Source organism: Hevea brasiliensis, chromosome 3 (assembly GCF_030052815.1).
Source record: "Hevea brasiliensis isolate MT/VB/25A 57/8 chromosome 3, ASM3005281v1, whole genome shotgun sequence".
NCBI lineage: Eukaryota > Viridiplantae > Streptophyta > Magnoliopsida > Malpighiales > Euphorbiaceae > Hevea > Hevea brasiliensis.
Genome location: NC_079495.1, coordinates 173970 through 234917, shown reverse-complemented (window position 1 = coordinate 234917; position 60948 = coordinate 173970). Strand labels below are relative to the sequence as shown.

The 60948-nt window shown below is 36.0% G+C and overlaps 1 protein-coding gene and 1 pseudogene across 3 annotated transcripts; one reads left to right on the top strand and one right to left on the bottom strand.

Annotated features, from left to right (window-relative positions):
- The first annotated feature begins 5067 nt into the window (after nt 1-5067).
- Nucleotides 5068-14162, top strand: LOC110654981 (myb family transcription factor PHL7). 3 transcript variants are annotated; one of them, XM_021811131.2, is made up of 7 exons: nt 5068-5291; nt 10516-10726; nt 11567-11643; nt 11786-11828; nt 11952-12009; nt 12270-12339; nt 13345-14162. In XM_021811131.2, the coding sequence occupies exons 2-7, from the start codon at nt 10597-10599 to the stop codon at nt 13885-13887; spliced, it is 921 nt and encodes a 306-aa protein (XP_021666823.2). In that variant the 5' UTR covers nt 5068-5291; nt 10516-10596; the 3' UTR covers nt 13888-14162. The 3 variants fall into 3 exon arrangements, with proteins under 3 accessions (XP_021666823.2, XP_021666824.2, XP_021666822.2); XM_021811132.2 differs by lacking the exon at nt 5068-5291 and having other exon boundaries at nt 10507-10726; nt 11961-12009; XM_021811130.2 differs by lacking the exon at nt 5068-5291 and having other exon boundaries at nt 10507-10726.
- Nucleotides 14163-14540: 378 nt separating this feature from the next.
- LOC110654980 (uncharacterized) lies at nt 14541-26648 on the bottom strand (annotated as a pseudogene).
- Nucleotides 26649-60948: the final 34300 nt, after the last annotated feature.

The following is a 60948-nucleotide window of genomic DNA, read 5'->3' as shown; positions in this document are numbered from 1 at the left end:
GACTTTTATTGCCTTGTTAGCACTTAAAATGAACAAAATAATTAAATAATTAATGGAATAAAAAATAAAAATTATTTAATATGTTTTTCAAAATATAAAGATGAAATTATTAATTTTATTATAATATAAAAATTAAATAGTAATTTTTCTTAATTAAATTTATTGGTATTGTAAAATCTAAATTTCTTGTTCAATAACACAATCTTTACTAATTACTAAAAGTAAAGCCGCCAATTCGTTGGTTCCCCTAATAATTAATTATTTAAATTTAATTTAACTCAAAAATTAAAATATATGGGCTAAAATTATTAATTTCAATAAAAATTAAAAAATTTAATTTCTTAATTTTTGAATTAAATTTATTAATTTTCTTAATTTAAACCAAGAACTAATAAGTTCAATCTATTAATTTTTAAAATTTTTAAATTAAATGGAATTTAAATTAAAATTTTTAAATAATTTGAAAAAAATTAAAAATAATTAAATTAAATACTTCTAACAAGTGAGCCATTATTCTCTGGTATGCATACGACGTAGAATTCCGCCTAAATAGTTTGCGCTTAGCCAGTCCCAAACCCGAATAAATGAGGAGGGTTGCGGTAGGTGACAATCAGCGAAAAAATTTCGTCACACTTTATGATATGGATTCAAATGATATAAACGTTGGGGCGTCCTCTACTAACGACGCGCTACATCGGAGACCTGATGTAGTGAGAAATATGTAAGAGTGTAGGGCGTTCATCGAAAGCGACGCGCCATGCCAGCACCCGGGTGTGGTGTTAAGTGAGCAAGGGTTCCCTCATCATGGACGGGTGTGGGTAAAGAAGTTAGTTCATAGGACAGATAGTAGAATAGATAGTAGAACAAAACACAAGATAGACATAGAAAACAATAGAAAATATCATAAAATGAGACCAATTAGGAAGGAGCAAGATATGATGAGGATCAGGGTTGGTACTTGGAATGTTAGATCACTTATAGGAAAATTAATGGAGCTTGTGGATACTTGGAAAGGAGAAGGGTGAATATTGCTTGCATTCAGGAGACTAAATAGGTAGGAGAGAAAAGTAAGGAAGTGGGTAATTTAGAGTACAAACTGCGGTTTACCGGAAAGGAGAGAAATAAGAATGGAGTGGGTATAATCATAGACAAGACATTGAAAGATGTAGTAATAGCTGTGAAAAGAGTAGGAGATAGAATTATATTAGTAAAGTTAGTACTAGAAGGAGAAACAATAAATATAGTTAGTGCTTATGCCTCACAAATAGGACTAGACAGTGAGAGTAAATAAAAGTTTTGGGAAGATATGGATGATTTAATGCAAAGCATACCGAATGAAGAGAATGTTTTCATTGGTGGAGATTTGAATGGACATGTAGGAAGTGATAGATAAGGTTATGAGAATGTTCATAGAGATTTTGGTTTTGGCAGTCGAAACGAGGAGAGAAAAAGCATCATGGATTTTGCTATGACATACGATCTAATACTAGCAAATACATGCTTTATAAAAAGAAAGTCACATTTAGTGACTTTCAAAAGTGGACAACATAGAAGCCAAATTGACTTCCTCTTAACCAGGAAGACAAATAGAGCTCTATGCAAGAATTGTAAGGTCATTCCAGGAGAGGCTTTAATAAGTCAACATCGGTTGGTGGTATTGGATATCAAGTTTAGGAACAATTCAAGTAAGGTCAGAAGAAATAGTGTAGCTCGAATAAAGTGGTGGGAGTTCAAAGGAGTAAAGCAAGTGAAGTTCAAAAATGAGCTTCTCGAGTCCGAAGTATGGAAGCTGGGTATGGAGGCCAATGATATGTGGATACAAATGGCATCAAAGATTAGAAAAGTAGCTAGAAAAGTACTTGGAGAGTCCAAAGGATATGAACCACCTTCAAAAGAGAGATGGTGGTGGAATGAGGAAGTACAAAAGGCAGTGAAGAGAAAAAGGAAATGATATAAGAAATTACCTAAATGTGATAATAATGAGGTATATGAACAGTACAAGATAGTAAAGAAAGAGGTAAAAAAAGGTAGTTAGTCAAGCAAGAGCACAGGCCTTTGAAAAGTTATATAAGAAACTTGAAACTAAAAAAGGGGAGAAAGATATTTATAAATTAGCAAGGAGGAGAGAAACGAAATGTCAAGATCTTAATCAAGTTAGGTGCATTAAGGATAAAGAAGGAAAAGTGTTAGTGAAATATGAGGGCATTAAAGAAAGATGAAGAAATTATTTTAATGATCTCTTTAATAATAGTCAAAATGGTAATAGCATGAATATAGACTATAGAATAATAGAAAATAATTTGAATTATACTAGAAGGATTAGATCTTTAGAAGTAAAGGAAGCACTTAAGAGAATGAAAGTGGGTAAAGCCTGTGGACCCGATAAAATACCAATTGAAGTATGAAAGTGTTTGGGAGATATGGGAGTGACATGGTTAACTAAATTATTTAATAAGATTCTAAACTCAAAGAAAATACATGATGAATGGAAGAAGAGTATTTTATTACCTATTTTTAAAAATAAGGGAGACATACAAAGTTGCTCAAATTAAAGGGGAATTAAACTCATAAGTCATACTATGAAGTTGTGGGAGAGAGTTGTGGAGCATTTACTACGTCATGATACTTTTATCTCTCCCAATCAATTTGCTTTCATACCTGGTAGTTCAACTATGAAAGCGATCTTTCTTATTTGAAGTTTGATAGAGAAATATAGAGATGTGAAGAAAGATCTGCATATAGTTTTTATTGATTTGGAGAAGGTTTATAATAGTGTTTCAAGAGATGTCTTATGAAATGTGTTAGAATAAAAGAGGGTATCTATTAGATACATACAAGTATTGAAAAATATGTATAAAGGAGCAACTACTATTGTGCGCACAGTGGGAGGGGACACAAGAGATTTTCCGATCTCAATTGGATTATACCAAGGATCAGCCATAAGCCCTTACCTTTTTACATTAGTTTTAGATGAATTGACGAAACATATACAAGAGAGTATTCCTTGGTGCATGATGTTTGCGGATAATATTGTTCTGATAGATGAGACACGAGAAATCAATAGAAAGCTAGAGCTTTGGAGAAGTACTCTAGAGTTAAAGGGTTTTAAGTTAAGTAGAACAAAGACAGAATACATACATTGCAAGTTTAGTAAAGGCCAAACTAGTGATAGGAAATGAGTTAGTTTGAATGGAGTGGTACTGTCCCAAAGTAATCACTTTAAATATCTAGGCTCAGTCCTTCAGGTGGATGGGGGATGTAAGGAGGATGTAGTCATAGGATTAAAGCTGGATGGTTGAAGTGGAGACGTGCCACGTGAGTTTTATGTGATCGTAAGATTCCTAATAAGTTGAAAAGAAAATTTTACCGTACAACCATATGACCGGCTATGTTATATGGTAGTGAGTGTTGGACACTGAAAGAGTCGTATGGGTCTAAGATAAGAGTTACAGAGATGAGAATGTCAAGGTGAATGAGTGGCCATACTAGACTAGATAAAGTCCGTAATGAGAGTATTAGAGAAAAGGTAGTAGTGGTGCCAATTGAAGATAAGTTGAGGGAAGGGAGATTGAGGTGGTTTGGTCATGTGAAGTGTAGACATATGGAGGCTCCAGTTAGACAAGTAGAGCACGTTAGGTTAGAGGATAAAAAGAAAAAAAGGGGTAGACTTAAATTGACTTGGAGGAGAGTAGTACAAAATAATATAGAAGCATTACACATTTCTGAGGATTTAATCTAAAATCGTTTAGAGTGGAGAAAGCGAATTCATATAGTCGACCCCAAATTTTTAGGATAAAGGCTTAATTGAGTTGAGTTGAGTATGCATACGACATAGACGGAGAAGGGGAGAACAATCTCAATGCTTTAGCAAACTATGATAGATACATACTACGAGTTTTAGTAGTAATAATAGGAAAAGGCTTGGAGAACCAAGTCAAAATGTTGAAGGGATGCAGACAGTTGGAAGAAAAATAAGAGCGTAGCCGAATATAATGAATGGAGCCATGGAGGTTGCGGGTACTTCAAAGGTGTCTTGGACCATCAAACTATAAAACAATGGAAATGGAAGCATCATTTTTATTTTTATATTTTCGGTCTGTAGTGCAAAGATATTAAAAAAAAATTCAGATACAAAGGAATGAAATAGAACAAACAAGCAAAGAAGCTTTGTTGTGTTTGGCCTGCATAATCCAAATACGTAGCAATCAGAAAAAAAAAAAAAAATTCCTGAATAATCATGATAAAGCCAGACGGAATATAACTAAGTAGATTCCGTCGAAAGGCCGGTTGTCTTCATATTATTTTTTTTACTTTTAATTTTTATTCTCATAAATAGGTAATTACCCTTTATTTTTTATTTTCGTTCAATGATATATTACCCTTTTTACATTCAGTATGTGATAATATATACAATATTACAATTAGATTCAATTTTTCATCTATGTTCCCAACATATTTTATTATATATTTTTATCTACTTTTTTTTTAATTATACTTTTGTTTATTTATTTGCTTCTTTTCAGTTTATAAAAAAGAATTTAACAATCAGCCAAAATCATATAAAAAATAAAAAATTTCAAGTTAACAAATAATAATAATTTCTAACTCTATATATATTAATAATTTTTATGATTTATTAAGTTATAGTCATACCGTTAGTAATAGGTGAATATGATTATAGTATTACACAAAAATATATTTTTATTACTACCCAAATTCAACAAAAATGATAACTGTAGATTTTATAAAAAAAAATGAGCATCGCATAATTAAATTGAAAAATATATTTTTTTTAAGTTAAATATATTTAACTTTTTTTATGAATACATAAAGATAAATGTAATAACTCTTAAATTTAATATTTATATTGAAATTAATAAAAAAATTAATTAAAAAATATATAATACGTACAAAAATTTAAATGTAAAATTTTAATTTTAAAATTAGAAACGAGAATAGAATAGCAGTTGAAGAAGGAACAAAAGCATCAGTTGTTTCTGTTCCTTTTCAGTCCTCATTTCATTTGAGGTCAAGGCTCTCTTTCTATCTATTTTCTTTTCTTTTCTTTTTTTTTTTTTTAAAAAAAAAAACACATACACAAACACAGTTTCAGCTCTCTCTCTCTCTCTCTTTCTCTCTCTCTCTCATTTCAACACCTGAGATTAACAGCTCTATACATGGATTGGTAGTCAATCTGTATCTTAAGCAATCGCTATCAAAAATAATACGAGCCCAGCAGCAGCAGCTCTAAAATTTCTTCTTTCTACGAGATTAATCCTATACAGATCTGTGTACGTTTTTTATTTTCCCTCTCTTTTTATGGTTTCTGCTTTTTCCCCTTCTTTGATTAATTTTTTACTCTCAGATTTTCCATTTTCCATTTTTCTTTCGGTTGGGCTCCTCAGCTTCTACTGCTAAACGGCCGCAAATTTCTATACTTTTTATTCTCTAATTTTCTTTCTATGTGTTCTGATTTTCTGTAACCCTAAGTTTCTTGTGTCTTTTTATTTTAAACGTGTTTATGATAATTTGTTATGATGTTGCTTCCTTTCTTTCTTTCTTTGATTATATTCAGATTGTTAGTAATAGGGTAATTACGAGGGTCATATAGTTTATGTTGCTATTGAAAGTTTGAAACTCATCCTCCTACAACTTTGGCAGGTTCATACTTTATTTTCCTATATAAACATGCTCTTATCCTGTAATATTCAAAACTTGAGCGAAATGCTCTCTAACCTTCATTACTTCAACTTGGTTCTGCTAGACATACTTCCCAAGTGTATATTAGTATATAAAGTTGCTGAATTTTAGATTATCAACTTAATATCAACTGTTTTTAACTCAAATTAAACCTTTTACCTAATCTGGAAATTTTCTGTACAGGAGAACTTGGGGAATTTTGTTTCCAGTGGCTATGTTTTTTCATGTTTTGATGGTGGATTCATGACTTATGTCTATTCTTAGATTTGCTGTCACTAATGTAATTTCACATTTGGATATTTAGCTGTAGCTATTTTCCCATTAGCAACTGCGATGTGCATTTGCAATCTAACATGTCCATAGATATGTGCATATGCAACAGTTTCAGACAAGCTTTTGTATGGATATGACAAAAGATCTGGTAATTTAACATGATGCCATCACAATCTTGTTGCAGATAACAATAGTTTCTTTTTTGTTATATTTATTTTGACGTAGAGTATATAAATGCTAATTGCATTTTCAGTGTATAACCCTCCACCCCCAACCCCCACACACAAAAATAAATAATTAAAAATAAAAAATAAAAATAAAAAGAAAGAAAATTTTGGTCAATTTCGCTAATATCTTTTCCCCTTTTCATTAAGCATGCGTATTAGATTTTTATGGAAAAGAAAATGTAAATCTAGAGAAGCTTTGACTGCTTTTACAATTTTGACCTCTAAGCATCCAACTTTTAAATAACAAATAAAGGTAGGAAAATAATAGTAATAGATCCCAATTTGAAAATCTGAGCTACAATAGGAAATATAGAACATGGTGAAATAGTAGGTGTAATTGAGAAGATGTTTTTATTTAAAATTTATATGATTAAAGCAATATTAATGGTGCTGTTTGAGGATTCTTTATGGGTATGGATCTGCAAAACAAGAATACTAGTGGTTGGATTGAGTAATCTCTCAAATGCTTAAGTCAGTAACGGAAACTGGAAACTGGAAGATGAAAATATAGAATAAAGAAGAGAGAATGATTAGGTTCGGCGTGTACTTGGTTATCCCCATGTATATAGGCATCGGTTGGACTTCCACTTAGACTAGGAGTTTGAGTTGGAATAGAACTTGGTCTTTGAATATCTCGGATATTTTTTGTCAGAGTTTTTGTTGGACTGCAAATCCCTCCTGGACTAGGATTCTAACCTTGTCGAACGAGCATATCTTAGGATCTGTCTGGGCGAAGGAGATAGTCATCCATATTTGTATTCGCGCCCGGGAGGGCAAATGACTTGTTCTGTCGGTTAACGGGATGAATTAGGTTTTCCTAACATTGTGCTATTCTTTGACCTAGAACATGGGGCTACCGATTTGTTTCTTTTGTAATTAACCTTGTATCTGCGAACCTAATGTATGAAAAAAAGAGTTATTCAACATTTTCATGCGTATGGTATATGGATATGGCTAATGGAATAAGCACAATTTACTAAAGCACTTGGTTGTAACAAAGTAATTGATGCGGTCAAGGAAAAGGAATTGTTTTTATTTTATATTTCATTGTAAAATTAAGAAGTTTAAATTTCTTTTAATTAAAAATGTAGAGAAAGGAGAGATTGAGGAATGAATGGTTTGATTATTCTCTCAGGCTTTGGGGATTAAATAGCTGATAGAAAAAACTAATTAGGAAATCTATTTTACAGGCATAAACAATCCTTCCTAATTAACTTCTAACTTCCTAATCTAATGCAAGATTACAGGAATAATTATGAGAATAAATATTTACCAAAAAGTTTAGATTATTTAGATATTTTATGACAATGTCAGAAGTAGTAGTTTATTTTATTAAGAAATTTAGTTTATTTGGGATTACTAATTAGGATTCGTTTAAATATTTTCTTATTTTGTGATTCCTAATCCTAATAGTAGTAGGACTGGTTGATATACTACAAGTATTTTATTAAAGATATTATTCGATTGAGGAATTAATAAATTGAGAATGTTTTTCTCTACCCTTTGAGAAAGTGTTTTTCATCCCTTTGAGAATTTGTTTCTCATTACCCTTCTCGTTCTACATTAATTTGGTGCAAAGCCTCAAAATCCAACCAGTGTTTTTTTTGGCCTCAAAATTTTCATTATGTTTACTGTTTGCTTTTTCTTTGCTGAGTCACTTCCTTACCTCTCAATTATTGCTTCCAAGCCTACTTTGCTATAGCTTTGATACTAAATTTTTGAAACCCAAGTCCACCACCCTTTGCACAACATACCCACAGTGTCGCAAATCTTTGCAAGTCTGTCCATCGCAAGTTCAACCACTGCCTATTAAACAAAACACCACGATTTGTACACAATTCAACAGAGTCAAGATCTCTCATGAAACAGATACTTTCCTTGCCTTTCTCCTAACAACCCAAATTATGTTAACTAGAGTCACCATTGCCGGCCACCAAATAGCCGTGTCTGCATTGCCAGGCGATTGGAGACGTCTAGGCTACCTTTCCCAAGCAAATTTGACTGCTTGACATTGATTGGAAGCTTAGATTCGTCCAGGTCAGATTTCAACCTAATTTGAGACCTGCTTGAATCTTGACAATTTCTTACTCCTGACCCTCTCTTGCCCTTCACCATCAACTGGTGGCTCTGTTCCCATTTTCAGAACTCCTTTGTGAAGCCCCTGCAGTGAGATTCAACTGGGTCAGTAGGCAACCCGACTCGCAACTCAGCCTAAGGAGTTCACAAAGGACACTTATCATTGCCACATCAATGATTGCCACATCATCACTCACCATTGAACTCCTTTGTCAATTGCCACATCATCACTCGCCACACGTCAACTAAAATTTTGGAGGACCCTTGCATACTGATTTCGACATGCTGATTCCAATTTTGGCATCCTGTTTGGCTAGAAACATTTCCTAAAAGCTGAAATTTGTGTTTCTCCAATGAGATATGCTTTTTTAATTAGAATTTCATGTTATAGACTCACATTGAGAGAGTACAACATGAAATCGATTACTACAAAGTTGACATTGGAAAATTACAAAATGAAATCAATTACTATGGGGTCAAATTAGCTAATCTTGGTTATTGGTTGAATAAATATGTCAGTAAACTTGATTTATGTTATAAATATTAAGATATCCAACAAATTCTGTGGAATAAGGAAAGAGAATATCGGGATATAAAACGACTCTTATGAGTTAGGGATAGAGAATTGAATTATGTAAAGGGGAATACACTATCTCATGTTTTGTTAAAATAAAAGCAGAGCTTGATGATGTTTAAAGAGTTGTTAAAGGTATTATGCGAGGACAACTTCATCATGAAGAACAAAAAGAGCAACTTAAAAGAGTTGAAATTGAAGAACAAAGAGCAGCTTGAAAGGGGAATACACTATATCATGTTTTGTTAAAATGAAAGCAGAGCTTGATGATGTTTCAAAAGTTGTTAAAGATATTAGGCAAGGACAACTTCATGATGAAGAACAAAAAGAGCAACTTAAAAGAGTTGAAATTGAAGAACAAAGAGCAGCTTGAAGAACCTAAGTCTGAAGAATCTGAAGCTTTGGTTGTTGAGACTTCACATGTTGAAAAACTTGTAGAAGCTAGTGAAAAAAAAATGAGGAATGTATCGTAGAAAACAGAGAAAGTCAAGTCATAGATATGAAAATGGAAATTGAAGATTTAGCTGCAATGGAGACAACAATGGAAATTAAAGATTTAGTTAATTCTTTTGTTCCTAGTGAAGAGCCTTTCTACTTTGACTGTTTTTCTATGTTTAAACGTTTCTAGGGTAAGAAGGAATGCATGAAGTTCTTTGTTTCAAGCTTATTGCCACCATTCAAGAAGATAGAATTGCTTTTTTCTCTGAATTCGGTTCTTGATTCTTTTGCACTTCAAACTTAAGCTCTCCAACTAGGGAAGAATGATATTTTTCATTGTAAAATTAGGAAGTTTAGATTTCTTTTAGTTAAGAAGTTTATATTATTTAGGTATTTTATTACTATCTAAGAAGTAGTATTTTATTATATTCAGGAAGTTAAATTGGTTTGGGATTATGTGGTGGTATTGGTTTAAGAATTTTCTTATTTTGGGATTCCTAATCCTAGTAGTAATAGGACTAGTTGATATACTATAAATACTTATTTCTTCTTAGTATTTTATTAGAGTTTATGATTATATTATTCTATTGAGAATAAATAAATTGAGAATGTGTTTCCTTACCCTTTGAGAATGTGTTTCTCATCCCCTTGAGAATTGTTTTCTCATGACCCTTCTTGTTCTATATCAGTAATGGATATTGAAAAGAGTTAAACCAGTGTTTTTCTCGTCATTTGATTCATAGATGTCTTGTTCTAGAAGGGAACTTAAAGATCTAAGCTGCTTTCTTTGTCATTACAGTCAGTTCTGTCCTGATAGGGCCTATGTAGCTTTTAGTAGTTTGCCAATTTCAGGTTTGTTCTTTACCATTGTGAATTTGTGGTTAACTGCAGAAAAGAAAAGATTTTGTCAGCTAGTCCCACCTAGATTCTTCATATTGGGGCCTAGTTGAGTTGTTAGATCTTACATGCATATTGATCTGGCAATTGTAGTTAAATGAGATATGCTTTTTATATTTGCTACATGGAACTCATGTTAGTTACACACTACTCTTCACCTACTTCTCTTTTTGGTTGATGTTTTAGCTTGTTAAATGCCTCTATGACTATTCACTAAATGGAACCTATGTAGAAATGTGAAGCTTGATTTTTTCTTTAATTCTTTTTATTCTAGTGCTTTCTGTCTGACCTTTCATTTTCTTGGTTACATATGAATGACATATGTATCAGCTGAAGAGTATTCCTAGTTCAAGTTTGGTCCATAAAAGCTCATTAATTCATGATCAGCATTTAGATTGTGGTGCTAGTACAATGGACCCTGTTGGTGGAGGGAATAGTCTCAACAACAACCCTAGTCTTGCTTCAAAGCAACGATTGCGTTGGACTCATGAGCTTCATGAACGCTTTGTTGATGCTGTGGCACAACTTGGTGGACCAGATCGTGAGTCTTCTTTAAAACTGGCTTTCTTTTTCTTTTTCAAATTAAATTTTCGTTTGTTATTCTTTGTTGCTATTATTAATATTATCCATATCATCAATAAACTCCAAAAAGAATTCATGAATTACACAATCAGCCAAGGCAATGAAATTATTCAATTCTTGATTTGTTTGCACTCAATACTGACAACGTTGGTTGTTTCTTGACATCTTGTAGCTGTTATGAGATGGATGGTAATTGTTTTTCATACGTGGAATCAAACTGCTTGGGGGCATTTTCAATAATGAAGAGATCAGGAAAAAAAAAAGCATTTTCTTTTAACAAAATAAAATTTTCTTCCTTTACTCAGGAAAAAGCTATTTCAGTGTTTTAGTAGTCCTTATATGACATGCACTTTGGGCATTTTTCATTTGTAGTTAAATATGATATGCTCTTTATATTTTGTTGCACATTCACACGTGTTCTAAACTTAAATAGGCATATGATGACTCATCAAAGATCTTAAATTTGATCCATACTTCATTTTTTTGACAAGTGTTTTGGATATTAAGGTGGACCTGGTGTTTAACAGAGCTGAATGACGAAAAATGATTTATATAGCCTACCTCAACTAGTTTGGTATTAAGGCTTAGTTGTTGTTGTTTTTGTCAAGTGAAGGTTGTGTAATTGCAATTACTGGAATACTCGATTTGGAATTAGAACCAGATCAATTGCCTGAGAAGTTTAATCCATTCAAAATTTATTTCTTGGCATGGGACTGTAAAGGAATTCAACAAGTGCTATGAATATAATTTAAGTGTTAATGAATATAATGAACAATTTTCCAATCTTTTTTCTCTCTAGGGGCTACCCCCAAAGGTGTTCTCAGAGTCATGGGTGTGCAAGGTTTAACAATATACCATGTCAAAAGCCATTTACAGGTGTGTAAGAGTTGATTGTTATCCTAATCAGAACTAACTTATTTCTGAATTCCTTTTTGGGTGACTGCTTGGGTAGTTCATATTTTGATATTCCTTGTCCTCATTTCTTATTTTTGATGATTTGCTTTTCTGACACATCCAGAAATATCGACTTGCAAAATACCTTCCTGACTCTTCATCTGATGGTAAGTTTATCTGATGTCCATTGTTGTTCAAATGTGACCATGCACATGCTCTCGCATGTTGTCTTTTAGTATCCTTACTGTACAAACTTCTGTTTTCTGATACTGATTCAATGATAATGCAAGGGAAAAAAGCTGACAAGAAAGAAACTGGAGATATGCTTTCCAATTTGGATGGTTCATCGTAAGTGGAGCTGCACTTCTGCTTTCTGTTTTTGCCATTGTGATATGTTTAATAGGTCATGTTAATGTTAAATGTTTGTGGAAGTTTCAAAATTAGAAATTCATGTTTTACCACAACATAGAATCACATGGTAGAGCTTCAGCCATTGAAAAATTCAAGACAACCCAAGGCTCAAAATCAAAATTCAGATATGCTATTTTAGATTATCGAGTGATCAATTCAAAACTTGATTTGAGAAATTGTGTTCTTAATGTTTGCAGTGGAATGCAAATTACAGAAGCACTGAAGCTGCAGATGGAAGTGCAAAAGCGACTGCATGAGCAATTGGAGGCACGATTTTTTTTACAATTTATGCTTTCAATATATTAGTTTTTTTGGTTAGACTTTTCTGTTAATGGTATGGTATTTTTATCAGTTGAATTTATAAACTCTGCATGAATGAGGAGAAAAGATTATTGATGGTCAGTTGAAATTTCAGGGACATAAAATAACATAAAAAGAGCAATTTTTGGTTCTTCCTTTTCTCTAAATTAGATTTCAATATTTGGGAAATTCTTACCTACACTTGGTGTATGGCCCCATATAAACACTAAACCAATAAGCTTTTCCCATCCTAACCTTGTGTCAGATTTTTGTCTGTTTTCACAAGGAAAACCAAAATCTGACCCAAGGTTGAGGTAGCAAAAGATTTATCAGTTTGGTGTATGTGTGGGGCTATACACTTAGCACAGGTAAGTTTTGTTGGTTTCTTGTTCGTAGAGCTTTTATGCATTAAAAGGCACCTGCATAATTTTCCAAATGGTAACTTTATTTTGTTTAATAGTTGATGTAGGATTTTCTCTTATGAAAATAAAATAGATATTAATTTATTCTTTAAAGAACTGATGCAATATTTTATTTTTAGCTTGGGAAATTGTTGAAACTGACTAATTGTATACAAATGCAAATTGGTCTTTTCGGTTCTAGCTTTTGGGCTGTAACTCTGCAGTTAGATCCGGCCACAGGCTTGGTTCCAGTTCACCTAAAAGGGTGAACCGGAACTGGAACCGTGAGCCCCCACGGTTCAGGTTTTGGTTCGATCTGGGTCGAAATCGAATGGTTCAATTTTTTTTTTTCAGATTTTCTTTTAAATTTTTTAAATAAAAAGGCGGTTCGGCCAGAACCGTCTGATTTGGTTTTGGTTCAATTCCAATCTGGTACATTTTACGGTTTGAGTCAAAGATAGGTTTGGCCGGTTCCCGTCCAGTTCCAATTGTGAACTGGCCCTTAGCCGGATCTATCTGCTGTATTATGTCAGCGTAAGTCTTACAAAGCATGCTACTTTGAATGCAACAGGTGCAGAGACAGCTACAGTTACGTATTGAAGCGCAAGGGAAGTACTTGAAGAAGATAATTGAAGAGCAACAACGACTCAGTGGAGTCCTTGGAGAGGTGCCTGCTGCAGGGGCCTCTGCCCCGGTATCAGGTGATAGTTGTCCAGAATCTGACCCCAAGACTGACCCAGCGACCCCTGCTCCAACTTCTGAGTCCCCTGTTCAAGACAAGGCTGCCAAGGAGCGTGCCCCAGCCAAAAGCCTTTCTATTGATGAATCATTCTCATCTCACCATGAGCCATTGACTCCAGATTCACGTTGTAATGTTGGTTCCCCAGCCGAGAGCCCTAAAGGTGAGAGGTCTATGAAGAAGCAACGGCTATCCATGAGCACAGCATATTCAAAACCAGATATGGTCCTGACTCACCAGATACTGGAGTCGAGCTTAAACTGCTTCCCACAGCCACATTCTGTATTTGTGGCAAGAGAGCAGTTTAATCCTTCATCTGGATTATCTGTTGGAAATGAAGATGAAATAGAGAAGGCTTCAGGCAATGATCTGTAGTTTTGGTTGCTACATGATTTCATGATGTCTGCCCTTGATGACTCTTTTCATTTTGCTTTTCTATGTAATTTCTAAGAATATGTTCTCGAGCAGGTTAAAGAACCCATTAATGTTAGATGTTGCAGATAATTAGGTTCAAGGAAAGCTGTTCATTTATAGTGATTACCTTTAGATTTGCCATAGATGCTTGAGATCACTGATCTAAAAGTGGACATGCATTGTGAATGGGCACGGGATTGGTTAAGATATGTACAATAGACCTCTCATTGCTTGCATCTGTTGGACTTTTGGTTATTCAAAGGTACCTTGCCATGGTTAGCATGGGTAAGGAATGCTTCCATTGATGATGCATTGTAATTTGTCGCGCTGGCTATAAGATATTTAAAGTTTCTGACACAGTATTGAAAATGCTTAGTAGTGCTACAAATCATGGGTTACCAGGCTTGCAAGGTTATAGTTGAGCGATTCTGCATCATTGTGCTGGTCACAATCGTATGCATCACTTGTTGGTTTTGAACAGCAGAACCCTAGAACGGTAACCATCAATTTATGATACTGCACTGCTGGGTTATCTTGCAGGGTTCTGCGCCCAGCTGAGAGAGAGAGAAAGCCGGTACCGTCAAGAAGAAGCTTGGGCACAATGCACCCAGAAATCGGAAAGAGAATCAATACCTATTAACTTCGTGCAGAGGGTATAAGGTATGACATTTAAAGTTAACCTGACACAGTTACAACTATAAACATGTTGGTACAACAGCAGTCATGAAGAACAATGTCTTTGATGGTTTACTCGCTTTAGAAAGCAACGGCGCAGCTGCTTACTAAAGGCCTCTAGCCTTTCAAATTTCTCACTCTTGAGCTTCTTCGGAACTGTTAGAGCTTTATTCTTCTTGTTCTTTTCTTCCTCTGATGAGTTTGGGGCTTGTTGCATGCTCCTTAGTGGTGTTGCCAAAGCCTTTTGAGTCATCTAGATTCGAAAAGAAAAACAAATGATCACTGACTTATCGAGATTAAATATGACACAGATTAGTAAGAGGCATGAATTGTAGCGAATTTCTTCTGGCCTTGGTTTCTTTAGCAAGATCACCCAAACACCCTGCATGTAACACTTTATCAACAAAAGGCTATCTTAACCTCCACAAAAGGCTAAAATGGCAGAGCCATTATATGCCATTCATTAATATAGCTAATGCTTCCTCATCCAGTCATGCCTCTGCTAAGAACTATCTAAGTATTATAATTATTCTTTCTTCCAAAATAAATTTAGACAATATAAAAAACATGAAAAAGGCGTATGACAAAAAAAAAAAAGGTACTCATATACAAGTTTCAGTATGCTCTTGAACCAATCTACAGCGCAACACAAATGAGCACATAAAAAGATGTGAATGAGATAGACAGACCTCATGGCTGCTGTCAGTGGCTTCGCATTTAACAGATGATTCTTCATCGCTACCTCCGAGGGAAGAGCATCTTCCCCAACTTTCTCTATTTGAGCTGGTATATGAACAACATTCCTCAATCTGGCCACTTGGCTTACCCTGTAGAGCCATAAATCCAATACTCCATTAAACGTAGTAGCAAAAAGTATAACTTGCTGTTCAACTTGGTGTAGATAATCTTGCAAATCCAAGAACTGCTAAGAGTATAGGGTGGGAAGTGCATTGAAAAAAGATTTCTGATCATGCAAGTTGCTTAGCTTTATATAGATTTAACAAAGCATCAACAAAATCTCCATGCATAGAGGGCAGTCCACATTGCTGTTGGATTTTCTGAAGCCCAATTCCAAAAACATGGCTAATAACATATTAATCATCTATTTGGAATTGTGTTTACAACTAATTTTAGCAAAACCACCCCTTGGGTGCTTTAACTAAAACCACCTTACTTGTACCGTTTGATGTGTTGCATAAATAGTTTCTAACTTAATGTCAAACAGGCGATGTATTTTTGAAAAATTGAGATGGAAAATTGCCCTTGATTTCAATTTCAGTATGCTGGGTATTAGGTTAAAAATTGCTAGAGTATACAACTTAAAAAGGGTTCTAGACCTCGTTTATCCATATCATGCCCCTTTTCTTTCATTTATCTTTCTTTGCATGATAAAAGTTAGGGATTCTTTGTTATGGATGCATATTTGTGGGTATGACTTGATCCACAAGAGAATCCAATCAATGGTGATAAGAATGACAATAAATAAATTAGCATCAAAAGTGGATTCAGCAGCAGCAACTAATTAGCAGAAATAAATATCCTAATTAAGATATTACTCTAATTGTCATTATCATACATTATTATCTTAAATGTTGATTTCCAATAATAGAAAATTTCATGTGAAATCATGTAATAATCTCTTTATAAGCAGATCAGATTATGAATAAAATATCAAGCAAAATTATCTGTGAGGTTTGAGACTCTCTTAACGAGTCTTGAGGTTTTGGACTCCCTCCAACGAGTCCTACTTTTCTGTCACCATAGGTCCATCAAGAGGGAGAAACCGCAAAAAGGGAAAGGTTGCAGGTTCTGAAGAAGACTTCATAGTTCATCGCCCGCAACTCGATCCTTGACTGGTGAATATAACAAATTGGTATCAGAGCCAAACATAGGGGATTCCAATGAACTGCGAGCCCTTATCCGCGAGATGTCAGAACAGAATGCAGCAAGAGTTGCCCAAGTACAGGCGTAGGTTCAAGATTTAACTCAGCAACTAAAAGAATTCATGTCAGTCATGGGCGGAACCAATGGAAAGGGAATGGAAACTGGAATCAGTAGCAGTTCCTCACATTTGAATACTGCTACAAGGCTGGAAGAAAGAACGGAGCCACGACAGATTAGAGGCATGGTGTCGAGGTATGCCAAGTTGGACTTTCCAACTTATGATGGTTTAGATGATCCGCTCATCTGGCTCCATCGTTGTGAGCAATTTTTTCTTAATCAGAAGACATCAGAAATAGATAAGGTGAACCTTGCAGCATTCCATATGACGAGAGAGGCACAACTCTGATTCTATAGATTAGAACAAGAAGAACCTCGACTATCGTGGAACGCGTTCAAAGAATATTGCAATTTGAGATTCGGACCTCTACTCAGTAGCAATCCTTTGGGCGATTTAGCTAATCTAAAATAGACAGGGACGGTGGAAGAATACCAACGTCAGTTCTAGAGCCTCCTAGCTCGAGCAACAACAGTTCGAGTAGATCAGCAAGTTGATTTGTTTACTGCAGGCCTGACAGATTCAATCCGAATCGATATAGAGATGCAAAATCCTACGAGTTTGGTGGCAACTATGAACCTGGCAAGAGCCTTTGAAAGAAAACAACTAGAAGAAAATTGGATAAATTCATAGTCCAATACAAGAACAACACCTACTTCATCAATTCTGTCTATAACCAAGGCTACTAGCACATTACAGAATTTCAGTTTAGGAAGTGTTTCGTCTCCCTTTATTAAAAGATTGAGTCATTCAGAGATGGTTGAACAAAGAGCAAAGGGTATGTGCTATAATTATGATGAACCATATTCCTCCAGGCATCAATGTAAGAAATTGTTTTGGTTGGAGATAGATGATTCAGAGGAAGCAACGAGGCAAAGGGACTATGAGTGATTCATAGTCTTATCCTACTGTTGAGCTTGACGACAAGTTCTTTCTCCAAGAAAGGAGTGATGTTATGGATGCATATTTATGGGCAAGACTTGATCCACAAGAGAATTCAATCAATGGTGATAAAAATGGCAATAAATAAATTAGCATCAAGAGTGGATTCAGTAGCAGCAACTAATTAGCAGAAATAAATATACTAATTAAGATATTACTCTAATCGTCATTATCTTATATTATGACCTTAAATGTTGATTTCCAATAATAGAGAATTCCATATGAAATCATATAATAATCTCTTTATAAGGATATCAGATTATGAATAAAATATCAAGCAAAATTATCTCAATTGTTCTGTGAGGTTTGATACTCTCTCTTAATGAGTCTTGAGGTTTTGGGCTCCCTCCGACGAGTCCTATTTTTTGTCACCATAGGTCCATCAAGAGGGAGAAACCGCAAAAAGAGAAAGGCTGCAGGTTCTGAAGAAAACTTCGTAGTTTATCGCCCCATGACTCAATCCTTGACTCGTGAATATAACATTCTTCATGTCTTACAACAACATTTTGAAAAATTCACAGTCAACCATGAAAACCATTTCAATCTTAGAACATTGTCATGCGTTACAAAATCTGCATGTGGCAGTATTAATTAGTTGAAAGTTGAAACATTAAAAAGGGGGAAAAAAAACAGAGTTGCAATAGTTAAAAAAATGAAGCTTAAAATTCCTTTCTAAAAAACTCTCCCTATTTCTCTCTTTTCCTTCTTTACATCACTCTCATTTTGCAGCCACACACGGCACATACCTGCATCTCCATAATCACATAACCCCCAACTGCTTCATTGCAACCACAGCAACTTAAAACAAAACTAGATCAATGGCAACAAATTCAAGGCCAAAAGCTGCAAGTGTGCAACTCCTTGCCTTAAAAGGGAATGAGAGATTCTATGAGGCAGAGGCCAAAAAGCTGCTGTTATATTCATTTATGTTAGTTTTTAATTACAAGACAGACCAAACAACTTTTTCATGTGGAATGATTATGATCAAATTATGATCAAACTAATTAAAATCACCTGCAACTTAGATGGTTTGTCACTGCTAAGCCTATCACTTTCATTGTCCTACATTATCAGCATAACAACACTAATATTTATTTTTTTCGAAAACATAAAAAATAGGGAAATCATAATTGATGGAAGAAGAAAAGGTACATACCGCTAATATACTAGTAATTGGCATGATTTCAGAAAGAAGTTCACTAACGGGTTTTGTTGTTGGAATGCTAGTAGTTGCAGAAGATGAACTTGCAGCATCAGCACATGCCGAGCAGAGGCCTGTGATTATCTCACATAAGAGGCTCTAGGGAAAAAGGAGGCTAAAGCTTTATTAGTCCCTGGCTAAAAAATTTTCAATAAAGGACATGTAGTTTCTGCATTGTGCCAATATAGAAGAGCAAATTGTACTATCAACCCCTTCTTCTCTGTAATGCACTGCTGACATTAAAACTCATAGGCATTTCAGATGATAGTAGAAGCGATAAAATGATTCATTACCAATCACAGGGAGCTAAGAAAAATGAAATTTTGATTGCTATTTTCATTAATTCTTAGTTCAAAAAGTGTTCCCTTTTTATTTTTATTTTTCTTTTGAATTTTTCTAAGAGTTTTGATTAGTTTGCTATTAAGGAAAAATTATAATTATTTTGAACTCGTTAAAAATTTTCCCATCTATTATTGCTAATTTAATAGGAAAGGAATAGTCAATTTCTACAAATATTTACATAATCTAGTATTTTCTTAGCCTTTGATTAAAAGGAATAAAAGCTTCTTTCTTATACATGCCTTGTTAGGTTGGCTTACAGTTTCCCAATAAAAAGAGATCCATAAGCTTACTTTCTTCTTTAAGATTACAGCCACCAACTCTTCTTATATCACTAACTGAAAGAATAACATGCGCTTTGACATTTGATTTCAAACACCATTACAACGCAACAATAAAATGCGCAGATCACATATATATTAAGCATATAAAAATCATCAAAAGAATCGCAAACAACAAAACCTTGATTGCCCAACCACTAAGAAACAATATACAAATTTCATAAAAATGAGTGTCTCATACATAGCTGGGGATATCTCAAACACCCAACTAGCCGTCATAGGAATAGAAATAGAGATATTTTTAACATGCCATGAAATTAACCAAGTAAACTATAACTATCCATCATCTACTCTGGGTATTGAGCATCTTATGGCTACAGAGTTGAAATGGATTGCCCAGAATTATAAGCACAGAGATGATAAGAAAGACCAGTGAACAAAACACAGTAAGAGGATGCAAAAAGCGTTGGACTTGTTAAGTACTAATGACTAAATCATCAGCTGAATTTACAGTGTTCATATTCTAATCTTCCTCAAAAAGCACTGTATAAAAATGGAGATCACCTCATCTATGCCACCGCCAGCCTTCAAATCGCCCAAATTGTAATATTTGTCAAGCTTACTTGAAGAGGCAGAACTATGACATGGGTAAAGGACAATGAAGAAGAAAATGGAAACTGAGTCATAATAAAACTGTGGTCGAGAGGAGTTTTGATCACCATCAAACTTTATCATATTTTTGTCCCCCTGCACAGAAGCAGAAATGTGGTTAATTTTTCAGAAGTGAGCAAATATTTTAAAAGGACATGTAAGATCTTTGGAATGATATATTACTGCATATGACATAAAGATGAGGTCAGAGAGGTGGGACTGAATGAATTTGTCCTCACTAGCATGTCCAAATAAAGCAGGAATAAATGTTTTGGGTGCAACCTGCCAGCATCAATGAACATTAACATGTTGTTCAAAGCAATGAAACGATCGTGTTTAAAGATTTTCTCTTTTTTTATATAAAAAAAAAGTCACAACCATTAGAATTTGTTTCAATTTAGCAATCCAATTCAAATTGATAAAAACTACTTTATTGTGGAACAATAGAATTTGTCCTCACTTTCTCATTCTAAATCGAATAAAGAAATTGATCTTCTTCTTCTCTCTAAATTCTCTCCTCTACTCAATCTCTTTCTCTTTCTCCCTAATTCTCTCTTTCTTCTTCTGCCGAGAGGTAGAAACCCTTGAATTAGGGTTTCTACTGACACAATCATAAAGGTTGCAAACAAAATTGATAAAATTAAAAACATTGTCTAGAATTGATAATTTGGAAAGGTTGTGACTTTTAATCATTTGACCAAATAAAAACAAAAGTAAATATTCAGTTCAAGTTCAACAGCTCAGCATAATTATAAATAACATATACAATGAGTATCACTTCTCAAACAAAAGCAGTTTATTTACACTCTAAAAGGCAGTGACCAACCTTTAGCAAGATCCATAATATCAAATTTTGCTTTCTTTTGAATTACTCGTCGCATGCACTGTACTGCCACCTTAACCTGATTGCAAGTGAAGGCAAAAGGATTCCCATTGTGTAAACTAGACTTTATAAGCATAAAAATTCCAAAACATGGTTCTCAAAACATTAACCTACCTCGTATTTAAAGATTATCTATGTATGTTTAACTATTACGTGACTAGAAACAGATATACAACAAATTTTCAGAGACCATTCCATGGGAATTTTCAAAACATGCAACTATGTTTAAGACACTGATAAACATAACACAACATAAATCTTCAAAAGTTAAAACCTAAAAAGATACATGGTTACATAAATAGCATGCTGTATGTCTACAGTAAATTAACTTAAGATTTTAGATTGTTTATTGAAAATGCAAGTCATTACTATCAAACAGAAAAGGACATAAAGATAATTAGTGAAGGCATCAATAAATTGCAGAAGTATCTAAAAGCTCAAAGGGGAAATAAATAAAGAAAATGGTCTATGAAAGGCATTCCTACTTGCTACTCAAATTATTGCTTAGCTTTATAAGCAGAAGTTGCCTCAACTCCCAACCATTATAAGTGTTAAGATTTAAAAATAAAAGAATAAAAAGAAAGAAAGGGAAGAAAAAGAAGAGAAGGAAAGAACAAAGAAAATACATCTTTATCATTCTCATTAAATCTATAAAATAGAACTTTACATATTTATATAAAAATATCATATAATTACTGCACTTAATTAGGAATATAAATCCTACACTACTCAACTCAACTCAACTCAACTCAACTCAACTCAACCAAGCCTTTATCCCAAAAATTTGGGGTCAGCTATATGGATTCTCTTTCTCCACTCTAAACGATATTGGGTTACATCCTCAGAAATGTGTAATGCTTCTAGGTCATGTTGTACTACTCTCCTCCAGGTCAGTTTAGATATACCCCTTCTTTTTTTTCTATCATCTAACCTAATGTGCTCTACTTGTCTAACTGGAGCCTTCATATGTCTACGCTTCACATGACCAAACCACCTCAATCTTCCTTTTCTCAACTTATCCTCAATTTGCACCACTCCTACCTTTTCTCTAATACTCTCGTTACAGACTTTATTTAGTCTAGTATGGCCACTCATCCACATTAACATTCTCATCTTCGCAACTGTTATCTTTGACACATACGACTCCTTCAGTGCCCAACACTCATTATCATATAAAATGGTCGGTCGTATGGCCATATGATAAAATTTTCCTTTCAACTTATTAAGAATCTTGCGATCACATAAAACTCCCGTAGCACGTCTCCACTTCAACCATTTGGCTTTAATCCTATGACTAACATCCTCCTCACATCCCCCATCTACTTGAAGGACTGAGCCGAGATATTTAAAGTAATTACTTTGGGACAGTACCACTCCATCCAAACTAAGTCCTTTCCTATCACCAGTTCGGCCTTCACTGAACTTGCAATGCATGTATTCTGTCTTTGTTCTACTTAACTTAAAGCCCTTTAACTCTAGAGTACTTCTCCAAAGCTCTAGCTTTCTATTGACTCATTCTCGCGTCTCGTCTACCAGAACTATATCATCCGTAAACATCATGCACCAAGGGATACTCTCATGTATATGTTTCGTCAATTCATCTAAAACTAATGTCAAAAGGTAAGGACTCACAGCTGAACCTTGGTGTAATCCAATTGAGATAAGAAAATCTCTTGTGTCCCCTTCCACTGTGCGCATAATAGTAATTGCTTCTTCATACATATCTTTCAACACTTGTATGTACCTAATAGATACCCTCTTTTGTTCTAACACATTCCATAAGACATCTCTTGGAACACTATCATAAGCCTTCTCCAAATCGATAAAAACCATATGTAGATCTTTCTTCATATCTTTATATTTCTCCATCATGCTTCTAATGATAAAGATCGCTTCCATAGTTGAACGACCGAGCATGAAGCCAAATTGATTGGGAGAGATAGAAGTATCACGACGTAGTCGATGTTCTACAACTCTCTCCCACAGCTTCATAGTATGGCTCATGAGTTTAATTCCCCTATAGTTTGAACAACTCTGTATGTCTCCCTTATTTTTAAAAATGGGTACTAAAATACCCTCCATTCATCAAGCATTTTCTTTGAGTTTAGAATCTTATTAAATAATTTAGTTAACCATACTACTCCCATATCTCCCAAACACTTCCACACTTCAATTGGTATTTCATCAGGTCTACAGGCTTTACCTACTTTCATTCTCTTAAGTGCTTCATGTACTTCTAAAGATCTAATCCTTCTAGTATAATTCACATTCTTTTCTATTGTTCTGTAGTCTATATTCACGCTATTACCATTTTTACTATTATTAAAAAGATCATCAAAATAATTTTTCCATCTTTCTTTAATGTCCTCATCTTTCATCAACACTTTTCCTTCTATATCCTTAATGCACCTAACTTGATTGAGATCTTGACATTTCTTTTCTCTCCTCCTTGCTAATCTATAAATATCTTTCTCCTTTCTTTAGTTCCAAGTTTCTTATACAACTTTTCAAAGGTCTGCGCTCTTGCTTGACTAACTACCTTTTTTGCCTCTTTCTTTGTTATCTTGTACTGTTCATATACCTCATTATTATCACACTTAGGTAATTTCTTATACCATTCCCTCTTTCTCTTCACTGCCTTTTGTACTTCCTTATTCCACCACCCATCTCTCTTTTGAGGGTGGTTCATGTCCTCTAGACTCTCCAAGTACTTTTCTAGCTACTTTTCTAATCTTTAATGCCATCTGTGTCCATAAATCCTACACTAATTAGGAATAAAACTAAATATAAATATTGGCTTGCCATAACAATAAGCACATATCTACAATGCTTTCTATTAGGGGTGTTCAGTTCCAGTTCAGATCGAAATTTGCTTAGGAACCGAAACTGAACTAGAATTTTAAAATTTTGGTACGGCTCTAGTTCGATTCTGCATGTTTCGGTTTCAGTTCGGTAGAGTTCTAGGTTCTTCAGTTCCGGTTCGGTTCGGTATGATTCCAGTTCGGTTCTCGGTTCTTAAAATAATTTTATGTAATTATTTCCTTAAAAAGTCATACTTAAATTAGCATTTAAGTTTTGAATTGAATTATTAATACATAATATATCATATAATATATCTTTTAACTATACCTAAATTATATAATCTTTAATTTTAAGGTGCATATATAATTTAGGATTAAATATATTATATAATTAAGAATGATAAGGTAATTTAATTTATTTATAACTAAAATTATTAAGAAAATATAGAAAAATGAAATGTAATATTAAGTTATATTTAGTTTATAATTATATATACATACATAAATATATATAATTATATTGAAAGTATATAATATATCTTAAAAAAAACATAGAAAAACATATATATAAATTTGGTTTTCAATTCGGTACGGTTTGGATTCAGTTCTTAGTGAAGAACCTAAACCGAACCAAAGTATCAAAATAAATTCGGTTCAGTACGGTTCCTGTCATTTTGGTATGGTTCTTCTGTTCGGTTCGATTCCCTCAAGAACCGTGCACAGCCCTACTTTCTATGGATTTAAGGGAACAAAGAGAAAGAAAGAGATATAGAGAGAGATGCATACTATAAATTTTGGAAGCCGAATTTTATACACATCTACAAGTTCCATCATTAGATCGAATAAATTTGCAAAGGCGCTGTCCAACACCATTCCAGCTATGGATGGATCCTCTGCTCCATAAAGAAGGCTGCGTCACATTTCACCTATTTAAGAAGCATAATACCTTGAAGAACTCCAGGATAAGATGACACAGAAACAAGTAAGAAATGAAGTAACAAAGTACCAAGTTACTGCACCCATTCATCGTCCCCAGAGGCCTATGCGTAATATTTGTTGATTGCTTCTCAGATATGAAACCACAACCTTGAGGTCATCTCTCTGTTAGACAAACAAAAAGAACTGAGAAAAGAAAGAGACTATAGTAATAGAAAATTAGTAAAGAAAGGAAATACCTCATGCCAACCAAGGCTGACATATTCACCATCAGATAAGCCAGAACCCGAAAAATCAAGAGCAAAAACAGTAATATTTGATGGTAGAAGAATTACTGCAGCCTCATTAGCATCTGCCCTGCATCCACTGCATTATTGTGCATGATGGAAGTAGAGTAAGTTTCCAACTTTATTATATTAAGCACTTTTTGACAACAATTCAAAAGTCTTTTTAAAAAGGTTGAATGCAAATTCATGATCTTAATATACAAAAACTAAGGCAAATGTTTCTCACTTTATAATTATATATGCAAAACCACATGGAAATATCCCAATGAAAGAAATTTTCTCAATGACCATTGCCTTCCTGTTTCCATGGCAGTTTATAACACAAGGAAGAGGAGTGTCTTCAGGGAAAGGTGATGGCACATAATGGCTACACTGCAAGGTATGACCCCTTGCATTTGTTAGCTGCAAATAATGAAAGAAGATAAAACAGCAGGCTTCAAAATTGGCACAAAGGTGTGCATACATTGTAATAAAAGGGGAATCCAGCAAGTAAAGAGTGCTAGTGTGAATTGATGTCCATACTTGCCTTCAAGTCTTGTCTCTTGTATGCTCTGCCAGCAAGAGTGAAATCCTTCTCCCATAAATACTGATCTGGGTTATAATTGGCCCTATATTTCCAGCACAAAAATGGTAGATAGAAGCATTAGATTACAGCAGCGGCTTTAAGGATACATATTCACAATGCACGAACAAAATGAAACCTGGGAGGGCGGATGACAAAATTGATGAATTGATCAATCATATCCTAGAGTGTTGCTTCTGATAGGGCATCTGAAGTATCTTCCTCTCAATAGAAACCAAAGAGAAAGAAGAGCAGAGCCACTGAGAATGCTCAACCACCATTTACTTCTCTACTCTACCATTTGTAACTGTTTTTGTGGTAATGATAATGGAGATGAATATAAATCTGGATTTCCTTTACATAAAAATGTAGGTCAAAGAATGTCAGGAACAGAAAGCAACCAAGAAGTCCGTCCACGAGTGTGGGGGAGAGTTTCTGCCTTTGTGTTTGGAGTTCTAACAGCTCACAATTTTGGAAATTGAAAATTCAGTTCAACTGAAGACGCTAGCCTTCAACTTCCACCTTCGTTTCTTAAAGAAATCCATAGACCCCACCCCCGGGGTAAAAATAAAAGCAAGAGAGAGCATGACTAATTACTGCTCGCTAAAATAAATATACTTTATAGCTATATAAATATCAGCATAAATAAATGTACATTTTCAAAAGATCAAAGCCAACTAAATTTCAGATCTCAAAACTACAAAACTTCTGAGCACCACATGATGAACGAAAGATTGATGTTTGGCTCACGAGTAATTCTCAAAAACAAAAGCTCAATGTGTTGGGAAGGGTGGAGAAAAACTTTAAAGAAATGGGTGTCCTTTAAGAACTAAGAATAACAACTTAATTTCTAGTCAACCGCAATGCAGATAAAGAAAAGAATAAGAGGGAGAAGAATAACAGACGTAAACCAAAGAAGAAAGTAGTCAACGGGCAAACAAAAAAGATGAGGTTTTCACCTACCCTTACTTACTTGACTAGCTAATGGGCATCGTCGGAAACTGGGTACTGGAAGACGGAGACAGAGGGCAAGAGGCAATAGCTGCAACAGCTTTTCTTCTTCTTTCTATTGTTTTCTCTCTCTTATGAACTTTTTTTTTCCTTTGCTTTGCTCAATTCAAGGAATTTAAAATAAAAAAATAAATAAAAAAGATAAACTTGTTTAATGTTGGGTAAATTTTGTTTGATGTTGGGTAAAATTGACGGTATGTAGAGTTGTATAATAATAGGATATTTTAATTTTAATTTAGAGTGAAATCCATCTATTCAATCTTTAATATTTTACCTGCAATTCTCCGTTCTCTACTGTTCATACCTACCTATGTAGAGGGTTAGACTACGGGGCATTTTGGATTTAAAATTAATAATTATGTTAATCAATTTAAGTTTATAGTCTTGGGAAAAAAAAGTATATAATAGATTAAATATAAATAAGAATTTTCCTCACATCATATTTTGATGGAATATAAATAAAAATTTTTCTCACAATTACATTTTGATGGAGTGTGGTAATTTTAGTATAATGGTTATGGCTGTTGAAATGATTATCCACCAAACAGTATTTGTTCATGAGTTTTGCCTTTTAAATGATTCATTTGGATAAACTAGGTAATTCAGATTTCTCATAGTTATAGAAAAAATAATTTCTATGATAGTTTTGTTATTCCCTTTGAATTATTATGTTTGTTCACTTTTTCTTGAGCTTGTTACCCTCGTTAGATCATAATTTAAGTGGACTTTTTTTTAATCCCCTCTTATAATAAAAGAATGTGATCAGAGTAACTTCTTACTCTACTGACGAAGCAGAAAACGTGATCAGCTTGCATTTTTAAGTATACATAAAGAACCACATAACGATCTCTGCAAGTGTTTAGTGAATATTGGGTGCTGTCCGGAAATATTGATAGAGATAGCAATGGTAACCCAGTTGCGTGGATGGGCAAAAGAATTCATGGAATTATCGACCCCCTTGTCCTAGAAAGCCTAGCCTGCCGATAAGCAATTCTGATGGTCAAAAGTAGAGGGTTCAATAGAGTTGTGACTGAGGGAGACGCTTAAATTCTTATCAACAGCAGCAATGGAGCAGTTGCTCCTCAGGTCATTCAAGGAACTGTCAATGATGTACTTGCCTTCTATCTTGACTTTATGTAATTTCTTTTGGGTAGCATTGGTTGGTGTCTCATTCCTATGCAACCCTATAGCCCAAGTGGCTTTTGTTTCAGCTTCTTTGCCTTCTTAGGCTTGCAATGAAATCGCTTAAAAAAAAATTAAAAAAAAAAAAAAAGAAGAGTGCATAATAGTGAATCTTTTTGATTGGCCGAACTGAATAAGTCATTTTAGCCTTCACTTTATTTTTATCCATTTAATCCTTGAACAATTAACACCCGAAATCTTAATCAACATAACCCGTGGATTCACTCTCTATAACTAACGTGAAGAAGCAAATTAAGATAATATGGTAGAAAAAAAATAATTTTTCTAATCTTTAAATAATAAAATTATTTGTATATTTTAAAATTTTAATTTTTTTTAAAAAAATCTAAATTTAGAAAATCAATAACCCTACAAGAAAGAACAAGAAACTATCTCAATTCGATAAACCCACTCAAAAACCATTAATTAAAAAACTCAATATTTCCTTAAAAAAAATTAGAGAAATGTTCAAATAAATCCCTCAACTTTATATCAAAATTCAAATAAGCCAAATTTAATTTTTGGTCTAAATAAATTCAAAACTTTCTACTTAAGGTCACTTAAGCCCAGCATCTGACATATAGAAGGCTTGTGAAACACACGCAAATGTAAGAGAGTGGAAGTAATTTTTGTAATATAATAATGCTGATATAGAAAAAAAAAAAAAAAAAAATTCTCCCCTCTTCCCTCTCTTCCCCTTTGTGTCTCACTTTCCTCTGCCTCCATTTTCTTTCTCAATTCCAGAAAGGAGAGGGATAATCATTCGTTTGAGCAGGATAAATATGGGTCACATCACAACTTATATACTCTTACTGCTGATTTCATTCAAAAGCGAGGGAAGAAAGCTACTTGACCAAAGCAAATAGCAAGTTGAAAAAAGCCAAAATGATTACCAGAGTAGAGCTAAAATCTTCTAGGTTGATTATGGTTTGGAGATTGGACTAGAGGCTTTTGAGCTTGGCAAGGTAAAAAGATGAGTAGTTGACATAGCAAGAAACAATATTGTTGTTTCTTGTGTGATTTGGCCTTTGCAAGGAATGAAATTCTGTTGGATTAGCATTTAAGAGTTAGACAGATACTTGGTAATGAATATATATCTATCTGATATTTCATAGTGATTAATAATAAAAAGAAAAAGCAAAGGTTGTTGGTCATGGTTGGAAATTGGCACTTGGAAGACGATTCAGTCAGGTGGAGACGAGATTGGGAAATGGCAGTAACCAAAATTTTTTGTCGCATGCTTCATTTCCACCATTTTTTTTTTGTTTTTTCTTGTGATTAATTGATTGCAGTTTGCCTTTGATTTGCTTGTAAGCATTTCATTTTCTGTTGGAGGGATAGAGGAGAGCGAGATCGAAAGCCAGAGGACAGGATTGTTGATTGGGTTTTTGAATTTTTTATTTTGATTATAAATAATAATTTTTTTAAAACTCAACTCAACTTAGCCTTTATCTCAAAAATTTGTAGTCGACTATATGGATAATCTTTCTCCACTATAAACGATTTTGAGTTAAATCCTCAGAAATATATAATTCTTATAGGTCATGTTGTACTAGTCAGTTTAGGTCTACCCCTTTTTTTCTTTCTATCCTCTAACTTAATGTGCTCTACTTGTCTAATTGGAGCCTCCGTATGTTTACGCTTCACATGACCAAACCACCTCAATCTCCCTTCTCTCAACTTATCATCAATTGGCACCACTCCTACCTTTTCTCTAATACTCTTATTATGGACTTTATCTAGTCTAGTATGGTCACTCATCTACCTTAACATTCTCATCACCGCAACTCTTATTTTAGACACATACGACTCCTTCAGTACCCAATACTTACTACCATATAACGTAGCCGGTCGTATGGCTGTACGGTAAAATTTTTCTTTCAACTTATTGAGAATTTTACGTTCACATAAAACTCTCGTGGCACATCTCCACTTCAACCATTCAGTTTTAATCCTATGACTAACATCCTCCTCGCATCCCCCATCTATTTGAAAGACTGAGCCGAGATATTTAAAGTGATTACTTTGGAACAGTACCACTCCATCCAAACTAACTCCTTCCCTATTCCTATCACTAGTTCGGCTTTCATTGAACTTGCAATGCATGTATTCTGTCTTCGTTTTACTTAACTTAAAGCCTTTTGACTCTAGAGTACTTCTCCAAAGCTCTAACTTTTTATTAACTCCTTCTTACATCTCATCTATCAGAACTATATCATCCACAAATATTATACACCAAGGGATACTCTCTTGTATATGTTTCTTCAATTCATCTAAAACTAATTTAAAAAGGTAAGGGCTTACAGCTGAACCTTGGTGTAATCCAACTGAGATAGGAAAATCTCGTGTCCCCTCTCACTATACGCACACTAGTAGTTGCTCCTTCATACATATCTTTCAACACTTGTATGTACCTAATAGATACCTTCTTTTGTTCTAACACTCTCTATAAGATATCTCTTGGAACACTATCATAAGCTTTCTTCAAATCGATAAAAACCATGTGTAGATATTGAGTATATTAACAACTTGTGATTTGCAAGCGTACCAGATATTGAGTATATCAACATCATCTAGAATGCACTGCTAATTTCTAAAATCAAACAATAATAGGAATTTCTCTACTATATGTAGCTTTGTTAATCTTACAATTCATTGAATGAAAAAGGCTGATTTGATTGGTTAAACGATGAATATAAGGCTTTTGGGAATTAAACACAATAGTTGAAAAATAAATGCGGATAAAAAAAAAGGATAGATTGATTGCTGGAGCCTGGTTTGATTGGTTGATTGAGTGAGGCTGTAAACATTGCTGCTCATATAATATTTATAAGTTATAACTCTGCTTACAAGTACATGAAAAAGTCTAAAAGATCTACCTTCACATTCTGTAGATAGTGGAAGTTAACTGCCCACTACATGGTGACCTCTTTTAACTTCTTCTAATTGCCAACAACTACATTTACCTATTATCTGCTAACTTTGATATTTATCTCATAATCACCCACACTTATCTATTAATTTATCTTCAAGTATTTAATTAATTAAATGAGTGAAATAAAACTAGTTAAATTAATTATAAAAAAATTAATTTAATTAATCTTTAATTTGAAAATAATTATTAATCCAAAATTTGATATTTTTGATGTAAGCATGTGGATTGGTTGAGTAAGCCATCCATATAGAATTTTAATTTAACTCTAGCTTATTGTAACACCCCAAAAATTTTAAATTTATAAGCATTTTTGGTATTTTAATTTTATTTAAATTTTAGGAATTTTTTTGAGATTTTTCGGATTTTAAAAAATCGGGTTCGATTTTCCGAAAATATAAACTTTGATGATTTTTAAAAATTAATTTAAAGACCACGTGGCAAAACTAAAAATATATTTGGAGTCTACGTATTTTTCTGAGTTTTCTGGAATTTTTTCGGAATTTTTGGACCTCGTTTTCGGTCCCGAGGCAGAGTAAAAATTCAAAATTTTGTATCTTGAATCGGACCGGCCGAATCGAACCGGACCGGATCGGACCTGTTGAATCGGACCGGCCTTTTCCTTCTTCTTCTTTCCTTCCCCGCGCGCGTCGACCTCCTCCCCTTCTCTCTCTCTTTTCTCTCTCCGCTCGCCCCTGGCCACCACCTCCCCTGCCGCCTGATCGGCCAGCGCCACCCGACCTCCCGGCCACCGCCGCTAAACAATGGAAACCGCGCAATTCCCTCCTCGCGCGGTGTTTCGGCTTCCCCGGCCAAAATCCGGCCGATCCGGCCACCAATTGGACTGGGTCTTGTGTCTAAAATCATCTACTCAGCGAGAGCTTTCCATAGACACCAAGAACGCCGAAATCCATTGAGCGGTTTGTCCAATTTTTGCTCGGGAAGTTTTTAGCCCATTTCGACTTTTGGGCTAGATTTCTCGAAAACCGTGAATCCCACGAGAAAACCGAGGGTACTAGCACGCTCCACTCGTCGAGAGCTTCGCGGCGACATAAATTTCAAAATTTTCGGACACCGTTTTTCAGTGGGTCCCACGAAACTTCGCAGTGTCTTTTCGAGCATTAAATGAGCTTAGAAAATTCTGAAAAATTTATGTACTAACCCCCGTGTTGTGGGCTTCGTGTAGGTATCCTCAATTCGCGGAAATTGGCGATTGACCAGATGCGCAAATATCGCCGCACAAACCCGCACGAAAAGTCTCCGAATTGGACCAAGGTTTTGGCTACCCCCCCATTGTCAGACGTCCCGAGCGCGTCCCCGAAGTCGGAATCGGCAAAGGTAAACCCGAACCTTGTTTTTTCGTAATTTTCTAATGCTTAACTAGGATTAAAAATCCATAAAATATTCGTGGTAGCTCAGAAAATTATGATTCTTTTTGCAATAGCCTAGTAATATTGCTAAGGACTGCGGGGGCAAAGTTTTAGAATTTTTAGAGCTTGTTTGGGCAGTTTTTGCAAAAATGATTAATTATAAGGACTAAATTGAAATTTTACATATTGTGATGGATGACTGATTTGATGGGCCCAGGAGGGGCTGTGTGATGTGATTGAGTTGTGGATATATGGATTGTGAATATAGAAGTGTGTTTTGAGCCCTTTTGCAGGTTGGGTAGGTCCTAGGTATAGGGGAGACTCTGTTAGATTTTCGGCACGACTTAGGACATATTTGGTCTTTTCTTGATTGTATCGAGTCATTTATATTAAAAATTGTAATGTAATTGTCAGGTGAGCCGGGACAGCCTTCTTCCTCTGCCCAGCCGTCTCAGTGACCATCGTCAAGTTTGTGAGTAAAATATTAATTTTAATTGTAATTTCGATATTATTATATGTTCAAGCATGCCCATGCATCACTTATATGCATATATTTATGTAGTTAAACTCTAGGCACGATTTATGTTGCATTCATAACTGTTAGCGTGCCATGGATGTTGTTGTGGTAATTTGGAGCAGTGTGCGTGCGTTGGCGTGCGTGTGATGTGGTGTGGACTATGGATAGGACGGGTAGACACGGCTTGAGATCTTCGCTGGGACCCGGTCCTTCGGGGTAAACACGGCTTGAGTTCTTCGTTGGGACCCCGATTTGGTTATTAAGTGGAAGTCCGAGCTGAGTTCTTCGCTGGCACCAGGTTGGATTTAAGAGAGCTGTATAGGGGATCAGCTCCCATATATTATGATTGATGTTACAGGGTGTGTGAGTGCTCCAAATTTACCTTTTTGATGTTATGATGTGAATTTATTGCTAATGCTGCATTTCACTCTACAGGGTGCACTAGTTCTAGATAGTTATAGAGATTATGGTTAAAATTGATATTTTACTCTCTGAGTCGAACGCTCACTCCTGTTCAATATTTTTTCAAGCTACAGGAGGATTTTATTGTGGTTAACCTGCTTTTCTTCTTCGCAGGTTGTTATTCAATATTTGTGTAATTTTATTTACTCCTAGATTTTCCGCATGTGTTAGAAATATTTAAATGATTCGGGTCTGTAATATAATTGTTATGTGGACCTGTAAAAATATTCTATGCATGATTGATGGATTGGATGAGGGAGCTGAGCTCCCATTTATTTTTATGATGATGAGTATGTGGAGGGTGAGCTGAGCTCCCCAATTGATGTTATATTTTGTTTACAGGTCGGGTGAGTCAAAAACTCCCCGTTAAAAGGTCCACTTTATGGCCGGACTCCGTCCGGTTGATTTCTTGAAATTGGGCCCAAATGGGCCTTAGAGTTGGGTTAAGTGAATAGTTAGGCTTACTACGGGCCTCGGGGGCTTTAGGCTGACCCAGGTCCTAGTGCTGGTCCGGCCCATAGGTTGGGCCGTGACACTTATAAGCACCTGAACACGTTAATCTCCTATAAAATTTTAATTTAGATCACCTATCTCATCTATAGGAATTGAAATTTTAAAATATAACAACCTTTTTAAAACCAATCCAAACTCTAAGGAGGTTGGATTTTATCTTATCCAATCCATCAAATCTCCATAGCCAACATTATCAAAACCACAAAGCTTTTTTTTTCTTTCCTTTTTTTCTTTCTTTCATTCTTCTTCCTCTCTCTCTCTCTCTCTCTCTCTCTCTCTCTCTCTCTCTCTCTCTCTTATCCTTCCATTCTCCTCTCTCAGTTGTGCCCAACATGCACTATTTCATGCATTGTTGGTCCACGTCTAGCAACCCAACGCTAGCATCCTGTTGTCCCACGCTGTTGTCAACGATTGGTGACTCACCTGCATGTTGCCGATTGCCCAACTCACCTGCATGTTGCCGATTGCCCAACTCACCATCGGTCTAAAGACCCGAAGGCTCTATGTGACACTACCTAAGCTGTTTCATGCGATTTCGTTTCTTCCAACACCAATTTTCAATTTTTAGGTACTATTTGAATCATTCACCATCCCTTTAATGTTGATCTTGCTCCAGAAATGCTAAGTCTTGTGTGGGTTTTATGGATTTGCTTTAATTTGAAAGAATTGTAGGTACCTTTTTACCTTTTTAGGTGCTTTCAATTTCACTAGGTGATCTATGAAATTTGAGCTTAAATTTGTGTTTAACCATATATGGGATTTGTGTTGATGTGAAGATTGCCTTTGGATTTATTTTTATAGAGATGACATTTACCTCCCCTACTATAGGTACCTTGACAACTCCCTTGAGGACTAGCTCCCCTGCTACAGGTACCTCACCAACTCCCCTGTTACAAATATCTCAAAACCTAGTTCTTTTGGTACTTGGGTGTTCACTCCGCTTGCCTAAGTTGTAAAAGGTAATAATTGAACTACACCTGCTAGATGAGACTTGCTCTGTTGTATATTATGTGCTTCCTCTATAGGTTGCTCTGTTGTATTTTAATTTCACTCACTAGGTGTCTTTATTGACCTGCAGGTTCTTCCACGGGTGCCTCTACAAGTATGTCTGTAGGCATTTCTAAAGATGCCCTTACAAGTGCTCAGCCTTTATCCAATCTTATTAAGGTTGAGATCATTGAATACTTGACGAGTTAATTTCCTAAGGGCTTCTCACAAATACCTAACTTTATTTCTTCATTTTTATTTTTGCAGAACCTACACATATAGAATGTACATGTATGTCATCTTGTGTTTCCTCATCATATAACACCCTCACTGTAGCAATTCTGCACATTCTACTGTTCCAGTGACCGGTGTTAGTCTGAACAGCTAGAACGTCTGGAAAAATATTTAGACTAGAGTGAGGATTCATAAATAACTCAAATAATAATAAGAAAAATTTAGGAAAAATTTTTGAAATAAAATACAACCAAGTTAAATGAGCCGGTGCCCTAGCGATGGGTAACCTAGTGGGAAGTTACGATTCTCACAACTAGAAGCCCTAGACCAGTGAGAAAATCCATAAAATAATTTTTTGGACTCCAAAGAAGAGTTATTGAGGTTTCTATGGCATTAGAATGCCAAGAAAAGGTTTAGAAAATTTTTTCGATTGGTATAGACAATTTTAGTCTGTTAAGCCAAACGGATGGCATTTTGGTCATTTCATCTTCAGAGATGATTTTTAGCCGACTTGTTCAGTTAAGTAAATAATTATTATGACATAAAATGTGAATAAATATTGCTAAAAATTGAATTAAAAAAAAGTAAAGAAAAGAAAAGAAAATGAAAGAAAATGCTAATTATGACATCATATGATGTCATTTAAATTTCCTCCACCAATCACAATTTATTAAACTCATTAAAAGAGATAAGGAAGACCAAAACTTGACAAAATAATTCTGCTTCTTCCTCACCAAACTAGGCATCACCCTTCTCCCTACCCATTCCTCTATGGAAGCTTGAGCAAGCTCCCAAATCCCACCTCATCTCACCTTAAAACCACTACCTTGCTTCACGAAAAAGTGATCTTGTATCTTGAACAACCTCTAGACAGCAAAAATAGGAAAGAAAAAGAAAGTTTTGGAGACTTGGAATAGTTAGCAAAAGATGTTAGTGCCTATACTCACTTCTATATCTTTTAATCTTTGTTAGGAAGACAAGTTAAATGAGAATTTGTTATCAAATGAACAAAACAATTATATTGAAGTGTGTATGAAAATTTGCAGCCATGGGAGAAGGATGAGATTTGTTAATTTGTATGATTTGAATTGTTTAGAAGTGGTTTGTGATGAGATAACTTGAGTTAGATGTTGAACTATGTGCGTTGGATGTGTTAGTTGACATGAAAAGCATGAAATGGACACTTGGGAATTAGGGTTTATGAAAAAATTGGAGTTTTGCTTATGAAATGGTATATTAACCTTGTATTGAAGTGAGTAAGGAGCAATTGAAGTGAGTAAGGATAATGGAGTTGAGTTTAGGCATGCTGCCCTTGGTGACCTGTAGGACTGGTTGTGAGTCCAGCAGGTTTGGGTAGCTATAAATGGAGTTGTATAGGTTCAATTGGTGCAAGGCCAATTGGACATGAAACTAGACACATCATGGCACAACTTTGGTGAAGAAACCCTGCCCAGAAAACCAAACCAAGTTGACCTAAAAATTGCCCTAATCCTGGTAACTTGCATTCTGCCTGTGCAAAATGACCAAATGAACAGTATTTATTCATTTGGTCATAACTCAGTGTAGAAAGGTCCAATTGACCTGAAATTTTACCAGCAGAAATATGAGACATAGTCCTACAACTTTCATGAAGAACATAAATCCAAATTCTGACCGTAACCTAGTCAAATTGCCAACCAAACTTAGGTCACCAAATCTGGCAGAACCAAATTGCCCAGAAATTCTGGGTACAGGTCAATCCGGCCAATTATGGTAAAATGACCATAACTTGAGGTACAAAACTCCAAATGGAGTAATTCAAAAAAAGAAATATATCTAGACACAATAAGGAACAACTTTCATGAAGACAATTTTATCAAATTCTTACTGTATAAATAACCAATGGAAATCTGAAATCTGAAATCTGTTTGAAATCTGAAAATTGTGAATAACTAACACTAAGCTTTGAAATGATATTGGCAACCAATACCAACAACTTTAGAATGCAAAATGTGGTATCTTGGTGAACTTAGGTTCAATAGATTCATTATGTATTAAAAAGTCAATAATTTGAGTGAATAGTAATGTGAATAGTAATATAAAGACACAAAGTGTAAGAACTATATTGTTAAAGGGAAATTAAGGCCATAAATTTAAAATCTATGAAATGTTCATGGATTTCTTGAAACATGAAAAGTAAGTCACCTAATTGATGTGAATAGGTAGTTAGGGCTTATATACCTATCACAAATAGAATTCATAAAATGTATAAATGAGAAAGGAAAAATGTTTTGAATACAATGGTACATGTAAACCATTGTTTTGAATTATGATCAATATGAATAATATAATGAATGAATAAATAAACCATATTAATATATGAATGAAACATTAGTTCTCATTATTGTAGAAAGGAAAAGTACTTTGAGTACAATGATATAAAAGGATAATTGATGTGAATTGTGATTATATATATGATCAAATGAATGTATACATTATAATTAAAATTTTTTATGAAATAATGAAGTCATAAAACACAATATATTAATATTTAATGATATTATGTGCCCTTGTATTGCCTAGACATGTATATCAGATTGGATAGTTTGACATGCCAATACAATATTTTTTTAGCAGTATTGTGAAAGGTTTTATGCCTGTATTCATGGCTTTATGCTAGCATTCATGGCTTAATGCCCGATTATGTGTTATCATGGCTTTTTAGCCATACTGACTGCATACGTAGTTGACGTTTTGCGTCCCATGGCATGATGGCTCGAGGCACTGCGGTGTCCAATGCCAACGACCCGTTATCCAGTTTAGTCAGCCTGTCGTAGGTTACTTGAGCAGTCCAATTTATTAAAATAAGTTATAAATATTAGCAATTAAAAATGATAGAAAGTAAATAAATGAGAAGAAATTCTGAAATAAATTAGATTAGCTCCAAAAATTTATTCCTTAGAATGATTTGAAGTAAATTAAACTAGTTGTAAAAATTTTAAATATTACGAAATGATTGTAAACAACTTAGAAAGTATCAAGGAAGTGATAAAAGGGCTAGTAGAAGAATTATAATTTAAATAACATTACAAATGTGACTTTCATAAGAATATAAGTATAAATTCTAGATTTATTTGTACATCATATAAATGATTATTGCAAACTTATAAAATAAGTGATTCTAGAGAGCAACATAAATGACTAAAGATATATTGTAGAGAAAATTTCATATGAACCCAGTAAAATTTTTGAGTAAAGAAAAAAATATGCTCCAATTATTTTTACTTGTTATATTATTTCCTTATTATATTATTGCACCACTAAGCAGCAATGCTTAGCGCGATGGATTTGTTTCCTCACGCAGGTACTGAAGTTAAAATCGAGCGAATATCAAACAGAGATTTTGGAGTTCTGATCTGCAGAGTATTCAAGGTTGTCACCTCCTCAACAATGCATATAGATAGGGCCCATATAGATCATATTATGTATTTTGTACATTATAATTAGTTATTATTTGTAATGTAAACTATGAATTGTATGTTGAAATATAGATTATGGAACTATAATTAATTTGTAGATCATGTAAATTAAGAAATTATGTAATTATTTTGTAAATTATGTAAATTAAGAAAATTTGAAAATTTTGCTTATGTAATTTGAGAATGTTTACATATGAATTAAGTATGAATAGAATTGCACAAGTGAGTATGTGAATTACAAGAATTGAATGTGAGATGAATATGATGAGCATGAATGATATTTTTATTGTAAAATATTATTGAAAATTTCAAGAGGTGAATAGTGAAATACGTCAACTGATAATAAAATAGAGAAAACTCTACTGGTTTCTCCGTAGAAAATTAATTGATATTAAAATATAACGAGATCAAATTATTAAAGGAATAAAGTAAGATAAGATAGGGTGTTCCAGCACCAAATGTAGCACACTTTGCTCGATTATACTGTAGTCGGGTGATGGGTATTACATATATTGGTATCAGAGCGCGGTTTAGGCGTTTCTAGACCTAGATAGACTACATATCATGCATTGCATTCATTGGAGTTGAGGTGACACTATTGCAGATCGGTATTTCCCGTTTATTTTAGGTTAAGGTATGGAATAAGAGAGTGAAGAGACAATGAGATAGCGAATGCAGATGAGAAGGATACTGTATTTAAGATGAAAAAGAATGAGTACAAAACTGTTTGAGGATAGGATTGAGACTAAGGAGAAAGTGAAGTATGATAACACGGAAAGGTGAAGAAATAAGGAGGTAATAGCTTCTCGACTATTTACACTGGGTAAATTTTGAGGACAAAATTTTTGTTAGAGGGGAAGAATTGTAACACCCTCACTGTAGCAATTTCGCACATTCTACTGTTTCGGTGACCGATGTCGGTCTGGACAGCTAGAACGTCTGAAAAAATATTTAGACTAGAGTGAGGAGTCATAAATAACTCAAATAATAATAATAAAAATTTAGAAAATATTTTTAAAATAAAATACAACTAAGTTAAATGAGCCGGTGCCCTAGCGATGGGTAACCTAGTGGGAAGTTACGGTTCTCGCAACTATAAGCCCTAGACCGTGGAGAAAATTCATAAAATAATTTTTGGGACTCCAAAGAAGAGTCATTGAGGTTTCTATGGTATTAGAATGCCAAGAAAATGTTTAGAAAATTTTTTCAATCGGTACAGACAATTTTAGTCTGTTAAGCCAAACGGAGAGCATTTTGATCATTTCGTCTTCAGAGATGATTTTTGGTCGACTTGTCCAGTTAAATAAATAATTATTATGACATAAAATGTGAATAAATATTGTTAAAAATTAAATTGAAAATAGGTAGAGAAGAGAAGAAAAGAAAATGAAAGAAAATGCTAATTATGACATCATATGATGTCATTTAAATTTCCTCCACCAATCACAATTTATTAAACTCATTAAAAGGGATAAGGAAGACCAAAACTTGACAAAATAATTCTGCTTCTTCCTCGCCAAACCAGGAGTCACCCTTCTCCCTACCCATTCCTCCATGGAAGCTTGAGCAAGCTCCCAAATCCCACCTCATCTCACCTTAAAACCACTACTTTGCTTCACAAAAAAGTGATCTTGCATCTTGAACAACCTCTAGGCAGCAAAAAGAGAAAGGAAAAAGAAAGTTTTGGAGACTTGGAATAGTTAGCAAAAGAGGTTAGTGCCTATACTCACTTCCATATATTTTAATCTTTATTAGGAAGACAAGTTAAATGAGAATTTATTATAAAATTGAACAAAACAATTATATTGAAGTGTTTATGAAAATTTGCAGCCATGGGAGAAGGATGAGATTTGTTGATTTGTATGACTTGAATTGTTTAGAAGTGGTTTGTGATGAGATAACTTGAGTTAGATGTTGAACTATGTGTGTTGGATGTATTAGATGACATGAAAAGCATGAAATGGACACTTGGGAATTAGGGTTTGTGAAAAAATTGGAGTTTTGCTTATGAAATGGTATATTAACCTTGTAATGGTCAATTAGTGACCATTTGAATATGTGTGAGGAAGAATTGAAGTGAGTAAGGATAATGAAGTTGAGTTTAGGCATGCTACTCTTGGTGACCCGTAGGACTGGTTGTGAGTCCAGCAGGTTTGGCCAGCTATAAATGGAGTTGTATAGGTTCAATTGGTGCAAGCCCAATTGGACATGAAACTAGACACATCATGGCACAACTTTGGTGAAGAAACCCTGCCCAGAAAACCAAACAAAGTTGACCTAAAAATTGCCCTAATCCTGATAACTTGCATTCTGCCTATGCAAAATGACCAAATAAACAGTATTTATTCATTTGGTCATAACTAAGTGTAGAAAGGTCCAATTGACCTGAAATTTTATTAGTAGAAAGTTGAGACATCGTCCTACAACTTTCATGAAGAACACAATTTCAAATTCTGACCATAACCTAGTCAAATTGCCAACCAAACTTAGGTCAACAAATTTGGTAGAACCAAATTGCCCAGAAATTCTGGGTACAGGTCAATCCGGCCAGTTATGGCAAAATGACCATAACTTGAGGTACAAAACTCCAAATGGAGTGATTTAAAAAAAAATGTATCTAGACACAATAAGGAACAACTTTCATGAAGACAATTTTATCAAATTTCTACTGTACAAATGACCAATGGAACAGTAAACTTAGTGCTTGAAATCTGAAAATTGTGAATAACTAACATTAAGCTTTGAAATGGTATTGGCAGCCAATACCAACAACTTTAGAATGCCAAATATGGTATCTTGGTGAACTTAGGTTCTATAAATTCATTATGTATTAAAAAGTCAAAAATTTGGGTGAATAGTAATGTGAATAGTAATATAAAGATATAAAGTGTAAGAACTATATTGTTAAAGGAAAATTAAGGCCATAAATTTGAAATCCATGAAATGTTCATGGAGTGCTTGAAACATGAAAAGTAAGTCACCTAATTGATGTAAATCGGTAGTTAGGGCTTAAATGCCCATCACAAATAGAATTCATAAAATGTATAAATGAGAAAGGAAAAATGTTTTGAATACAATGGTACATGTGAACCATTGTTTTGAATTATGATTAATATGAATAACATAATGAATGAATAAATGAATCATATTAATGTATGAATGAAACATTAGTTCTCATTATTATAGAAAGGAAAAGTACTTTGAATACAATGATATAAAAGGATAATTGATGTGAATTGTGATCATATATATCATCAAATGAATGTATACATTATAATTGAAATTTTTTATGAAATAATGAAGTCATAAAATACAATATATTAATATTTAATGATATTATGTGCCCTTGTATTACCTAGACATGTGTGTCAGATTGGATAGTTTGGCATGCCAATAGGGTATTGTTTTAACAGTACTGCGAAAGGCTTTATGTCTGTATTCATGGCTTTATGCCCGTATTTATGGCTTTATGCCTGCACTCATGGCTTAATGCCCGCACTCATGGCTTAATGCCCGATTATGTGTTATTATAGCTTTTTAGCCATACTGACTGCATACGTGGTTGACGTTTTGCATCCCATGGTATGACGGCCCGAGGCACCGCGGTGTCCAGTGCTAACGACCCGTTATCCAGTTTAGTCAGCCTGTCGTAGGTTACTTGGGCAGTCTAATTTATTAAAATAAGTTATGAATATTAGCAATTAAAAATGCTATAAAGTAAATAAATGAGAAGAAGTTCTGAAATAAATTAGATTAGCTCCAAAAATTTATTCCTTAGAATGATTTGAAGTAAATTAAACTAGTTCTAAAAATTTTAAATATTACGAAATGATTGTAAACAACTTAGAAAGTATCAAGAAAGTGATAAAAAGACTAGTAGAAGAATTATAACTTAAATAACATTATAAATGTGACTTTCATAAGAATATAAGTATAAGTATAAATTCTAGATTTATTTGTACATTATATAAATGATTATTGTAAACTTATAAAAGAAGTGATTCTAGAGAGCAACGTAAACGACGAAAGATATATTGTAGGGAAAATTTCATATGAACCCAGTAAAATTTTTGAGTAAAGAAAAAAATATGCTCCAATTATTTTTACTTGTTATATGATTTCCTTGTTATATTATTGCACCACTAAGCAGCAGTGCTTAGCGCGATGGATTTGTTTTCTCGCACAGGTACTGAAGTTAAAGCCCAGCGAATACCAAACAGAGATTTTGGAGTTCTGATCTGTAGAGTATTCAAGGTTGTCACCTCTTTAGCAATGCATATAGATAGGGCCTATATAGATCATATTATGTATTTTGTACATTATAATTAGTTATTATTTGTAATGTAAACTATGATTTGTAATGTAAACTATTAATTGTATGTTAAAATATAAATTATGGAATTGTAATTAATTTGTAGATCATGTAAATTATAAAATTATGTAATTATTTTGTAAATTATGTAAATTAAGGAAATTTGAAAATTTTGTTTATGTAATTTGAGAATGTTTACATATGAATTGTGTAACACCCCTAATTTTTAAATTTATTATTTTATGGATAAATATTAATATTTTATTTTATTTAAATTTTAGAAAATTATTTGAAACTTTTCGGGTTTTAGAAATCGGATTCAATTTTTTGAAAATATAAATTTTGATGATTTTTAAAAATTAATTTAAGACCACGTGCAAAAACTAAAAATATATTTGGAGTCTACGAATTTTTCTGAGTTTTCTAGAATTTTTTCGAAATTTTTGGGTCTCGTTTTCTGTCCCAAGGCAGAGTAAAAATTCAAAATTTTGTATCCTGAATCGAACAGGCCGAATCGAACCGGACCGATTGAATCAGATCGGCTTCTTCTTCCTTTTTCTTTCTCCCCGCGCGCGTCCCGACCTCCCCTCATTCCCTTCCCGTTTTCTCTCTCCTCCCTCACCCCCAGGCCGCGCCGCCGCCTCCCCAGCCACCCCACCTCGCCGGCGCGCCGCCCCATCACCTCCCCATGGCCGGCCGAATCTTCAGGCGGCCGGAAAATGCGCACGAACGCCACCCCTGAGAGCGCGCAACGCTTCGTCTTCCTGACCGAAATTCGGCCGATCCGGCCACCGATTAGGCCGGGTCTTGTATCAAACAACATCTACACCTCGAGAGCTTTCCATAGACACCAAGAACACCAAAATCCATGAAGCGGTTTGTCCAATTTTTGTCCAGGAAGTTTTAACCCATTTTGACTTTTGGGCTAGATTTCTCGCAAACCGTGAACCCCACGAGAAAACGGAGAGTACCAGAGTGCTCCACTCGTCTAGAGCTTCGCGGCAATATAAATTTCGAAATTTTCTGACACCGTTTTTTGGTGGGTCCCGCAGAACTTCGTAGTGTTTTTTCGAGCATTAAATGAGCTTAGAAAATTCCATAAAATTTATGTACTAACCCCCGTGTTGTGAGCTTCGTGTAGGTATCTTCAATTCGCGAAAAATTTGATAGTTGTCCGGGTCTGTGAATTTCCGGCCAGACAGATCGGCTGTCGAAAAAGTCTCCGAATTGGATTGAGATTTTGGCTACCCCACCATTGTTAGATGTCCCGAGCGCGTCCCCAGAGTCGGAATCGACATAGGTAGACCCGAACCTTGCTTTTTCATAATTTTCTAGTACTTAAATGGGATTAAAAATCTATAAAATATTCGTGGTAGCTCAAAAAATTATGATTCTTTTTGCAATAGCCTAGTAATATTGCTAAGAACCGCGGGGCAAAGTTTTAGAATTTTCAGAGCTTATTTAGGCAATTTTCGCAAAAATGACCAATTATAAGGACTAAACTATAAATTTACATATTGTGATTGAGGACTGTATGGATGGGCTCAGGAGGGGCTGTGTGATGTGATTGAGTTGTGAGTGTATGACTTGTGAATATAGAAGTGCGTTTTGAGCCTTTTTGCAGGTTGGGTAAGTCCTAGGTATACGGGAGACTCTGCCAGATTTTCGGCACGACTTAGGATGTCTTTGGTCTTTTTCTTAGTTTGTATTGAGTCACATTTATTAAATGATTGTAATAAAATTTTCAGGTAAGCCGGGACAGCCTTCTTCCTCCGCCCAGCCACCACAGTGACTGCTGTCAAATTTGTGAGTAAAGTATTAATTTTAATTGTAATTTCGATATTATTATATGTTCAAGCATGCTCATGCATCACTTATATGTAAATATCTATGTAGTTAAACTCTAGGCACGTTTTATATTACATTCACAACTGTTAAAGTGCCATGGATTTTGTTGTGGTAATTTGGAGCAGTGTGCGTGCGTTGGCGTGCGTGTGATATAGTGTTGGCTATGGACAGGATGGGTAGACACGGCTTGAGATCTTCGCTGGGACCCGGTCTTTCGGGGTAGACATGGCTTGAGTTCTTTGTTGGGACCCCGATTTGGTTTATTAAGCGAAAGTCCGGCTGGAGTTCTTCGCTGGCACAGGTTAAATTTAAGAGAGCTGTATAGGGGATCAGCTCTCATATATTTATGATTTGACATTACTGGGTGTGTGAGTGCTCCAAATTACCCTTTTGCTGTTATGATGTGAAAATATTGCTGATGTTGCATTTCACTCTACAGGGTGTATTAGCTTTAGATAGTTATAGAGATTATGGTTAAAATTGATATTTTACTCTCTGAGTCAAACGCTCACTCCTGTTCAATATTTTTCCAGGCCACAGGAGGATATTTTTGAGGTTAACCTGCTTTTCTCCCATGCAGGTCGTTTATTAATGTTTGTATAAACCTATTAACTCTTAGAATTTTCGTATGTATTAGAAGCATTTATTTGATTTGGGTCTGTAATATAATTATCATGTTTGATGGACTGGATGAGGGAGTTGAGCTCCCATTTATTTTTATGACATTGAGTATGTGGAGAGTGAGCTGAGTTCCCCAATTGATTATATATTGTGTTTACAGGTCGGGTGAGTCAAAAAATTCCCGTTGAAAGGTCCACTTTATGGCCAGACTCTGTCCTGTTGAATTCTTGAAATTGGGCCCAAATGGCCTTAGAGTTGGGTTAAGGAATAATTAGGCTTACTACGGACCTCGGGGGCTTTAGGCTGGCCCAGGTCCTAGTGCCGGTCCGGCCCATAGGTTGGGTCGTAACAAATTAAGTATGAATAGATTTGTACAAATGAGTATGTGAATTACAAGAATTGAATATGAGATGAATATGATGAGCATGAATGATATTTTTATTGTAAAATATTATTAAAAATTTCAATCAGGTGAATAGTGAAATACGTCAACTGATAATAAAATAGGGGAAACTCCGCTAGTTTCTCCATAAAAAATTAATTGATATTAAAATATAATGAGATTAAATTATTAAAGGAATAAAGTAAGATAAGATGGGGTGCTCCAATACCGAATGTAGCACACTTTGGTCGGCTACACTGTAGTTGGGTGAGGGGTGTTACACATCAGGCATGGTTCCAACCTTACTCCTAAGTCGCCTATTGACTATATGCTTCCTTTTTCTATATGCTGTAATTATTATATTTTGATATAATAAATTCAACATATATTTGATCACTTGAGTACCTGTGAACAATAAGTCATGTTTTGGCTTTTAATTTATGAATAGAAATGACTATGAGGACTACTTGTTATATTAGCCTTCTATTTATTTTGCAAAAGTGGCAATAATGCCCACTTAATTACAATTTAGTCATTATGTTGGCTTTATCTATTCCATTTTTTGCAAGGTCTTTAGGAAAAGCCATAAGATTGGCTATTTGAGGTCGCGGGTTAGCCTTGGTTGTTTTATGCTTGGTATTATCTCATCGACTTTCTGCAAGGTGCGATGGCTTTGAACCTACAAAATTGATGTAACACCCCTTACCCGTCTACAGTATAGCCGAGCAAGATATGCCACACAGTGTACCGAAACACCATATTTTATCTCAATTATTTTTATCCTTAATTTATTTCTTCATGGTTATGAAGTGCAATTTGTGAAATTTAACTCATTTATTAAGGTTTCGAAAATTTTATAGAAAATCCGACAGAGTATCTGCTAAAAATGAATAAAACAGTCCTTTGGAACCTGTGAAAAACACTTCCAATACATTTTCAAAATTGTAACGATCTAGCTCCAACCACTAGAGGAATTATCTGCTTTGGCCATAAGCCTCACGGTTTTGTCCCATAGGTGGAATGGCCTGGAGAGTTGGAAGAACTCTAGGGTTAAGCATGCTCGCTTGAGAGAAATCCTAGGATGAGTGACCTCCTGAGAAGTTCTCTATTCCACCTATGGGACAAAACCGTGAGGCTTATGGCCAAAGCGGACAATTCCTCTAGTGGTTGGAGCCCAATTGTTACAATTGGTATCAGAGCCGCTCGTGTGTCCTCTTGGGCAATGGTGGGGCAAACCTCAACGAGGACGCTGAGTCTCGAAAGGGGGGGGAGAAAGGTCCCATAGGCAAATCCCACATTGGCAAAGCACGGAGATGGTCTTGGGTTCAAAAAGTAATGATATATAAAATGGTGGAACTAATCACTAAAGGCGCCTTTTGGTGGAATGGCCTGAAGAGTTAGAAGAACTCCAGGGTTAAGCGTACTCACTTGAGAGAAATTCTAGGATGGATGACCTCCTGAAAAGTTCTCCATTCCACCTATGGGACAAAACCGTGAGGCTTATGGCCAAAGCGGACAATTCCTCTAGTGGTTGGAGCCCCGATCATTACAATTGCGTTATTAAAACTATTACTTTAAAAGCTAGAGCAATAGGAATTGCCATATGAGGAACCTAGATTATGGGAGCTCTAATTTCTTTGATAATGAGATTGCCTTTAGCCTAAAGTCACATGGGAAGTTATTGCTACCTCTAAAACTGGAGCCATAGGTACCACCATCTGAGGGACTAGATGAGATTGTTTAGAGAACCTGCACAGCGACATAGTAGTTTCTTTAAAGTTGGTTTCCCCTGAGCCCAAAGTTACCTAGGGTGTTTGCACTTACTGAGGAACTGATACCACCTGAGGACCTGCATTATAATCACCCAAGTGAGTTGATAGATTTTGTAACAGCTCGAATTTTTAAATAATTATTTTTTGTGTAGTTATATGATTTTTGACTGATTTGGCGAGCCTAGAAAAGGCAATATGATGCTGTTGTAATGTGAGCCTGAGGCCATTGAATTTAAAAGTGTTGTTTGAGTTACCTTGCAGGTTGGGTAGGTCCTAGGTACAGAAAAAATTCTGTCAAATTTCCGACATAAATTAGGGTATCTTTTGACTTTTTAAAGTCTTGTTTTGAGTTAATTCTGATAGCTTTATAATATAATTGTTTAGGTGATCAGGGTTAGCTATCCTCCTCCACCCAGCCGCTATAGTGATTCCCGGTGTACCTTGAGTAGATATTGATTTTATTTATAATTTCAATATTATTATATATACAAGGCATGCTCATGCATTCACTTATAATTATATATATATAGCTATTATAAGCACGCTTTGTGTTGCATTATTATTTGATGAAATTGATGTGAGTGTCGCCTTAGGATAATTTGGAGCTGTGTGCGTATGTCAGCGTGTGTGAGGTGTGGCACTGGATATGAGTAGGAAGGGTAGATCGGCTTGAGCTAGTCTCGCTTGGGGCCCGATCCTTTTTGTGATGAGTTGGAGTGAGTACGGTTTTGAGTTTATCTCGCTGACCCCAGCATTGGATTATTAAGAAAAAGTCCGATTTGAGTTGATCTCGCTAATAGGTATTGAATTAAGAGAGTTGTATAGGGGATCAGCTCCCATATATATATTTGATTAATGTGATACACAGGTGTGTGAGTGCTCTAAATTATTCTTTGTGCAAATATAGTTTGAACTTGATTGAATATATCGGTATATACTGCATTTCATCTTTAGGAATGCATTAGCCTAGATAGTTATAGAAATTATACTTAAAATTAATAATTTACTTTTTGAGTCGAACGTTCACTCCTGTTCACTCTATTTTTTTCCAAGTTACAGGAGGTTCTCTTTCTTTATGATTAACCTGCTTATTTTTTTGTAGGTCTACTAGCAACAAATATCAGTATTTCATAGTATTGATTAAAAATTTACACTCCGCATGTGCTAAAAATATTATATTTGCTGTGGGACTATAAAAGATTATTTGTTTTGAAATTGTAAACCTATATTTATGCATGTGTGGTTGAATGGGATGAATATATACTTTGGATGAGGAAGCTGAGCTCCCATTTGATATAATTGTTATGTTGAAGATTGTGAGTGTGAGCAGAGCTCTACAAATTTATATATTTTGTAATCACAGGTCGGGTGAGCTAAAACTCCCCGTTGGGTAGTTCAGTTTAGGGTTAGACTCTGTCCGATTGATTTCTTAAAAAAGGGCTCTAGATATGAGCTTTATAATTGAGCTAAAATCAGTTAGGTTTACCACGGGCTTTGGGAGCCTTATGCTGACCCAAGTCCTAGTGCCAGTCTGGTCCAGAATTTAGGTCGTGATAGTTTTATAGTGTTGAGAAGTTGGGGGGGAGCAACATTTCTGCCACTGGGGCCACTAGATTGAATTGGTGTTCTGGACTAGTTAGCCACCCACTCCTCTTATTATAAGGTGGCTGATGTCTTTTTTCACTTGGAATACAACTTCCATCACTGTCCTAAGGAGTTCATGGTTGAGGTTGCCCCCGAACTCCTTGGTACTTCTGGATGCAGTGTTAGATTCCTCTGACATAGAGACTTGGCCATTAGAAATACCAAAATTGATAAATTGAGTTTCTCAAACAACAATTGGATTAAAAAACAACTTTATCCATGTTTGCATTGATTTTTCCCATATTTTTGTTTAGCTTATCTATCCGTCTTCTTATGTCTTTTTCCAATATACCAACGATGATTGATGCAAGGTTTCTTCCATTAACAAAAACATGAACTCTTTCCATTATGATGCCTTATCAAAATGTGAATGATGAATACAAGTAAAATGTGTCTCACTTGGCGTGCCAAAAAATTATTTACTAATTCTTGGTGAGTAACAGTGGCATAGAACATTATTTTGACATTAAAGTGAGATTGTCCCACTAATCATGCCAAAAATTGTTTCCTTATAAAACGATTTAGTTATCTGATAGCTTGTGATTTGTGGTCGTGCCAGATGTCAAGTATATCACCCAGATTATGCTTCTTACTTTTGAAATTAAATAATCATGAAACTGACTCTATTGTACTCAGTTTTATCAATCTCACAATTAATTTAATCAAAGGGCTGATTTGTTTATTTGAACAGTGAATACAAGGCATTTGATGGAAGTCACCTGCGCACTATTTGTAACATACCTCACCTTCTTATAACCTCCTTTAATTGCTCTACTAGCTAACTATCCATATTTGCTTCCTTTTTGTTATTTATCTCCACTAACATTTATTCACTAATTTATTTCAGGCCTTTAATTAATTAAACTAATGAAATAAAATTAATTAAATTAATTTTATAAAATATTAATTTAATTAATTATAGACGTAAGCATTAAAAATTAATTTTTTTATTATAAACACTCAAAAACCATAAAATTAAAGAGAAAAAAAAAATAGAAACTTAAAAATCATAAGGGTTCATTCGGTATCACCTTTGTTTATAGTTTTTTCGCTGTACATTATGCTTTATGTTTTTATTTTTATTTTTATTTTCTTCATGTTGTTTTCCAAATATAGAAACAAAAGCCAAAGTGGTTTCTTTGTTTTATTTTTTTATTTGCAATTGTCCACTAAAACACTACAATTAGTTTTTTTTATAATGTTTTTAATTTTTTAGAAAAAGATATTTTTAATTTTCTTTAAACTCAAATATATTATTTTAATAGTTATAATATTAAGATAATAATTTTTAATTAAACTTTTATAAAAATTATTAATAAAATTCATTGATTAAAATTTTTTTTATCATTTTTTTATTTTTAAATATAATGAAATCGATATATTTGAAAATTTATTTATTTTTAAATGTGTAGAAGAATACATAGGTGTTTTTATTTATCCTACCAACAGAAAAACATTAAAAAAAAATGATAAAAACAGGTTTTAAGAAACAATAACTAAAAAGCTACAAATAGTTGTATTAATGAACCCAAAAATAGAAGAGCATAAATTTACGAGTAATTTTAATTTTTACTGATTGTTCCCAAACTTTTTTCTAAGTTTCCCTTTTGTACATAAACTTTATTTTATTTCCTAAAAATATCTAAATTTTGTTTTTATGACACTAAAAATCTAGTTTGGGCCCGTGGACAGGATGATAAAGAGAATTTGGTGCCTTATCTGGACAGGATATCCTTTTCGGTTCAACTGGTATCAGAGCCTCGTAAAGTCCGTGCGGTCCCGGGTTCGAATCTCGTCCCTGCGTAAAAAACAGCTCTGCGTTGAGAGTGGACCTGGCGAACCCAGAGTCTGCGCAAGTGGAGTCGTGGTGGGTTTAGGCCAGTGGACGGGATGATAAAAAGAATTTAGTGCCTTGTCCGGACAGGATATCATTTTCGGTTCAACAGAGTAACTCCTTATATAGACTTTGGAGGCTCTTAGGATTATAGGCAACCGGTTAGAAACGATTATCGACACTTTAACGTAATAAAGCAAAAGATATAAAAGCAAAAGACACACTTATTACATATTTGACTGACAAGCTTTAACTTTTATTATGGGTTTGTTGATAAGTTGAGGGTGTCATAATCTGAGTCGTCCAAATCACTTATCCCAAAAAAGTCCTTTGGCCATTGTCGGTGCACAGGTGATGGTGGGTCAGCACTTTTGATGGTTTCTCGTGCCTCAATGTCCATTGGATCCTGGGAATCTTGCCAGATGGGATGGGTCCAGTCTATGTCATCAGTGAGAGACCGGATGGGTCCAAGGGACGTACAATTCACGTGAGGAAGTGTCAGAGGTTGATAGCCATTGATTTTGCAGAGATGTTCTGCCAATTGCTTCCTTAGTGATCCCATGACATCCTTTTCTGTGATAGATCCCTCATAGGTCCTCCATTCGTATTCAGTGTTTTGGGTCCAGAGAAGTCCATCGGGCCTTCTAGAGAAAGGTCTATGCATAATGAACATGGTTCTGATGTTAGGCTATGTCCTAATGGGCATGTCTTCAATTCCATGCGTATCTATGAGTCGTTTCAGACTGTATTGCCACACAGAAATGGGCTTGAACCATTCCAAAAATCTAAACAGGAGAGTCCTGTTTGCTCTATCCAGTGTATGCTGATACAGGGCCATGAGTGGAAATTCTATTCCCGTAGAGTACAGAGTAACTATGCACCAGAGGAGCCATAATTCTTTTAGTATGAGGTCCTTGTCAGGATGGATGCTGAAGCATGTGAGGAAAGGATTGTCAGGAATGAACATGGATGAGGATGGGATCAATCCTCTCAGGGTGTTCCTGGCACTCAGGTAATGGAACAAGTGTTCTTTTGCAAACTGAGCTATCTTTGCGATAGGCTAGTTAGGTGAGCATCCTGGAGGGAAACTGTCTAAGGTAGGGATAAGAAAACTAGGAGTATATGGAGAAGATGATGATGCCATGAGGATCAGAGGGAGCGTAGAGCAAGACCTTATGAGGTGAAGTTCCTTAGGTCTGGATAGTATGTCAGGAACTAGGTTGTGCTTCCCTTTAATGTGTTGGACTGTAAATTTATACTTGGCGAACCAGTCTTTCAGCCTCAATAGTTGTGGTTCAGGGAGAGACTTATTTTTGAAGTCTAGAACCTTTGGGAAGGATGAGCTGTCCATAACCACAGTACAGTGATGGCCAATGAGATGAAATTCGAATTTCTTTATCCCATTTTTGACGACCAATATTTCTTTGTACATGGAATGATAGTGCTTCTGAGGTTCTGGGAATTCTCTACTAGCATGTCCGCAGATATGCTTTTCTCCTTGTATTTCTTCGATGAGGACTGCACCCCAGTGGGTGTCGCTAGCATTAGTCTGAAGGATCCGATGTCCTATGCTGGGAATCTTTAGAGGTGGCAGACTCAGAGCCACTTCTTTTAATGCCTTGACTGCATCTATTTGTTCTTTCCTCCAAGGTGGAGCAGTCTTCCTAAGCATTTTTGATAGCTGGCTAGTGTGGGTGGCCACATGGGGAATAAACCTCCTGATGTAATTGATAATACCAAGGAACTGTTGTATCTATTTTACTGATAAGTCCTTATCAAGGAACTTCAGTAATTCTTCTGCAATGTGAGGTCTCAGTTGGTATTTTCCATCTTTAAATTTCATTCCAAGGAAGTCGATATCAGTTTGGGCCAGTGAGCTCTTCTTTTCTGATAGCATAATCCTATAGGAATCTACTAGGTGCTGGAAAGTAGAGAGGAGTTCCTTATGGGCCATTACATCTTTGGAAAAGAGGAGAATGTCATCTATATAGATGAGAGCGCTGTGGAGTATGGGCTCGAAGATCCTTGTCATGGCCTTCTGGAAAACATATGGGGCTGTTTTAAGGCCGAATGGGAGAACAGTCCAATGATATTGGGTCGTAGGAATACAAAAAGCGGTTTTGGGCCTGTCAGAGGGGTTAATACCCAATTGCCAAAATCCGGCTGTAAGATCAAATTTTGAGAAGAAATGGGCCTCATGGAGTTGGGTGAAAAGGGCTTCAGGTTTAGGTATTGGGAACTTGTCATCTTGAAGGAAATGATTGAGAGGCTTGTAGTCAATGACAAGTCTTTTCTTTCCTCTTAATCTTTCAGACCTCTTTTCAACATAAAAGGCCTAGCAAGCCCACTGAGAAGAAGTGGGTTCTATGAGCCCTTATTGGAGAAGCTGTTTGCACTCTTCCTGGGCTAGGGCTAAGTCTGTAGGATTCATCCCCAGGTGTGATGCCTTTGTTGGGTTGACATCTTAGGAGGAGCTCCTTGTGTTCTTGGAACTCAGCTGAGGCATCAACCAAAGAGTATAACCTTGGGACAGAGGTAAATGGCTAAAAGCTCCTCTTATATTTCAATCCTGTTGGCAGGATCTTCAAATGCTTCGCTTGTTGATACAAGTCAAAGCCTATCAGTAAATCTTTTTCAGGAAGATCTGACCCGATGACCCTGGTCCAAAGCATACAAGTGGGGAAGAACTGAATCCCAATGGGTTGCTTGGTGATGAGGTTGGTCTTAAAAATATTTCCATCTACTGCCTTGAAGTATTCTGTATGAGAGACCCAGTATTCTGAAGGTAAAATGGCTGGGTTCATCATGCTTTTATGGGCTCCAGTATCAAGGAAACTAATAACACTGATGGGTTGTTCATATTTGCTCGGGAGGATGTGAAGTGAGACTAAGGGAATTGGAATAGTGTCTGGATTGTGAGCTGGATGTGAGGATTGAATGTGTTGGGCCAGGTAAGATGGGTAATAGGCCTCAGAATCTGACTCTGATTCTTCTGAGGACAGAGAATTGTCTTGGCCCAAATCAGTATCTACTCCAAGGGTAAATACAGTCTCTTCATCCGGTTCCTCTTGTTCAGAGAACAAAGATTCCACATCATCATGCTCCAGAGAGACGTGAGAAGCCTGTTGAATATGTTGCAGAAGCTTGACAGCTTTGTTAGGGTTCTTGGGGCAATTCTTAGCATAGTGACCCCGATTGCCACAAATGTAGCATCTATCAGACTTTTTTGAATCCGTTCTTTTTTTTCGAAAATACCTGACTGGCTTCTTTCCCTTCTTCTGTCTAAAAGGTGGCTTGAAACTAGAAGAATACTTCTTGTAGTGTCCTTTTTTCTTGGGTTTACATTCACAATTCTTTTCCTTGCACTTAATGGCAAGGTGGGACTTCTGACAAACATTCTTCAGGACCTTACTGTTGTCAATGATATCTTTGAACAACTTCTGCTGTTCACACATCTTGTCCAGGCAAGCCAAAGTCATCTGATGGATTTCTCTAATAGTAATAGCATTCATTGCTCTCCTGGTAGCAGCAATGCTTCTGTGGAGTTCTGGTTGAAGAGCTTCTGGGAGAGAGGTAATGTATGTATGCCTGAGATTGACATCATTGTATCCATTCAGTAAGTAATAATGCTGAGCCATACGCTGGTAGTGTCTTTCAATATCTGTTCTCTTTAAGGAGCAGCAACGCATATCAAAGTACTCCTGGCATAACTGCTTGCTGTACAAAGAGGCATCTCCAAGGAATTCAGTAAAAATCGCATTAACAGCTTGCACAGTATTTAGATGGCAAAACTGGGCTTTATGATATTCTCCAATGGAGGCAAACCAGTCTTGTAACGTGCCAACAATTCGAGATATGAATTCTCTAAGAACAACATGAGAATCGGCACATTCTCGAAGCATCTAAACATCAAGCCAAGCTTTGAATTCTGCGAGACGATCTCTCCACTTTGATGCGGGAACATCATCTAGTGTGTGTCGACACCATATTTTGGCCGATCCCCCGAAATTAATAAACCTTGAAGACGATCCCCAATACAGTCCCCTTTACCAACCGACTACACTTCTGATCTCCCCACAAAAAGAATTTAATTAATACCAAGTCTCCAGGTCATTTAAAGCCTCACCGATCCCTCAAACCAATTCTCGAGTCCCCTGATCATTTAATTGTATTTCCGATCTTTCTTATCAAATAAAATTGAACCAACATAAGGCCTTCGTAACACCAGTCTTGTTGCCGGTCTCTCATTTAAAATTTGAGAATGATAAAGGTTTCGACTCGGTTTAAAGATGATCCCGATCTTAAGTGTTCAAAGCCAAATTTCTAATTTTAATTAAGTCCCGTTTCGTAACTGATCTCATGCATAGTGTGTTTTCCGATCTCCTATATTTAGATTAATAATTACTTTCAGTTGTCATTCTAATATGTTCAAACAATCAAGTGCTTACGCAATTTAGAAATTTTCCGATCACAATCAATCATTGAACAAAAGGGGAACTTTCATTGCATTTCATTTCAAAATTTATACAAGTCATTCAGCTGGGGGATCGCCCCCAGCCTGAACTACATGTTCATTTTCTCTCTCACCTTCAGCCTCCCCTTCGCTATCCTCACCTTCATCCTCAGGAGCCAGGTTGGCCATCCAAGAGAAGTCCTCCTCAGGATAACGATTCTTGAGCTCAGCCAGGAGATTTCTATGAGCATTCACATAAGCGTCGGCCACTCCGGTCACCATTTCTTCTTCTTTCGCCTTGAGCTCCTCAGCAAGATGAGCGAGTTGAGCAGCTTCATCAGCTCGGAGCGCCTGAACTTCCCCGAGAACACGATCTCACTCGGCCAGAACATGAGCTTGCTCGGCCAGCTTGTCCTCATAGAACTTCATCCGTCCCTCAATCTAAGATATGTAGTCCTGAGCGGACGAAAGTTGGGATCGGAGAGAAGACACTTCGTGACCCATCTTCTCGACCTCTATACCCAGGCGATGAGCCTTCTCCCGGACAATGTGCTGGTTCATCAAGCACTCCACGTTCAAGCTCATAGACCGGGTCAGGATGTCATCAAGGTTGTCTGAGGACAGCCTGTCCCGATCTTCCCGAAGACAGATGGGAGCCCCCAAGACCTTCGACAAGCCCGGATTTTCCCGAACAGTCCTATTCTTCTCCAGGGAATGGATTAGAACTTGAGCGCCGTGGGAAAGAGGCCTCACAGTAGTTTGGGAAGGGCCCCCTTCCGCACTTGGAGCGGTCGGCGGAGGTGGAGGTGGCTCTTCTTGGTGAGGAGGAGTTCGGACCACTTCTATGATCGGCGGTCCGGAAGGTTGAGATGAGCCTTCCTGTATCTCCCCGGGCTCATGACCAGGTGTTTGAAGCAGCTCCGAGCGCTTCATCTCCGCACTTCCGAGAGATCTCTCTCTTCCGCTTCCGGCTCTCCTTAGAAGCTTCGCCGCTTGCCATACCTGCACAAAGAAGAGGTCAGTGAGATCGCTGAGGTCCAAAGATCTGAGATATAGAAAATACCGATGCTGAGATCAGAGAGCTGAAGCCCGCGATCTTGACCGGTGACCAGCTGCATAGTCCAATGGTGTAGCTCGGCCGTCACGGCATCCAAACAAGAGAACTTCTCTCTGGACGCCTGTTCCTTCAACTCCATCACCATTGCCCCCTCTTCCCTATTTAGGGCGATGTGCTTCGCAAGCAAAGGACCCTGATGCAGTTAAAGCGTTGCAGGAGAAATCTCAACCGCACGCCCTAGAATCACCCGTATTTCTGACATGCGCCAGAGTACGTCAGGACAGCGCTGTACATCCTAATCTCCACCGTTGATCTTACTTGTAAGGACGAGCTCGGAGCCCTTGGATCGTAGAAGAAAACGACAAGATCAGCGCCTTTCACTCCTAGCCCTCGGATCGCCCCGAACAAGAGAATTTGGGACCATCAGATTAGAAGAAGAAAATGACAAATATTCTGAAGGGGATCTCAGCCGTCCGTTCTGATCCTCTTTAATTCCTGAGCCTCAGATCATGTCATTCGAAATCCGGACCCTCCATCTCCCTCAAAATAGATCCTGACCCTTCAGGGGAAGCACCCGGTTCCTGTAAATATCTGCATGAAAACTGTTCAAAGGGATGGGCAAAAAAAGAGAAATAGTTACTATAGTGGAAGAACTCTGAAATTTAATTCAGTTCGTTACTCTGTTGTTTTTAAGTTTTTGATAAGGAAAAACTTTTGAAACCAGTTTTTTGAAGTATTTTCTTGCAAAAGGGATTCTTGAAATACTGGAACTCTCCATTTTCAGTTCTTTCATTATCCTGCGACGCCCTTACTTTCAGTTCTTTGTCATCTTTGTTTCCATTCTTATTTCCCAAGCTCAACTTGCTTGTTTAAACCTGACTGCCGTTTAGCTAAGCATCCTTCGTTTCTAGGTGAGCTTCAGCCTTCGAGCTAAACAGCTTGTGCCCCTATTACGTTCTGCAATTAGTTTAGTAGGTTCGGCTCCTCACAGGTGAGTGTCTATATCTCTGTTTCACTAAAAGCTCTTTATTTTACGCATTCCCTTTACTTTTATGTTTGTAATCTTTGCCAAGTTTATATGGTGTAATGAAGGTTATTCCCGAAGTTTACTTTCTTTGTCAACTGGTCCATTCTTTTTGTTAAGCTTTGCTACTTCTAAAATGCGAAAGTCCTCATCTCAAGTAGCGTATAAGTAGTTCGGTAAAATGTAGGTAGTCGTGTCTTAAGTGCTTCTTTAAAATAGAAGGCCTGAATAATACGTCAAGAAAATAATAGATTTGCATCACTAGGCTAACATAGAAGGTGATTCAGTATGACGTCATAAAGCAGAATGAAACTAAAATTCAGGTAAATAAACAGGACGGATTATGTACAAAAAGGTACTGGTAAGGTAATTACATAGGAGATCGGTAAAATTTAGTCTGGCATCCTTTGTCTGGTCACAAGGTACCAACCAGTCAAAAGAAGCCTTATTCCGACCCTTGGCATCTTTGAATGCCGAAACTCTTAGTCTCAGATTCTTATGATGCGTAGTTGTAATTAAACCTTGAGAGATCGGAAAAGTCCTTATCCGGTCCCCATAAATATTTATCAGAGGTCAGAGAAGAGTTCTTACCCGATCCTCGCCCAGAGTTTCCATAAATATTTAATAGAGGTCGGAGGAGAGTTCTTATCCGATCCTCAAACTTAAAATTTTAATAAATATTTAATAGAGGTCGGAGGAGAGTTCTTATCCGATCCTCAAGCTTAAAATTTTAACAAATATTTAAAGGAGGTCGGAGGAGAGTTCTTATCCGATTCTCAAGCTTAAAAATTTTAACAAATATTTATAAGGAGGTCGGAGAAGAGTTCTTATCCTATTCTCAAGCTTAAAAATTTTAACAAATATTTAAAGGAGATAGGAGGAGAGTTCTTATCCGATTCTCAAGTTTAAAAATTTTAATAAATATTTAAAAAAAGGGAGATCGGACGAGAGTTCTTATCCGACCCTCAAACTTAAAAATTTTAATAAATATTTAAAGGAGATCGGAGGAGAGTTCTTATCCGATTCCCAAATTAAATTTTAACAAATATGTAAAATGATTCTCCCTAAAATAAAATTAATATACAACCGCAATTCACTAAGGTCATCTCATTTACTTATGTATCTGGGTAATCCGGATTAGTGAAAAATCAAACATTGCTTTCGATCAAAAGGATTAACATTTCTATTCAAGCCCTCCTAACTATGAAGCACGTGAAATTAAATCTGCTTACCCTCGTTGAGGGACGAGGTGGGGTGCCTAACACCTTCCCCACCCGTTCATGGACCCCGAACCTAGAATCTCTGTTTTTGAAGTGGTTTTAGTGTAACTTACTTTCACAAATGGTTTTCTTTAATTTCCCTTAAAATTAAAGTGGTGACTCCTCACTTTTCCCACTTCGGTGAGTGTTCGTCCAGGCGACCGCAAAACCCCTTGCGACAGATTGGCGACTCCGCTGGGGATGTTAAAACTTAACCCTGGTCTAGAGGTCCAAAAGTATATTTAATTTTGCGATCAAATCATAGTTAGGTGGGCTCACTCCTCAAGATTCTGTATGTTAATTATTGTTATTCCTGCTAACCATTTTGTTTGTCTTGCTTGTCTTATTTTCTACAGTGCTCTACATTTAAAAAAAAATGAAAATAAAATCCCCCTGAATTGGGAAGAGGTAAAGGTGTCCCTTCACACACTGAGCACTCACACGATGTCCTCACACACTTCAGCCCTATACCCGGGCTTTCTTACCCTTTTAGGAAAGTAGGAGGGAGTCATGTAGTGATACCCATGGGTTTTACCCCGTTAGTATCCGTGAAGGCTTCTGGTCAAATTGAAACTCGTTATATTCACTGTGATACCCGTGGAATTTTCCCGACAGTATCGTGACAGATAGAATGGGGCTCCACTGTTTACAGTGGGGGCAATTTGGGAACCTGTGGCTTTTAGAAAATTAGACCTTGAGCTAAACTATCACGATAGTTGGAAGCCGTAGCGAGCTACCTTGTAAGATAGAACTGTCCAACTAGATAGCACCCAGCCGGTATTAGGACTTTCCTTTACTTTAAGACAAAGGGGGCATACTTACTCTTATCCTATTCCATTTATTTTATTTTGTTTTTATTTTTAAGAGTAATCTCGAATCATACTGTTAAGAAAACCTACACATTTTCCTACTTTGATAAATGTGTAGGTATCACTCTGCCAACAGTATAATTCAAGATTACCTGAATTTATCCTGCTAACCAGTTTTTCCTACAGGCATCACCAAAGTAAGGTCTGTAAAAGGATAAGCATCTTTTTTAACATGGCATCCTCGAGTCAGTCGGCAGAAGAAGTTCTTAAATCAGAACAGAATGCTAAACCATGGCCCGAATCATCTCATAGCTCAGTGCCCCCACAAAGAGATACTAGCTCATTACCTCCATTGGACCTGAGCAAGATTGAAGTCAGGATGAACAGTCTCGAGGGTCTGGCCAATGGTTGGAAGTTGTTTCCCGATCAGGTCAAAGCACAATTTGAGAAGAAATACGGGAGGATTGCAACCTTAATGCGAGTTAGGGTCCAGGTCCCGGCCCTAAAGGCCATGTTGCTGGTTTGGAACCCTAAGTTTAGAGTATTCTCTTTCAACGACATCGATACTGCTCCCACTATCGAAGAATATCAAGCATTGCTAGAAATCCCTTATGCGGCGCAGAATCGGATTTACCTACACCTTGAACATAGGCAGACCTTGAAACGGCTTGCACATATGCTGAGGATCTCACCAGAAGAAGCAAAGGCGAGAGAAACCGTCAAAGGAAACACACATGGATGGTATTGGACTTACCTCAAGAAAGGGTTGGATCAATGCATCCAAGATCAAAAGTGGGATCAAGCTTCATTGATGCTCGCTTTAGCAATTTACGACTTGATCTTGTTTCCTGGGCCTTCCGGAATCATAACCTGCGGTGTTGTGGAAATGTTCTGGGCAGTAGAGAAGCAGAAAATCAATCCAGTACCGGCAATACTTGCCGAGACTTTCTTAACCCTCACTTACTGTAGACAGCAAGGCAAGGGGTCCATTAAGTGTTGTTCTCAGCTGTTGCACCTCTGGATTATTAGTCATATGTGTCCGGTGGAGACAAAGGGACTAACTTGGTATCTTGATCAGCCTCTCATCGAGAAAATGAACCGATTGGTAGTTAGTCCGAAGGATGAGCCGCAGTGGCAAGAACGGATTTTGAGCTTCAATAGCCATAACTATTGTTGGAAGAAATTGTGGACGTCAAGTCAATCCATCTTAATCAGCACGGGGAACAATCAATCAGTATCCCTAATCGGAATGACTGGGTACACAAGTTACACTCTGGCCTTAGTAATGAGGCAATTCGGCTCAACACAGTTCATAATCGGTGAAGAAGAGTGCCACCACGGTCACTTCAACCATGAGCTCAAGGAAGAGGAGGGGTTGAAAATAGCTCGCAAATCTTGGGAAAACATCACTCTGATGGAGAGGTCGCCTAAAGGTCTGAGTGCCACAGGCGACTATCTTAAATGGAGGGCTGACAGGGACCAAGAACACTCGACTGCAGAATTCGAAAACAGCGACCCTCGCCGAAACATCCTATCGGAAGAAGCTAATAATCAGTTGGCTGACTCGCTACAAAAGGCAAACACCGAAAACTCGTGACTGCAAGAACAAATAAAGCAGTTGGAGGATCAACAGTAGAATCTTAAAAGAAAAGTGAGAAGACTCAGGGAAGAGGCAAGGGTCGAAAAGATGAGCTTCGAAGAAAAAGAGGCATGGTGGGAAGAGGAAAAAGGCTCTCTTCGAGCTGTGGTAAGAGAAGTAGAAGGGCAGAATAGTAAGCTTCAGG

Excerpts from the sequence above, each read along its gene's own strand:
- LOC110654981 (XM_021811130.2), top strand. The coding sequence starts at position 10,507 with ATGTATCAGCTGAAGAGTATTCCTAGTTCAAGTTTGGTCCATAAAAGC. Across the intron at positions 10,727-11,566 it reads ACAACTTGGTGGACCAGATC|GGGCTACCCCCAAAGGTGTT; the intron begins GTGAGTCTTCTT and ends TTTTCTCTCTAG. Across the intron at positions 11,829-11,951 it reads TCCTGACTCTTCATCTGATG|GGAAAAAAGCTGACAAGAAA; the intron begins GTAAGTTTATCT and ends TGATAATGCAAG.